The sequence below is a fragment of the Triticum aestivum genome, chromosome 6B, assembly GCF_018294505.1.
Source record: "Triticum aestivum cultivar Chinese Spring chromosome 6B, IWGSC CS RefSeq v2.1, whole genome shotgun sequence".
NCBI classification, from domain to species: Eukaryota; Viridiplantae; Streptophyta; class Magnoliopsida; order Poales; family Poaceae; genus Triticum; species Triticum aestivum.
Window position 1 is genome coordinate 5806511 of NC_057810.1, and position 72089 is coordinate 5878599.

General features: G+C 46.1%; 1 protein-coding gene, 1 long non-coding RNA gene and 2 pseudogenes across 7 annotated transcripts; 2 read left to right on the top strand and 2 right to left on the bottom strand.

Annotated features, from left to right (window-relative positions):
• Nucleotides 1-14616: 14616 nt before the first annotated feature.
• Nucleotides 14617-26719, top strand: LOC123135369 (CLIP-associated protein). Of its 6 annotated transcripts, none has more exons than XR_006465965.1 (9): nucleotides 14617-15052; nucleotides 15677-15832; nucleotides 15938-16000; nucleotides 16599-16667; nucleotides 16881-17046; nucleotides 23477-23564; nucleotides 24190-24240; nucleotides 25994-26045; nucleotides 26351-26545. XR_006465965.1 is itself a non-coding variant. In XM_044554407.1 (9 exons), exons 1-9 carry the CDS (start codon nucleotides 14729-14731, stop codon nucleotides 26530-26532), a joined length of 1221 nt encoding a protein of 406 aa, XP_044410342.1. In that variant the 5' UTR covers nucleotides 14620-14728; the 3' UTR covers nucleotides 26533-26719. The 6 variants fall into 6 exon arrangements, 5 of the variants coding, with proteins under 5 accessions (XP_044410343.1, XP_044410342.1, XP_044410345.1 ...); XM_044554407.1 differs by having other exon boundaries at nucleotides 14620-15052; nucleotides 23477-23634; nucleotides 26351-26719; XM_044554410.1 differs by lacking the exon at nucleotides 14617-15052 and having other exon boundaries at nucleotides 15680-15832; nucleotides 23500-23634; nucleotides 26351-26719.
• Nucleotides 26720-28676: 1957 nt separating this feature from the next.
• On the top strand, nucleotides 28677-30862 carry LOC123133057 (probable polyol transporter 4; annotated as a pseudogene).
• An 11613-nt stretch (nucleotides 30863-42475) lies between these two features.
• Nucleotides 42476-47863, bottom strand: LOC123135371 (receptor kinase-like protein Xa21; annotated as a pseudogene).
• Nucleotides 47864-54955: 7092 nt separating this feature from the next.
• LOC123133058 (uncharacterized) lies at nucleotides 54956-56263 on the bottom strand. The gene is made up of 3 exons (XR_006465149.1): nucleotides 56141-56263; nucleotides 55977-56049; nucleotides 54956-55237 (listed from the first exon to the last, which is right to left on the bottom strand). It is a non-coding gene; the product is annotated as an uncharacterized lncRNA (long non-coding RNA).
• Nucleotides 56264-72089: the final 15826 nt, after the last annotated feature.

Here is a 72089-nt window from a genome sequence, read left to right on the forward strand (position 1 = left end):
AGCGTGTTTTGCGAGGCGGTTTCCTTGGCACGTCTTGTCGAAGCAGAGATCGTGTACCCCCCTTTTACGGGATTCTCATCAATACGGACGTGGGTAACCCAACCGCACCACTTATCACGGCGCTTGGGAGGCAAGCGAGTTTTACTAGGCAGGCGGGGACGCACAACCGCATCCACCCATATAAGGGGATAAGGATCCACCTTTTTACCTACGCCTTCTTCCTCCTTTGACTATCCATCTCCTACGCACCCGAGCTCCAGCGCCCAAGCCCGCACTTCCCACCTCAACCTTCTCCAGCAATGTCCGAAGCGGGAGGCAAGTGGATGGTCTCCTCCGCCACGGAGGGCAAAATCAAGAAGCTAAGGAAGGCCAGATACCTGTCCAAGGATATCGCGCATCGGCTTCCCGAAGAGGGGCAGCTTCTCCCCACCCCAAGGCCCCATGAGAGGGTAGTATTTCTCCCCCACTTCCTTTGTGGACTGTGTTTTCCACTCCACCCATTTGTTTGGGGGCTCATGTTCTACTACGGCCTGGATTTCCATGATCTGGCTCCGAACTTCATCCTCAACATCTCGACGTTTATCGTCGTGTGCGAGGCCTTTCTCCGCGTCCACCCCCATTTCGGCCTCTAGCTCAAGACCTTCAACGTCAAGCCCAAGGTGGTGCGTGGCAGCCAGGTGGAGTGCGGAGGCGCCATGGCGGGCAAGATGGCCAACATCCTATTGTACAGGGCTATTTCGTGGAGACCGTAAAGGGATGGCAATCCGGGTGGTTTTACATCAACAAGCCGCGCGATCCGAAATGGACCGCAGCCCCCGAGTTCCGATCCGGACCCCCCACGCGGCTTGTGTCATGGAAAGAGACGGGCCTGTCATGGGGTGACGAAAAAGAGGTGACCGGATTGCAAACATGCATCCAGTCCCTGGTGAACAAGCCAATCCGGCTTGTTAATTTAATCCAGGTTATGCTCGTCCGCCGGATCCTCCCGTGCCAACAACGGGATTTTAATCTGTGGGAGTTCGACCCGGCGCAGCATCAAACCCTCAGTAGGCTCTTCGACACGACGTACGAAGATGCCTGGAAGATGCTATTCAAGGGCGCCGAGGCTCCCGCATCCGCTTCCGAGAACCGCGGATAGAGCTCGCAGCATCACGCTAGCGAGGTAAGCCATCTACACCTTTTACAGGATGTTATGCTTTTTTCATAGTTTGACTCTATGCGGGATCTAAACTCCCTTACCTTTGACAGGCTTGGCGGGCGATGTCCAGACCGATCAATTGTCCGGCTCCGCTGCCCGAAGACCCAGCTCCAGCTCTACTAGTGAAGCTGCTGACTCCGGCGCCTTATGTGGTGCCGGAGAAGAAGGCCAAGAAGAAGAAGACCACGGGGACTCGAAAGAGTGCCCACAACATGGTAGTGTCGGACTCGTCATCTGATGAGTCCGAGACGCCCTCCTCCCGTGAAAACGAGGAGGAGGAAGAAGAGAACTCTCCCCCCAGCGGAGGGAGGAGAGAAGAGGAAGGCCGCCCCAACGGGGGAGGCCGAGGGGTCTAGGAAAAGGAAGACCCCTCCGTCGGACTACGCCCCCGACGCCGAAGAGGGCGAAGAGGAGTGGCCAGACAGGGCCAAGCGTCCGGCGAAATCGTAAGTTCGGATATCAAAGTAACTCATGATGTTCCTTTGTTGCACAGCTTTCCCTAATGTCGAATGTAATTATGCAGTCCGCCCCGGGCCTGATTCGACGAATCGTCGGGCGGCTCCCTGGACTCATCGGACGTGAACTTAGTTCCGCCCGCTGTCTCCCCCCGCACTGCAGACGACGCCGAAGTGGCATCACGTCAAGCTCCGGGGCAGGAGGAGGTGGTCCCGGAGGAGCCGCAAGGCAACCTCCCGGAGTCCAGGAGTGAAGGGGATAAGGCCCCCTAGGGCTCCCAGTCCGGCTTTGTGCCGGACACTGCGCCGGAATCTTCCACAGTTCCGGGCCGCGGTAGGCGAACTCCTTACAAGAGGAGTAAGCCTTCTGAGCCGGCAGCCTCCGTCCAACCGGAGGCGCCGGACAATCTGCTGGAGGTGCTTGACGGTGCCTCCATCGACGAGGAGCACCGTACTATTATGAGTACGGTGATCCGGAAGGTTCAGTCCGCCAAGAGCGGACTGAGTGAAGCTTGCGCTAGCCTTCTAACAGGCTTCGAGGTAAGTAAAAAATATGTAAAAATATAACCGCATAGACAGTAGCCCCTGATGCTCTGTTTGGCGTTCGGAAAGAAAAGCCGAATAGAGGATCTATTAAATTTCGCAGGAGTCTAACAACAAAGAGTCAATATGCGTATGCAGGCTTCGCTGCTAGCCACCGCCGCGCTGACTGCGGAGGTGGGTGCCTTGAAAAAGGGCCTCGAGCGGACCGAGCAAGAACTCGGCCTTGCCAAACGGCAGCTCGAGGAGAAAGAAGGTAAGAAATACCTTACAGAAAAGTGCCTATAAAAAGACGTGATTGCAAAAAATAACAGGATTGTACTGCTTATTGTAGGGGCCACGACTGAGGTGGCGATCCTCAAGCAGGCGTTGTCCGAGGCCGAAAAGAAAATGACCGCGGAGTGCACCGAGCGAGAGAAACTTGAGGCCCAGGTCGGCGAGGTGCAGCAGGAGCTTCAGGCTCTCATGAAAAAAACATGAGAGTTTGGAGCTTGAGTCCAAGACGCAAGCGTCCGAGCTCGCGGCGGCCCTTGAGACTGCCAAGTCTGCCAAGGCTGAAGCCCAAAAGGCCCTCCAAGAGTTGGAGGAGATGAAAAAGATAGCGACGGGTAAGGCATTCTTTATGCAAAGCAGAAGTATAAAAGTAAAGTACTTGTTACTTACCCGAATCCGGAGCTCTCTAGGGGCATTCGCAGATCTTCCCCGCAGCGTATCCGACACCACCGCATTCTACCGAGCCGAAGAGGGCAGCTCGACGGAGAAGGTGTTCTGGTCTCAGTATGCTGAGGCCGGACACCCTGTGCCCTTGAGCGACCAGCTGAAACAGCTGGTCGAGCTCCATAAGGCGGCCGAACAAGCCATGAAGGGCTTCATAGTTTGGCTGTGGCCTGGAGAGGCCCTGCTGGGAGCTACTTCGGGCTGGTGCGGTGACTGGTGGAGGCCTGTCCAAGGCTCGAGGTCATCAAGCGCTCCTTCTGCATCGAAGGTGCCCGTAGGGCCCTTGCCCGTGCAAAGGTGCACTGGGGTAAGCTGGACGGTGAGAAGCTTGTGAGGGACGGGCCGCCGCTGGGGAAGGAGCATCGCAAGCCCGAGAACTACTATAAGGATGTCCTTGCGGGTGCCCGCCTTGTGGCGGATGAATGTACCAAGGATGTAATTTTTGAATGAACTCGCTCGTGTTTATCCTGTGCGCTGAAAACTTGTTCATATGCGCTAAGCAATGCTTGTTGAATTTAAAATATTACTTTCTGTGCGGCCGTTTATCGAAAAATTGAGAGATGGCCAGTCGTCGGCTTCTACCCCCTTGCCACTAGTGCCGGGGTGTTCGGGATAAACCTGAGCGCTCTTTTTCCCATAGTTGGGTCCTTCGAGGGAGGCGCTCAGCACAACGAACCAGGCAATCGGACTATAATGCTTGAACACTCTCACTTAGCCATAGAACTCTATAATTTTAAATTTCGGCGAAGCCCCTAGTTCGGAAGACCGAGTTCGGGGCGCTATCCACGCCTTGGCCGGACAAAGCCATCTCCTCGCTCGAAGCGGCATAAGCCTTTAGGGACTTGAAAAACCTATCAAACAGCGACCGGTCTCTCGCCACATCATGACAGTCAGTTTTAGCTTTCTCCACTGAGGTGCTTAACCCAGCTTAACCGGGGCACAATCGCAGTGGTTCTCCTAGTGCTACCTTAGCCGATATAGCGGAACGTAAGGCACCAAAACATAGGAGCCGGGCAAACCCAACTATTGACCCAAATCATGATTCGGAGCCGATGCATATAGTGCTATAAGTTCGGGGTACCGCACTTGTGAAAGTGTATGGACTTCTCACGCCATATTTATGGGTACTAAAGCCCCTGACGTATTTTGCCGTACCACAGTGTGCGGGTGCAACATGTCATAAACATATATATGAAAAGATGATAATGCAAAAAATAGACAGAAAGCTATGCATTGTTTATAGAGAGGCTATTTATCAAAGCCGAACGATACAAATAGTGCGGTAAGCAAAAGATATTGGACTATTTAGTATGTCCTGACCAGGGGCAGGCCGCGGAATTGTATTTAAAATAGGTATACCGCTCGTGACAGAGACCACCTGGGAGTTCCATAATGCGGCATGACTTGTCTGCCTCCCTGGATCTTGCATCGTTTGTGCGACAGTCGAATTGCCGAACAGGTCGTCCGAAGTATGGATTCCTGAAAGTAAGAGAAAATTAAAAGAATCCGGCAGCCCCTAGTACGTTTTAAGCCGTATTTTGGGCGTGCCGTTATTGTGCCCCTTCCCCTGTGCCCATGGTATTTCAAGGGCGTAGTTATGTACGCGAGGTACTGGTTTCGCTATGTCGTGAGAGCTGGGGTTGGGGCCGCATTGCTACGCTTGCTTAAAGTGTGCCAGGCGGTCCTGCTGTGGGTTACTCCGGGCGCGCTTGGCAGTGTCTGGCTTTTTAACGTCCGAACTGGAGAATTGCCTAAAAAGGCTACTTTGTACTTCCACTGCGAGAGCCGCCGTGTGCTCCTCCGTACGGAGGGAGCGTTCGGTGTTTCCGTTGACCGTGATTACTCCTCGAGGGCCTGGGCATCTTGATCTTGAGATATGCGTAGTGCGGCACCGCATTGAACTTTGAGAATGCGGTTCGTCCGAGCAGGGCGTGATAGCCACTGCGAAACGGGACTATATCGAAGATTAACTCTTCGCTTCGGAAATTGTCCGGGGATCCGAAGACCACGTCAAGTGTTACTGAGCCTGTACAGTTGGCTTCTACACCTGGTATAACGCCTTTAAAGGTCGTTTTTGTGGGCTTAATCCTTGACGGATGTATGCCCATTTTCCGCACTGTGTCCTGATAAAGCAGGTTCAGGCTGCTGCCGCCGTCCATGAGGACTCTTGTAAGATGAAATCCGTCGATGATTGGGTCGAGAACCAATGCGGCAAAGCCGCCATGACGGATGCTAGTGGGATGGTCCCTTCGATCAAAAGTGATCGGGCAGGAGGACCATGGGTTGAACTTCGGGGCGACTGGCTCTATCGCGTATACGTCCCGTAGCGCATGCTTCCGACTCCTCTTGGGAATGTGGGTTGCGTATATCATGTTCACCGTCCGCACTTGTGGGGGAAAGCCCTTCTGTCCATTGTTGTTCGGCGGCTTGGGCTCCTCGTCGTCGCTGTGCAGCCCCTTGTCTCTGTTTTCGGCCCTTAACTTGCCTGCCTGCTTGAACACCCAACAATCCCTGTTAGTGTGATTGGCTGGCCTTTCGGGGGTGCCATGTATCTGGCACAAGCGATCGAGTATTCGGTCCAAACTGGACGGGCCCTGAGTATTCTTTTTGAATGGCTTTTTCCGCTGACCGGATTTATAGCCTTTGAATCCGGCATTGACTGCCGTGTCTTCATTGCTGTCGCTGCTAACGCGGTGTTTTTGCTTATTCCGACGTGTCCTGCCACTTTTGTCCTTGGTATCCGAATTACCAGGGTTCTTTGATAAGTTGTTATTGCGAGCTAGCCAGTTGTCTTCTCCCGCGCAAAAGCGGGTCATGAGTGTCGTGAGGGCTGCCATGGATTTCGGCTTTTCCTGTCCCAGGTGCCGGGCAAGCCACTCGTCGCGGATGTTATGCTTGAAGGCTGCTAGGGCCTCTGCGTCCGGACAGTCGACTATCTAGTTTTTCTTTGTTAGGAACCGTGTTTAGAATTGTTTGGCCGATTCCTCTGGCTGCTGAATTATGTGGCTTAAGTCGTCGGCAACCGGTGGTCGCACGTAAGTGCCCTGGAAGTTGTCGAGGAATGCGGCTTCCAGGTCCTCCCAAGAACCGATTGAGTCTGCTGGCAAGCTATTAAGCCAATGTCGGGCCGGTCCTTTAAGTTTGAGCGGGAGGTATTTGATGGCGTGTAGATCATCGCCGCGTGCCATGTGGATGTGAAGGAGATAATCCTTGATCCATACCGCCAGATCTGTCGTGCCATCGTATGATTCGATGTTTACGGGTTTGAAACCCTCTGGGATTTTATGATCCATTACTTCATTCGTGAAGCATAGCGGGTGTGCGGCGCCTCTATACTGGGCTATATCACGACGCAGCTCGGAAGAGCTATGTCTGTTGCGTTCGGCCCAGCCGGATTTGTTGTATCCGGAGTGAAGATCATTGTCACATGTCGTAGGGCACCTGCGCGATCCGTAGATCGATCTTGTTTGTCTTGCCTTATCCTCCAGTATGTCTCGCAGGTCGGTCACATTTTCCCGTGCCTTATTTGAGCGGCGTCGGGGCATGGCTTGGATGGAGGGCCGAGAGGCCTCTCTGTCACGGCCGCGAGGTGGCCGGTCTGCCATGTCATGTGCTGGTGATGTAGGTGCTTCCTCCTCTGATCGGGGTAGCGGCCTGTGCTTTGGGTAATTCTTGGAGGGGCGTTCGAGTTCATACTCTTCGGCCGCAAGGACTTCAGTCCATCTGTCAGCTAGAAAATCCTGGGCAGCTCTAAGTTGTTGCTGCTTTTTCTTGAGGCTGCTTGCCGTGGCTAAAAGCCTGCGTTTAAAACGCTCTTGTTCGGTGGGGTCTGATGGTATGACGAATTCGTCATCATCGAGGCTTGCCTCGTCTTCGGAGGGAGGCGTATAGTTATCATCCTCGACCTCTCGGTCTGCCGCTCTCTCATGAGGGTTGGCTTCTCCATCTTCCTGTGCCGTATCTTGATGAGGTGGGTGTTCTTCGGCGCTATCCGGGGTAGTATTATCTCCCATGCCGGAATCACCGTTTTTGCTTTGGCGGGATTTAGAGCGGCGCCGCTGACGCCGGCGCTTTGGCTGTTTCTTGGGGGCGTCATCCCCCACTGTTCCATCGCCATCTCCATCTTTTGGAGTATCCACCATATATATGTCATATGACGAGGTGGCCTTCCAGCGCCCTACAGGTGCTGGTTCCTGTTCGTCTCCTACATCATCGTCCATACCGTCGATGTCTTCGGAGCCGAAGTCAAGCATGTCGGTTAGATCATCGACAGTGGCTACAAAGTGGGTGGTGGGTGGGCTTTGAATTTCTTCGTCGTTCGTATCCCATCCTCGCTGACCGTAATCCGGCCAGGGCTCTCCTGATAAAGAGAGAGACTTAAAAGAATTCAGGATGACGCCAAAAGGTGAGTGCTGAAAGATGTCTGTGGCGGTGAACTCCATTATTGGCACCCAATTGGATTCGATTGGCAGGGGCGTGGGGGGTTCGGAGTCCGGGGAGGAGTCCGAATCCTCGGAGTCACGGGTCATGCAGAGTGCGGGCTTAGCGTTCGGCTCGATCGCCTTTGAGATCGCAGCCCCCGAGGTGACGTCCAACCGCTCGTCCTTGATTGGCGCAATAGGCTCCGAGTTAGGGGTCGGAGTCGATGCGTGTGCGGCCTCCAGGACACTGTCCGGAGGCAGAGCTATATCATGCCCCTCGAGATAGTGCGGCGCGCTTGGCCGTGGCTCGGACCCATCGAAGATCAAGTCTCCGCGGATGTCAGCCGTGTAGTTTAAGCTTCCAAACCTGACTTGATGGCCAGGGGCATAGCTTTCGATCTGCTCCAGGTGGCCGAGCGAATTGGCCCGTAGAGCGAAGGCGCCGAAGACAAAGATCTGTCCGGGAGAAAAGTCTCACCCTGGACCGCATCGTTGTTGATGATCAAAGGAGCCATCGGGCCTAAAGGCGACGACACAGAGGAACTCTCAATGAAAGCACCAATGTCGGTGTCAAAACCGGCGGATCTCGGGTAGTAGGTCCCGAACTGTGCGTCTAGGACGGATGGTAACAGGAGGCAGGGAACACGATGTTTTACCCAGGTTCGGGCCCTCTTGATGGAGGTAAAACCCTACGTCCTGCTTGATTAATATTGATGATATGGGTAGTGCAAGAGTAGATCTACCACGAGATCAAGGAGGCTAAACCCTAGAAGCTAGCCTATGGTATGATTGTTGTATATGGAGTTGATGAAGTTGTCCTACGGACTAAAACCCTCCGGTTTATATAGACAGCGGATAGGGTTAGGGTTACATAGAGTCGGTTACAATGGTAGGAGATCTTGAATATCCGCATCGCCAAGCTTGCCTTCCACGCCAAGGAAAGTCCCATCCGGACACGGGACGAAGTCTTCAATCTTGTATCTTCATAGTCTAGGAGTCCGACTGAAGGTATAGTCCGGCTACCCGAACACCCCCTAATCCAGGACTCCCTCAGCCTTGTTCCGCAAACCGGTTCAGCTACAACGTGCCATGGACCATGTTTGTTGATCTGGGAGCCCACTATCTGGTGCTAAAATCATTGCATGTCATAGTTCTGTTGTTGATATAATCTAGCTTGAGATTTGAACTGTGTATTCATAGACTGATACACTGGGGAACGGATAGAGGAGAGGGAGTTCTCGGAGACGAAGGAGGAACTGGTGCGTTGGAGAAGTACTATGAGGTCGGAGCTGAGGGTGAATACAATGAGGAGATCATAGTTGCCACTCAAAGGTTCCATTACCTTTATCCGTTTCACTTAATTGTCTATTTGATTCATCTGCTACACTAGATCACAACTTGAATAGTGGACTATGCCTTGAACTACAAGTTTTCTGTGAGACTAGTTTCACACAAATTCTTGACCGGTACTGGGCTGCCGCAAGGCTTCCCCATGGGTGGAGCGTATACGTCGTACTCCAGGGCCTTTCATGAATTTATTAGAGAGCACCCACTTCTCACAGACTGCGACGTTAACAGTCAAATTCATATAGGTGTGTTCCTCAGGAGATGCTCTGCAGGACAACATCTCTGCTTACTCAAATAAGCCACTTGGAACACATTAAGATAGATATCAACCTGCCATGCAGATCAGGAGAGTATTGCATCTTCACGGAGTGGGATAATTAAAATAAGGATACTCTCCTCTCACCTGACCAACAGCTTGTCTCCCACTTCTACTTCACGGGATCTCCGATCACATAGAGTGGGTTACCACTATGGACAACTCATGCGGTGGGTCTCAAACCCATCTCCATCGATGCATTATCTATCACATTACGTGATAGACCCTTTGTGACGGGATCTGCCAAGTTTTTCGACGTTTGGATATAATCCAACGTAATAACTCCGGAGTTCCTCAGTTTCCTGACAGATTTTAATCTCCTCTTCACATGCCTTGAGGACTTCATATTGTCCTTAGAACTTTTTATCTTGACGATCACAGTTTGATTATCATAGTTCATCAGGATAGGGGGTATTGGTTTTTCAACCATAGGTAAGTCCATCAATAGCTCACGAAGCCACTCTGCTTCAACAGTGGCAGTGTCTAATGCTGTGAGTTCTGCTTCCATAGTTGACCTCGTTAAGATGGTCTGCTTGCAAGACTTCCAGGAAACAGCGCCACCACCAAGTGTAAAAACATAACCACTTGTGGCCTTAATCTCATCAGCATCACATATCCAGTTCGAGTCACTATAACCCTCCAGTACCCTTGGATACCCGGTGTAGTGAATCCCATAGCTCGCAGTGCCCTTCAAGTAGCGCATAACTCTCTCAAGCACACGCCAATGATCATCTCCCGGTTTTGACATAAACCAACTCAGCTTGCTCACAGCAAAAGAGATGTCAGGCCTCGTGGCACTCGCCAAATACATAAGCGAGCCAATAATCTGAGAATACCTCAGTTGATCTCTAGCAATCCGTCGATTCTTTCAAAGCAACACACTAGCATCATATGGAGTTGGAGAAGGCGTGCAGTCGCTATACCCAAAACGACTCAAAACCTTTTCCACATAGTGAGACTGAAGCAGTGTGATCCCACCATTCTCATCTCTCAACAGCTTATTGTTTAAGATAACATCAGCTACTCCTAGATCCTTCATCTCAAAACAGCGAGATAAGAAATCCTTAACCTCCTTGATTAAATCAAGTTTGGTTCCAAAGATCAATATGTCGTCGACATACAGACAAAGAATAACACCTTCGCCCCCACCATGGCGATAGTACACACACTTGTCACCATCATTTACTACAAAGCCGGCAGCAGTTAATGTTCTTTCGAACTTCTCATGCCACTCCTTAGGAGCTTGCTTAAGGCCATATAAAGACTTTAATAACTTGCACACCTTTCCTTCTTGACCAGGTACTACAAAACCATCTGGCTGATCCATGTAAATTTCCTCCTTCAACTCTCCATTGAGGAAAGCCGTCTTAACGTCCATTTGATGAACGAGAAGACCATGTGAGGCAGCCAGTGATAGTAGCACCCGAATTGTGGTCAGTCTAGCCACGGGTGAGTAAGTATCAAAGAAGTCTTCACCTTCTTTCTGGGTATAACCCTTAGCCACAAGCCGTGCCTTGTACTTTTCAATCGTACCATCAGGTCTAAGCTTCTTCTTGAACACCCACTTACATCCTACAGGTTTGCACCCATAAGGACGGTCAGTGATCTCCCAGGTCCCGTTAGCTAAGATGGAATCCATCTCGCTACGAACAGCTTCCTTCCAGTAGTCAGCATCAGGAGATGCATAGGCTTCTGAAATAGTCCTGAGTGTGTCATCCACAAGGTACACAATGAAATCATCACCAAAGGACTTTGCAGTCCTCTGTCTCTTACTCCTTACAGGATTTTCGTTGTTACCCTCAAGAGGATTCTCAACGTGCTCCATCGCAATGGTGGGTTCAGGAATTACAGTGAGTTCCTCACTAGATGGAATAGGTATCTCCTGATTTGATGAGCTTGACATATCCTTCATAGGAAATATGTCCTCAAAGAAAGTTACATCATTAGACTCCATAATCGTACCAACATGCATGTCGGATACCTCAGATTTTATTATCAAAAATCTATAGCCAATGCTATGAAAAGCATAGCCCAGAAAAACACAATCCATGGTTTTTGGTCCAAACTTGCGCTTCTTGGGAATTGGTATATTGACTTTCGCCAAACAACCCCAAGAACGTAGGTAAGAGAGTTTCAACATTTTCCTTTCCCATTCCTCAAATGGAGTCATGGTCTTATGCTTTCGGTTTAGGACATGACACGCGGTCATTAGCGCCTCCCCCCACCATTCCTTGGAAAGACCCGATGTGTCTAACATGGCGTTAACCAAATCAGTTAGAGTTCGGTTCTTTCTTTCGGCCACCCCATTAGACTGAGGTGAGTAGGGAGGCGTCCTCTCATGGATTATACCATATTCCGCACAAAATAGATCAAATTCATTGGAAAAATACTCTCCACCACGATCGGACCTAAGCCGTTTAATTTTTCGATCAAGTTGGTTCTCTGCCTCAGCTTTATAGTTTTTGAAGAAAGTTAAAGCCTCATCTTTTGATTTTAGAAGATACACATAACAATATCTAGTGGAGTCATCAATCAACGTCATGAAATATCTCTTTCCACCTTTTGTCAACACGCCATTCATCTCACAAAGATCAGAATGTATAAGCTCTAGTGGCGCCAAGTCTCTTGCCTCTGCAGTCTTATGGGACTTGCGAGGTTGTTTAGCTTGCACACATACTTGGCACTTAGAGCCTTTGACAGTAGAGATTTTCGGAATTAAATTCATATTGGCTAGCCGCGTCATGCAACCAAAGTTAATATGACAAAGTCGTGCATGCCAAATATCTGACTCATTATTGTGGCAAACATTATTAATAACTTTAGTGCAAATATCTGACAAAGATAGGCGGAACAAGCCTCCGCACTCATAGCCTTTTCCAACAAATTGTCCACACTTGGAAATTACAACTTTATTGGACTCAAAAACCAACTTAAAACCATCTCGACATAGACGGGAACCGCTAACGAGATTTTTATTGATGGACGGCACATGATGAACGTTCTTCAGACGCACGGTCTTCCCCGAAGTAAACTTCAGATCGACCGTACCAACACCTCGAACGATGGCATGTGACCCGTTCCCCATCAACACAGGAGAAGTCCCTGTGGCCTGGTAAGAAGAAAACATGGAGGCGTCAGCACAAACATGTACATTGGCACCGGTGTCAATTAACCAATCAGGGGATTGAAATACTGAAAGGATGGTAGGAAAAATACCATACCCTGATTCCTTCATATCAGTATCACTGATGACAACATTAGCAGACTTGCCGCCCTTCTCATGTTCGCGCTCCTCAAAGCGGTTAGGACACTTCGGAGCCCAGTGATTAGGATCACCGCAGACATGGCAAAGTCCCTTCCCCTTCTTATGAGAATTCTTCTTGAAGTTGGTAGAATGTGATGGCTTGTTCTTTGTATCAAACTTGCCTTTCCCCTGAGTTTTGTTCTTGTTGTTTTTGAACTTATTGGGCTGGAAGTTCTTCTTCTGTATCATGTGGGCACTAGAAGCTCCTTCGGCAACTCGAGCACGTGTGTCCTTTGCTCTCGCCTTCTCTTCAACATCAAGAGTACCAATGAGATCCGCAACGGAAAACTCCTGTATCTTGTGTTTCAGGGAAGTAGCAAAATTGTTCCACGAAGGTGGAAGCTTGGCAATAATGCCTCCGGCAACAAATTTGTCCGGCAACACAAACTTGAAGTGCTCAAGTTCTTTTGCGAGCGACTGTATCTCATGAGCCTGCTGTACAACAGAGCGCTCATCAGTCATCTTGTAGTCATAGAATTGCTCCATGACGTACAACTCGCTACCGGCATCCGAGGCACCAAACTTGGCCTCGAGCGCAGCCCACATGTCATTGCCGTTGTCAAACGACATATACGAATCCACGATAGAATCATCAAGAACACCCAGAAGAGCGCCTTTAAAGAGAGTATCGATCTTCTCAAAAGCTTCAAGCTGTGCTGGATTAAGATCGCCCTCAGGCTTGCCCTTAGTGGCGTCATAGCAGCCCATGGTCTGAAACCAGTAGACTGCTCTCGTGCGCCACCTCTTATATTGCGCCCCCTTAAAGGCAGGCGGCTTCAGATGCGCAACAAAACCACTCGAAGTAAATTGCCTAAAATCAGGTTTTTGGATTGTTGAAAATATGAGCAAATTACTACGAGATTTAATCCGAATAAACAGAAAATAAATCATGACTAGAGTAGCAGAGATTGAACTAATCATGCGAACTAGCATAGCAGATGAACAGATCACATCTAGGGCACATACTAAAAACATGAATTCTACCACGATCTCGAACAGAAAAGATAGAATCACGTACGGTGCAGCGGGAGCAGCACCACCGGCGTTGACGTTGTCGCCCATGTCGTCGAGGATGAGGTTGCCCAGATCGGGGAAGAAGTCGTCGTTCGCGAAGTCGTCGCTGCCAGCAGTCGCGCGAGTGCGCTCCCCAAAAATCTGATCACCCCTCTCCCATACAGGATCACGAGAGGCGGGGTTCCGAAGGCCTGCTGTCCCTTCTCCCGGTGCACGCCGAAAGGAAGAATGGAGAAGACTTGATCGGTGGCGCAATGGACTGGAACGGTGGTGAGAAACCATACGAAGCGGCGGCGGCTAGGGTAGACGTCTGCCTTACTATATAGTGCGGGCCGGATAGGTCGTGGGAGTAAACCCCACGTCCGAGTCGTCACGATCCAAAAGAATCGAAAACGGTTCAGTAATTAAAGCGTCCGTTCGTTAATTATTAATTAATGACTCATTAATTTACGTGATGGCGACACTCGAGTTCAAAAATGACGCTTTTGCTCTCTGCTAACTCCTCTCAGTTAATCACGGGGAGCAAGGACTTGACTATACGTACGGAACGACGTTTTGGCATGGACGGCGACGTTATGCTATGTCGTCGTCTCTCGGCCCCTGATTTTCAAAGTCACTTTTCGATCCCAGGAATTCCCCTTGTTTTCCAAGTGACGTTGTTTTAGTTCAAATTCAAATTTTAACTAAAACAACGCCCACTTATTGCCCACTTATTTCGGACGGAGGTCTTCCGTTCCGAATTACTTGTCTTGGATCAAGACAAGTAATTCAGTGCTAGATACATTTATATATCTAGGCAAATCTAAGACAAGTAATTCGGAACGGAGGTACTACTTGAAAAACAAACACAATTACGGTCCATGCCATGCCCACACCCACACCCAAAATTGGCTTTTCCGGACTCCAGTTCATGGCACGCTTTTTGAGAAAGAAATGACCCCCGTTTCATACTGTAGCCTCTATGCACTCCCTCTGTTCTTTTTAGTTTGCATATAAGATTTGGTCAAAGTCAAGCTTTGCATAGTTTGACTAAGTTTATATTAAAAAATATCAACATTCACAATATGAAATCAACATTTTCAGATACACCATGAAATGTATTTTCATATTATGTAGTTTAAGTATTGTAGATGTTCATATTTTTAATATAAATTTGGTCAAATATTGTGTAGTTTGACTTTGATCAAAACTTATACGCGGAGTAAAAAGGACCGGAGGGAGTACTTATCCAAATGGAGGGCATAAGCGTGAAAGGTCGCAGCCAGCCAGGGGTGTAAGTGCACAAACCCACCTAAAGCCCCAACCACCCTACCTCTCCCCCTCCCCTCGCCTCCGTCCCCAGATCCGACCACCCCCCTCGCCTCGCCGCCGGCCCCCCCTCCACGCAACCGTACTCTCCGGGGCCCGCGCGCCGGAATGGAGGCGGCGCGCGCCAAGGACACCAAGGAGCGCCTGGCCGGGGTGGAGCGCCTGCACGAGGCGCTCGACGCGGCGGCGCGCCGCGGCCTCTCCCCGGCCGAGGTCACCTCGCTGGTGGACACCTGCGTGGATCTGACGCGGGACGCCAACTTCCGCGTCGCGCAGGGGGGGCTGCAGGCGCTCTCCGCCGCCGCCGTGCTCGCCGGGGACCACTTCAAGATCCACCTCAACGCGCTCGTCCCCGCCGCCGTCGAGCGCCTCGGCGACGGCAAGCAGCCCGTCCGCGAGGCCGCGCGCCAGCTCCTCGTCACGCTCATGGAGGTGAGTCGGTCGTGATGATCCCACTTGTTGTTTCTTTATTAATCTGTTATATTAGGGGGGAACTTAGCTGGAGTTTTAAATTTGGTCCAATTATCTATCAGCATGAATTTGTTTTAGGTTTTGTGTGATGATGTGCTATTGAGCTACAATGCCGTTTCAAACTTCAATAATCAAGGGATTAGCTTTCTTAGTTTTGGGTCAAGTTTGGTTTGTACAAACGGTAAAATGTGGGTGGGTATCAAACCAAGATTCAAACTTCTCATATGCAGTTTGGTTTTTGCTCGACTGTTTTAAGAACCATTTTACCCTCAAATATGCTGTTAGTTCACATGTAAAGATTGCTCTTTTCAGGTGTTGAAATGAAATCTATAATATGCCTAGTTGTTGTAAAATTACATAATTCTTTCTTAATGCTTTGATTTTTATAGAGCATAAATATCAAAATATGCGTTATCTTTTCTCCTTTGTCAATGCTGTTTGTTACTAGTACTATGTTACCATTACTTTTACATGTAGACTTCTGCCCAATGAATATCAACAAATGAAGCCAAACATGCTCGCCTTGTTCTCAATGTTTTAGATTTATTACTAGGAGGTAGCCTTCTGATTTCATCCATATCTCAGGTTTCTTCACCAACAATCATTCTCGAAAGGGCCGGAAATTATGCATGGACTCATAAGAGTTGGAGGGTTCGGGAAGAGTTTGTACTTACAGTGGCAACTGCAGTTGGGCTTTTCGCTTCTACGGAGCTTCTCATGCAACGAGTTTTACTCTCACCCGTGAGTCTAGTATTCAAGTCGATTTGTTACCGTACATTTTTGTGCATATCTCAGACTTTATGTTTACTCCATAGATAGATATGCTGAGACTATCTGGCTTCACAGGTCCTACAGTTGATGAATGATTCGAACCAAAGTGTCAGAGAAGCTGCTATATCTTGTATTGAGGTTAGCTGGTTTCATACCATTTTTACCTGCTTCAGATGATGCTTTTCATCTTTTGTCCACTTATATTCCTTCCATTTCGCGCTTTCGGATGTTCAACATTCGTCTTACTCAATTTTGCAATAGTTCTGTCCCACTCTGCGAGTTGGATAGGCTGAACCTTTCCTACAAAAATACTCAAACAATCAATGTAGTCCCAATGCCCTTTGCTTCTAGTTGCTTTTCACTACTCCCTTGCCCTCAGTTTTATCTGTTTTTGTGTGTTTTAAAAGTAGTTTATCCCATGCTTTCAAACTATTGGTGTAATTAGTAGCAACTGTCCATACTAACTAATTGCAGCCTGTACCCGCTATCCACGCTATGTAAAAATTATACGGCAATCCTAATATCACTTGTCAGAGGGCAGGCCTGGCGCAGTGGTGAAGTCCTCCCCACTTGTGCCAAGAGGTCCTGGGTTCGAACCAGCCTCTCTGCATTGCACTTTGCAGGGGTAAGACTAGGTTCCTATAATCCCTCCCCAGACCCCACCTTGTGTGGGAGCTTCTATGCACTGGGTCTGTCCTTTTGTCCTAATATCACCTGTCACTTTTTTCGATCACAGGAAATGTACAAGAACATGGGATCTCAGTTCCACGAAGAGTTGCAGCGCCATAATCTGCCTACATACATGGTAGTGTATTTGGCTATCTAGTTGTTTTTGGCAGTTGCCCTTTGCTTGCTAGAAATCCACTTGATACTAGTGTCTCACTCTTAGTACATCTGTGTATTTTGGACTAGTATCTGGTACTACTTTATATGATTGAACTTTACGTGTCCATTTTTAAAGGTCCGCAAAGCAGTAAACCTGGATTATCCTAATTCATGTATTGTCCGATATCTGCAGCTAAAAGAAATAAATTCAAGATTGAATAGAATTGAACCAAAGGTTCCCGCATCTGATGGTACTGCAACACAGCATAAAGTTGCAGCATCTAGATCCGTTAGTGTTAACCCAAAAAGAGGCAGCCCACGGACAAAAAGCACACCGAGGGAAAGCACATTATTTGGAGGTAAGCTCTATATTTTTGTCAGAAGTTCACACATGATCATTCAAATATATGTGTTTGCATTCAACTATAGTTGCAAGCCAAGACGATCTATAACTGCAATTTGTCAGTCTAGGTACTGTTTAGGCACCAAGAGATGTCCTTTTTCCATGTTTATATGGGTGAACATTTGCGAATGCCTGAATGCTCCTAACCAGCTCATGATAATAGGATGGACTTACACATGAAGAGGATTCACTTTCAAAACCAAAACAATCAGCACTGTAGCTGATCGTGTGCTGTAGTTCTATAGTCTGTATTTTGTCAGCAAATTAAAACTGAAGTCCAGCTTTTGAGTTACGTATACGGGAATTGCACCCAGTCAATTCATGTCCCCACCACATATGTCAATAAACATTGGAACCACCTATTCACTTGCTCTAAGTATGTTAAAGTGGCTCTCCAGAGATCCTAATGAGATCTTGCATGATTTAAGTGCTTGCGTGATGTCATCCAGTAAGGAGTGCCCACATGCCGGACACCCTATCTTCTTCCTGTTCCTTTTCTCCCATTTTCTTCCCGTCACTGTCGGCTTCACCACTCTCCTTGCTGCCACTCATCCCACATGGGCATGGAGCCGTGCCCTGAGTTCTTGGGCCACCCCTGACCAGAGTCAAGGTTCAGTGATAGTCGGGAAAGAACTGACCACAGGGAATGAGATGACGAGATCAAAGTCACCGTTAGAGGCTTGGGGCTGACAAAGATCTTACTCGGTGTGTGTGCCCAGACCAGATCCGTGCGCACCACGGCTGAGAGTGGTCCTGCTGATTAGATGACACCATGGATTTTGAGTCGCACGACTAGTCGTCGACTAGTCAATGAGTCGCAAAAAAATGTCGACTCAACTTAGTGTCGACTCGAGTCGGGAGTCGCGACTAGTCGCAACCGTAGGCTCGACTTTTTCCGAGTCGCTACCCCAGAGCGACTCAGAGCGACTCCGATGAGTCGCCTCCGATGAGTCGCGACTCGAAAACCATGGATGACACATTGTGCCCTGTCAACATTGCCACATAAGTGGCCAGAGCTAGCAAAACCAGATCTGAGAACTACCCGTGTACCCTGTTAACAAATTTAGGTGGTGAATCTGTGGTTTCAGAATTTGTGGACCATAGTGACCAGGGCGTGCAAGTTCGAGAATTCGTTCACGCTGTGTTTGGATGTCTGTATTGGAGGCCTATGTATTGTATTGGTTTCAATTCCAATTCAGACAGGAAACTGTAATCGACATGAATACGAATTCGGTTGTTTGGATGTATATCGAATTGGCTCACGGAATCATCCTGAGGTTTCAATACAGAATCGTGTTTGGATGTCAAACACTGGAATTGCATAGCAACATTACTATATGCACTAAAACAGTAGTTGTATGACTAATTGGATCATTATATAGTAAAAATTATCATCAGTTATTCTAGAAATTGAGGATGACATCATATAATATTGACACAAAAATAATCAAAAATAATTTTACACCAACACAGTACAACACATATAGTTTAAATAGATGTCTCAAATTCTCAACGGCACATAGTTCCAAATGTAACATCACAATTGTTGAAATAAGTAGAAGTTGAACAGTACATAGTACATAGTTCCAAATGTAACAAACCGAATAGTTTAGATAGGCAATAATACATAGTTCAAGGAATCATAACACACCAAACAGTACATAGTTCCAAGAAGTTTAACAAGACACAGGAATCATAACTATCATAACTTCAAGGCAATAATAGCAACCAAGCCTTCCTCATGTGCATGGGAAGCTCCATTAGAGCTTCAAACAAGCGCTCATTAAGAATCAACTTTCCGTAAGAGCGCAACATGTCAACTTCTGCCAACTCTGGTATCAACTCAAGTGCAGCAAGTATTTCAGAAGGAGTAGTAACCTTTGGCAATGGAAGTGGATCAGTTGTCTTCAGAGCATCCTTGAAAGTAGTCCTCATTTCTCCAATCATGCACATAATGGCATCACCTGTTCGTTGTCTCTTTGGTACCGTTTCTGGAGAGACTTCAATTGTTTCTTCTAGATCTGCAGCAGTCTCAGCACCTGTCTTGGCACCTTCACCGTCCGCATGATCTTTTGAATATATCGTAGAGATGGCTTCCCAGTGCTTCACTACTTTGGTCTTGTAAGAAGCTAATGCTTTCTCCTTCTTATTAGCCTGCACAATACACCCATCAGAGAAGTAGAGTTGCTGCCCTGTTTTGTTACATACAAAAAAATAATTAAAACAATGCAAATGTATAGAAGTTACCTCCAAATATTTAGTCCACACATCGTCGCTATCAATGGATAGCTTATTATTGACCCAATCCCAACCAAAACCGCTTTGAGAAAGGATCTTGTTAATGATTTCAAATTGATTGTCGAAAGTCCTAAGCCTTCCTGATATGTTGTTCTTCGTGATATCCTTATTGCACTTCTCCTTCACATTCTTGATAGCTGCACTGTACACATGTGATTTCCATCCATTTTGAGAATGGTCACCCATGTTGTGATGATGAACAAGTATCTCAAGCAAGGCAGCGTCCATCTCATCATCCCATGTGACATAAGTCCTCTTTCCAGTACCAGTTCCTTCAGCCATGCTGCTACAAAGAATAACAATTTTGCACAAAGGAAAGAAGTATTTCGGGCCAAATAAATGCTGAATGAGAGTGCAAATTTCGAGAAAATCCATCACATATATATTAATATGAAGATGATGCATGTACAAAAGACCACACAAGGCACCATCATGGTCAGCCAAGCTATCACACAAAAGACAATCAGCAAGCTACCATCATCACCTAGGCACTACCAATATGAGACAACCACCACCCAGGCACTACACAAAATGAGACAACCACCACCAAGGCACATCCACTAACTAATCCACCATCAACTAACTATGCCATCTCTAATTCAGCATGCCTGAGAAGGTATTCAGCATACATGTCTTGTGATAATTGTTGCCTAAAGTTGGTCCATTCATTAGTGACTTGAACAGATGTAATCAAGTCAGTTTCGTCCACGGGCTCATGTTCCAAATTTGCTAGGTCAGCATCAACTTCTTGTAGCAATAAATCATCCATCATATGCTGCCTATCCCTTGCAAAGTTGTGTAACACACAACAAGCATTAATAATTCGAATCTGCAATGGTTTATATTTAAATTAGCATGTCATACAGTCCATATGTTATTCAACACCATATGGACACTTGTTACCTGGTCCTTTATGTCAAAGAAAGATTGAATTCGTAGAATGGCCCATTTTTTCTTCCATAGGCCAAAAGTTCTCTCCACAACATTTCTAGCCCGAGAATGGCGCAAGTTATACAACTCTTTGTCAGTTTGGGGTTGTTGTTGACTTGAGACCCACTCTTTCAAGTGGTACCTAGTCGATCTGAATGGAGCCAGAAAGCCAGGTCCATTGGTGTAGCCAGCATCCACTAAGTAGTATTTTCCTATGGTGCAGCAATTAGATTTAGCTAACATTAACACAAAAAGAAACAAAATGCCAAGAGAAACAATCATACCATGAGGTATAACAAATGCATCTTGACGATCAGTTCTCATTGCATCACGCAACACTCTGGAGTCAGATGCAGATCCCTCCCAGCCAGGTAGAACATAAAGAAATTTCATGTTCCAGTCAACAACACCTAGCATGTTAGTGGTGATATCTCGCTTTCTGTTCCTATACCTCCCTTCGTCAGCCGCAACGACAGAAACATCAACATGACACCCATCTAGTGCTCCCAAGGCATTTCCAAACCACTTCCATTTGTAATCATCCGGAGGTTCAATAGAAGGATCGGGAAGCTTGATAAACTCCCCGGTTAGGGAAAGAATGGCTGTCAACACATTCGAGAAGTGCCTACTGATAGTCTCTAAAGAACGTTTGTAAGTGCCACGCAACACTCTCATTTTAATACCATGTCCAACCACCAACAAGAACATAGCAACCTTTTCTTCTACAGTGACATATACGCTATCTTTCAGACCACACTTCATACGCAACATCGTGCAAAGATCATGAAAATTCCTTTTGGTTAACCGCAACTCATCATAGCAAGTTACTTCTGACCCATTGTACATTTCTTTCAGCAAGTACTTCCTATGAACATATCGAAGCTCTTCGTCACTAAAGCATCGCAAACTCTTCGGTGCTCTTTGCGTACTAAGATAAGCTAGGCCAAGACAAACTGACTCAACATACATCGCTGTCAAGATGATCCTTTTCCTTTTTCTTCCTTTGTTCTCTTCGGTAATGGAAGCAATCAAATTCATTTGTGACATGCAGCTACAATGCAGATATATTATGTTAACTTTGGGCTAATTTCAATATAACCATGCATCATTCAAGATGACCATATGCATCAGACCACCATATGCATAAAATTCATCATAAGACAAGCATATGCATCAGACCACCACAAGCATAGTTCACAAAACTGCATATTCATACCTCAGGTCGGCCTAGATGGCTTCCAACTTTTAATCCAACCTGCAACAAGAGGATACATCAGTGCTCAGCAAATCATTGACAAAAGGGCTGGGAAGGAAAGGAAACAGAGTAGGCTGCTTGGAGATAGGGAAGAATCATGGATGAAGAAGGGGCTGGCTGGACACACAGAAGAAGGGGCGGCCCAGGAGGTGGTCTGAGGGAGAGGAGATGTGCACCACATGGCTGGAGAGGAAAGGAAGGGCCAGCGCCGGAGTGGACTGCCGCCGTTGGCTTCAGATCCGATCTGGCCACGGCGAGCAGGGCCAGAGAGCGAGAAGGGGCAGCGCCGGAGGAGGGGAAGGGACGGCGGCAGAGGAAGAAGGGAAGGGGAGGCGGCGACCATACCTACGCCGGCCGGCGTGGTGGGTCTGCGAGGGCGCCCCGGTCGATCTGCCCGGTGGCGGTTTCCTCTCTCGAACCCTCTGTCTCGTGGTAGGGGGAGGAAAGAACTGACGAAGCGTTTTGTTTTGCGGGAGGGAAGCAATTCAGGCGAAATCGGAGGTCCAGGCCTCTGTATTGGCGCGATGGGTGGGCGCGTACGAGCGAAAACTCCAGCGTATTCGTTTCCGTTTCAGTGGGTTGTTTCAGAGTACATCCAAACGTCTGTATTGGGATCAGCCCATTACCAAATCCAATTCAACAGCCCAATACGAACACGTCTGTTTGGACAATTCAACAACCCACTGAAACGGAAACGAAACGGAAATGTCTGTATCTGGCCACGTCTGTTTGGATGTTCGTATTGGGCTGTTGCTTTAGATCACTATACGGAGGGATTATATGAAATAGTAGCTTTGCTTCTTGTGCAACTATTTATCGTGGGATTCATATCTCGTTGCATGTATAGACTTGAAATTTTATGCCATGGTAAATACATCTTGTTGCAATGCTAAATTATATATTTTTTCGTAAAAAAGTGATAGCACTGTCATGTGTCGGTAGCACTAGCATGGTTGCAGCCAGGGGTGAATCTACAGTACAGGCTTTAACAGGCTTAAGCCTGCCCTCCAACTGGATAAATTAGGCCTTTGCTGTTCATGATATAGGGCCCAACCCAACAAATTGGCTGCTTTTTGGCCCATCTCAGTGCCTCCTTGCTTGTTTGAGCCTGCCCTATAATTACGTTCTAGATTCGCTGCTGGTTGCAGCACAAATGGGCTCTCTTAAAACTGCCAGGGGTTACCTTTTTTTTTTTTGAGAATCAGGTGTCACAAGACCTACCTAAAGTACATAGCCAGGCCCAGTATAACCTTCGTGCGCCAATCCAGCCCATCCCAGCCCAGCCACGGCATCCTCTGAGACTCTAGTTCGCGCCGTGGGCTCTGCCGCCGCCGCCCTCTGAGGACCCGCCGCTCGCCGTCTGCGCCAACGCGCTTCTCCCTCCGGAACCACGCCAACTACAAGCCCCCCTAACCGCCCCTCAACTGAAGCCGCGCCCCCTCCCCGACGCCAACCTTCATCTGTGAAGCGCTGCCGGCGGCCTCCACCGCCACCACCAGGTAAGGCTTCGTTCTTTCTCTTTCCTTTGTCCCCTCGTTGCAATTGTTTGGCAAACGGAAGCTAACAGATAGAGAGAGGGCTCCATCTCTGACCGGCAGCGGCCTGTGTGCTGAGGTGAAATGCATCGTGGGCAGTTTAGGTTATTTCACATGAGGGTATTTGGTGTAAACAGTTGGGGGCATGTAAAATCCACCTTCCCTTAAAAGATGTTGTATCGTCTGTACTAGTCCCGATCTTTGGTAACTTGGTTAATTTGCTAGCTGTTTAGCACAAAATACAAAGGGACTGAAAGGACTTACTCTTTTGCCAGGCAATGCTACTGTACTTGTGTATTTCGCCTACTGCAAACATTTCCTGGATAGTTCTATCTTGTGCATTCAGTTTTTGCTTCTGAACTCTGTAGGTAATCTGATTGGTGAAGTGCAGGATTCACTGGCAAAGGAAGCTGAGAAAGATAAACAAATTGCTTCGGAGGAGGAGGAGGAAGAAGAGTATGTCTTGCTAGAGTTAGATGATGTTCATTATTCCTGCATACAACCAAATGCCCCTTATATACTCTCTGTAAGTTGGTTTCATCTCACAGTCTGCAGCTTACTGGTACAAAAGGACATTAGGCTCTGTTGTAAATGTAATTAAGAAGATGTGGCGTCTCTAAATTTTCCTTAAGCACTTTTGTCATCTCTGTGTTATTGATATATATCAAGAAAGAGTTCACTTTGGATTTGATTATATCAGAAATGTTTAAATGGCCAATAGAGTCCCAGAGCAAATTATTTTATTGTTTGCACTAAGATGAAGTTATGTGCTGATTATCTAAGAGAGTTCTTGCCATTAGTATGTGTCACTTCTTACATGAAAGGGCTATATATGTTTCTTGTGTTTGGAGCAACCTTCCTTCAGATTTGTTTTTAGGTTGCCATAGTCAATGGATACAGTTATCAGATACAAATTCCTGTTCAGGTTGTGTCTATGCCTGTTTCGTAGATTCACGGCAAAAATCTGGGTAGTGTTATGCATTTCGTTATTGTCTTGGTTGGCTTATATGAGCTACCTGTATAATTTTGCTTACCGCCTTTATGTGTAGTACGCTAAGTTATTTGTAATCTTCTTTTGCAGGGTTTGGATACATTGACTCCTACCTTGGTAGTAGGTGATAGCCTGAAGATGGTGAGTATTATTCATGTTATGTTCGCTTTTGAAGACGTTTGCTTGCTAAGTTAAGGGGCATTATTCTTTTCTTTTTGGCGGGGAGTTAAAGGGCACTATTCTATGATTGTTTCAAGTTTATCTTATTGAACTTTTGGCACTGATGTTTTATATGGCTGCCATCTATAATAAACCATACCTTTGAGACAGTGGCGGCGCCACGGTAGGGGCGACTATGGTCGGCCGCCCCGGGTAGCCGAAATCCCGTATACGTAAAAATACGATTCGTTTGTACATAGGCTGATACATGTGTGCATTAACACTGCACTGCACGGTCACACCCTAGCCCAGTTGCAGCCCGTAGTACTGGCAGCCCCGGGAAATCTCCAATTCGAGCCAGCTAGCCAGCACCCAAGCACACCCAGTTGTGACGTTTATGTTAGATTTTGTGATTTTTGGTGGTTAGATTATCTACAGCCGGACTTGGCAAATTTGACCCCTCAAACGCCCGTGTACGCGTCCGCGGACACTGACCGGGCACGTCTCATGCATATTTCCTTCTCCACGTATAACTTTCTTATATTCATCCCCTAAATTCATACAAAAGCATGCAGAATATATAGCTACGTACTACATTTTTCCTATTCAAATTTCGTTGTTGGCGGCGATGACCGGAGCCGCCTGCGCCGGAGCCGGAGCTGCCAAAGTCGGAGTCTGGGCTGCCTGCGCCGCCTCCATCTATTGCCGACGGCGACGCCTGGCCTCCGCAACCGACTCCGAGCAGATGGAGTTCAGGATGGCATGCTGCTTCAGCCACACGCTCACGTCCTCCTCCATCATCGACACCGCCTCCTTCTCCACATCCAGCGGCGGTGCCTCTTCCTCTTCCTCCACAGGCTCCTGCTCCTCCTCCACCGGCTCCTGCTCCTCCTTCTCTTCCTCCTCCCCCGGCACCTCCTCGAAATCCTTCTCCGGTTCTAGAGGTAGCCTCGCTTCCCTATGGATCCGGACCTTCTCAAGGAGGAAGAGACGGAGTTGGATCGTGTAGTAGCGGCGGCGTGGGGGCATGGCTAACAGGCTCGAGTGGCGGCGGAGGAAGGAAAGAGGCGGATGTGCTAGGGCTGGGGGCGCCGACCGGCTTAAATAGGCGGCTACGGCCTCGGGTGGCGAGCATTTGTCAATCAAAAAAATTTATACCTCAAATGTTTCGCCCCGGCTAAGTTCAATTCCTGGATCCGCCACTGCTTTGAGACATGGAGCGAATTTGTTGGTAGGGGTGTCAAGATCCTTTATAACTGTATGAATGTACAACTAATGTATCACTGCTAGAACTTTACTTTGGGCGCTGATGTAATTTGTTTAGTGAGTGAATAAAGTTGGATCGCCTCCAAAAAGGAAATTTACCTGGGGTTAATATTTTAGAACGATATCTGGATACACCCATTTATCCGGATATGTTAAATTTTTTCAAAACAGGAGACTGTCTGGAGAATATATTGAGAACATTTTGTGAGCTGTTCTTTGTGTCTGTTATAGTGAATAAATAGATGTTACTAAGGTTCACGTGACCTCCATAATTATTTGTGATAACTTTAGCACTAAAAAGCACTGCATGTTAGCTGATGTTACCTGTACCAGTTAACTTCATTGGTTTTCCTTCCCTTTTTTTTTCTTCTGCTGTTTAAAATATTGGAATGTCTACTTTAGGGCTTGTAATTGTTAACCTAGCCTAGTTGCTGCGTGAGCTGGTAGCTGATGCCTTGTTTAATGGCAGATTGGAGAATATGAAGAAACGGTTGGCCCATGCTATTTATTTTCAGAAAGTGGTAAGTGTTTGCATCCCTCTGCAACCTTTTTCTTCACAGCAAACATTTCGCACGCCCTGTTAAATCCCATGACCGACTTTCGTACATGAACCTGATACCCTGTGAATATGATGCTGCTGTTTCCTTGAGATTTCCATGCTTGTTTTGTATGAGATGGCCTTCTTCACACACACATAACATGTATTTATCTAACTTGTCGGAAAGGCGGGGCAACATTGCCATTCATGAGGAACCTTGCTTTCCGTTGCCCTAATGCGATTTTTTCAGTGGATTCATTTGCTGCTTTAATGTGTTTCCTTTTTCAGATGCTCCACCAAAGCCCGTTCATGAAGAGCCGGCACCTCCCAAAGAAAACAAGGACAAGCAAGGCAGAAACATCAAGGAGGTGAAACATGTGACGAGCGTTCACAAGATGCTCAAATTCCGGTCGACCGGTGAGGGTCGTCAGGAGCACAGAGCATACCGTTACAGGGACAAGGAGTTTTGAAACACAATGCTTTGTCTGATGCTTGTGATGCACACACACAGCATGCAATCCTTTGACCCTTCAAATGGAATGCAAGGATGGTAGTACTTGTTAAATCTTAATTACCCACTAGCTAGCATTCTCTATCTCGAGGTGAATTTTGTGTCCTCTCTTTCTGAATTATCAATATTCTGAAATTCTGCAACAATGGATATGCCTTTGCTGTCTGTGTCTGTGAACTCATGCAGTCCATTGGGTACTTTCATAGGCCCAAGAAGCCATCCGGTTGGGAGCCTCTGACGTAGAGGGGACCTGGAACAGGACTGGGAGCCGGGATGGAACTTTCCGAGATGGATCTTTGGTTTGCAGCGCTAGAGCCTAAGGATTGGTTAGTCCAAACCACCATACATGGAGTTTGCTTAAACTTGTGGAGAAGTGGCTCTGTCTCACTCACCTGGCAACTCGTCAATCCGGCCAAATTGCAAATCGCATTTTTCACCACGCTGTCTGGCCTTTAGAGCAACTCCAACTCCAACGAGGCGACCCAAACCAAGACACGCTTTATCTGCTTTTTGTCCGTTTGGATCGGCCATTTTAAAAACGGGGAGGCCGACCCAAATGTGGCGGCGTGACAAAAAAACAAGTTGCATGAAATAAACATAAATATAAACATAATTAAACATAAAGTGGCTGGTCAAACGCCGGCCAAAGTTCACCTAAATTTAATAAACATTAAATAAAACATTAAGAAAAGTTTGCGCCCGCACGCTGCCTTAGACGCCGTCGGCCTTGCCCTTGCCCTCGACGCCGCCGTCGTCAGTGAGGTCGATGAAGACCGGAGCAGGGCCAGCCCACCCGAACGCCGCCTGGTATGCTGCCAGGGCAGCCTCCTCCGGCGTCTGCTGGGGCGGCGGCATTGCACTAAGCCGCGCACGCTCCTCCTCCTCCTCCTCGAGCCGGAGCGCCTCCGCGTCGCGTTGGAGCATGGCCTCGTAGTGCATCTACTCCTCGCCGTCGGCCTGCTCCTGGCGGAGCCAGTGCTCCTTCCATCACTCGAGGTGGGCCACCTCCTCCTCCGGCGTCGCAGCGAAGTGGACAGGAGGCGCGCTCACCCACTTGCGGTACTGGCCCGTCCACGAGTAGGCCTACTCCGTCCAAGAGGACGGAGGCGGGGAGCGCTTACGCGACGGCTCCGGCTCCGGCTTGGGCTGTACGGGCGGCAACGGTGGAGGCGGCGGCACGAAGAGCGGGGTGTGTGACGGAGTCCCCCGCCGCCGACAGGGCAAGGGCTTGCTTCAGCCCATCCCAGTGCGCGTCCTCCTCGATGCGGCTAGCCTCCAGCGCGTGTTGCAGGGCCTCCTCGGGGGCGGCTTGGTACTCCGCCTCCGCCTCCGCCTCCATGTCCTCCGGCTCTACCTCCGGGGGCGGCGGTGGGAACGGCGGCGGGACTGCGTCGACACCTGAGCGACGTTGCTCCTCGTGTTCGAGGGCGAACCAAGCTTGCCAGTTAGGAGAGTACTCGGGCAGCCGACGCTGCTCCAGCGCACCTCGTCGTCGTGCGCCCGCTGGGTCCACGGAACCGCCGGCACCGGGATCCGGTTTGGATTCAAATGCCAACGGTGCGGCAGCGTCACGCCGGGATAGGGGAGGGGCCGCCTGTACTCCCAGTGCCACCGCGCTTGGTGCACCGGGATGTGCAGGCGCTGGCGTTCAAGGCGGAAACGCGCCGGCGGTGGAGGGGGAGGGGGAGCACGGGATGATGAGGCGATGGGGGTGCCCTTGCCCTTGCCATTGCTGCTGCCGAAGAGGCCCATGGCGCGAGCTAGGGTTTGCGGTCGCCGGCGAGGAAGCAAAGGGAGTGGTGGGGGGCCAGATGTGGACAGGAGAAGTGGATGAGGCCGACCCCGCCGCACACGTGGTTAAAAAAAGACGCGCGCACTGGCTGACGCATGGGCCCGCTGTCGGTGGTCGTCATAATTTTCCATGCCGAAACCGAGTAGGAGTACATGACCTGATGACCATGACCCAGGCAGACAAAATCGCCAAAACCAGCCCAAATAATCCCAACCGAACTCTAGCCCCAGAGACACCATCCCCGCCTCGCGCCTCGTTCGCCGTTAATGACCTCCAAATCGGACGCCACTCCGGCAGCGCGGAGCGAGGCGATGGCGGGCGCGGCCGACGGCAGGGGGAGCAAGTACGCGGGCCGGAGCTGGACGCGGCGGCGGTAAGCCGGAGGAGGAGCAAGGAGAGGTTCGTGTACGGCTGCGCCATCTTCGCCTCGCTTAACGCCATCCTCCTCGGCTATGGTGAGTCCTCTGGCGATGCCGCGGCCGGACGAATAGAAATGGCTTGTTGTGGTGATTGGAATCGTGAGTTCGCTCGTGACATCCTTCTGATGGCGATAGAGATTTGCAACTGCCGACGCTAGCTTTTCATCCCTTCACGAGTGAATCTTGATTTTATTCTCAGCCAAGCCAACACCATAAAAGACTCAAGTTAAGACATGCAGTTAAGACCATGTTATCTTGATGCAACATACAGTTACATTACATACCTATGTACGTAGATGATTTAAAAGTTAAAACTGAGATGTTCAGCATCCGGAACATGACTAGTTTACTTACTTTTTGTGGCTGCCGTGCTATTGAGCTTCTAAGAGATTTGAGATTCCATGCTTATCTATCTAACACTTATCATAACCCAAGACTCATGCTGCTATCTGCAGATGTCGGTGTCATGAGTGGCGCAATCATCTACATCCAGAAACATCTCCACATCACCGAGTTTCAGGAAGAAATCCTAGTTGGTTGCCTAAGTGTGATCTCACTCTTGGGAAGCCTGTCACTGTCAGGAGGAAGAACTTCTGATGCCATCGGCAGGAAATGGACAATGGGCCTTGGTGCGATCATCTTCCAGACCGGTGCTGTGCAGCCATCATGACATTCGCTCCTTCCTTCACCGTGCTCATGATAGGGAGGCTTCTCGCCGGGGTGGGCATCGGCTTTGGCCGCGGTCTACATTGCCGAGATCTCCCCCGCGGCTGCCCGGGGGACTCTCACATCCCTCCCTGAGATCTGCATCAACTTGGGGATCCTCCTCGGCTACGTTTCCAATTATGCTTTCTCGGGCCTTTCCGAGCACATCAGTTGGAGGGTTATGCTTGGTGTCGGCACGTATCCTCCCATCTGTCTTCATCGGTGTCGCGCTTTTTGTGATCCCGGAGTCCCCTAGTTGGCTGATGATGGAGAAGAGAGTTCCAGAGGCAAGGGCGGTGTTGCTGCAGATAAGTGAATCTGAAGCTGAGGTTGAAGAAAGGCTGGCTGAGATTGAAGAGGCTGCAAATATCATGAAGTCGGTTAATTCTGAGGACAAGGCGGTGTGGAGGGAGCTGCTGAACCCTTCTCCGGCCGTTCGTCGGATGCTGTATGCTGGCTGTGGTATTCAGCTGTTCCAGCAGATCACTGGAATTGATGCTACTGTCTATTACAGCCCAACAATTTTCAGGGATGCTGGAATCAAGTCCGACCAGGAGCTTCTTGCAGCAACGGTTGCCGTTGGATCTACTAAGACGATTTTCATACTGGTTGCCATTTTCCTCATTGATAAAGTTGGGCGCAAACCGCTTCTTTATGTCAGCACCATTGGCATGACGGTCTGCTTATTCGCCTTGGGGACTGCACTTACATTGTGAAAGCATGCTGAGGGGCTTATTTCTCCAAATCTTGGGATTGGTATGGCGATCTTTGCAGTTTGCGGGAATGTGGCATTCTTTTCGATCGGGATGGGACCGATATGCTGGGTGTTATCTTCAGAGATATTTCCTATAAGATTGCGAGCTCAGGCATCAGCACTTGGTCAAGTAGGTGGCAGAGTGGGCAGTGGCTTGGTTTCCATGTCGTTCCTCTCCATGGCCCGTGCTATATCCGTGGGGGGAATGTTCTTCGTCTTTGCAGCGATCTCGACCGTCTCCATTGTGTTTGTGTACTTCTGCGTGCCAGAAACTAAAGGGAAAACTCTGGAGCAGATTGAGATCATGTTTGAAGGTGGCAAGGAATGGAAAGGAGGTGGCGAGGTCGAGCTTGAAGATACACAGCATTTAATTCAGGGTGACAAGAAAGCTTTCTCTCTAGGTTGATACAATCAGCAAAGCAACAATAAGCTTCATGTCAGTGCTGAAACAGCCTCGTCCTGCTTCCGGCATCAGATTGAAAAATGATGAAGCTGCCTTCAGCTGCTGCCGATTTTGAGGGCTCAACAGGACTTTACTGCGCATAGGTTGTAACATAGATGGTGTATTGTGTTTTTAGTGTAAAGTACTCCATTATACAACCATATCACAAGTATCACGTAGAAGGAGGACACAATGCTGTTGTATCTGGTGGTCTCTTCCACCTATAAAATCAATATAGTCGAAGAATTCATTTGTAGAATTTCATTTTAGCACAAGAAACAATCGTGTTCTTTTTTCCAGAAAAAAAAGGGTGAGAACAAGTGGTGTGATGCGAACCTCGTGTCTCTTACCTCCGACTGAAAACTAACTGTATGCGCTTCTTGACCGAGCTAGTATTAAATTACATGGTAATTTTTGTGTTTTTTCTCTAGAATACTAATGCTTGTCGTTCGTTGTGTTTCAACAGGCCAATATGAACTTGCAGTCTTTGAAAGTGTTTTTTGTCTCTAGCGCTCTATGCCTACACGACAACTGTAATATGGCAAGCAAAAAAGATGTCCTCTGAATCATAGCCCTAGTATCGAGTTCGTTGCGAAGAATTAGCCACAAGAACACATTGTGTTCCTTCTGACAACAGGAGTGCCACAGCCATTTGAAAGTTGCAGGGAGTTTGTTCTGCCCATTGAAATCTGATATGCTTTTGAGACAGAATAAGAAGGCCCGCACGGAGGAGTCCATGAATCATGGTCCTATGATAGGTTTTGCATCTTCAAGAGATGGTGATTGGTGAAGTTGTCGCAACTCTTTTTTTTTTCCTAGGATACGTCAGGAATGACGTATCGAGATCATAGATAGAAAGTGCCAAGATGGCAAAGATTTGTCGCAACTCTTGAAAGGCCCGAAGTAGTAGAGGAAGGTGAAAGAGATCCACCAAACATCATGTAATAGTGATATGTTCTTACAGATCCACCAAACATCATGTAATATTGATATGTTCTTAGATTGGCGTATGTTACTAGTACTAGGTGAGGTAATGGGAGCTGAAAATCCATGCATGACTAGGCATCTTTTGAAAGCATAATGGATGCACCATTTTGTAAGTGACAAGATGCCATGACTAAACTGAGACAACAGTTTTAGGCTATCTCCCCATCAGAAGAAAAATGACCATGATGTGATTCTTCTAAAGTTGTTTGATTTTGAATCATCTCAGACGTATGAGTCTTGCTTACTTAGAAAAATGAACACAACACCTTTCGCTGGTAATAACGAGGGAATTCCAAGACATTGGAACTCATACATAGTGATGCATGTGGCCTGATGACCACGCCTGCTAAAGGAGGTTATCAGTACTCATAACTTCAACTCATGAATTTAGTAGAAATATATAGGTCCCCTTGATGAGAAAATAATCCTAGTAATGAGCATGGCATGAGAAAATAATTGTTTATGAAATTGAAACCGACATAGAGCAAGAGGTTTACAAAAGCAAACCAACTAAACAAATAAGTTTTTATTTGAGTTCCTCCAATATTATCCCACCTCTACCAAATCTTCCATTTGAGTTGCTCCACCATTGCCAACACCCTAAAAGCTTGATTTCTCTTCATCCCTCCACTCAAACTCCACCAAACCATGATCATTGAAAGAGAATCACCTGATCTACACTTCCACTAAACCAATTTGTAGTCACCATACTTGTGCATCACCAATACTTGTTACTTTTGGAAATTTGGGACTCATATGCACTAGGAGTAGAGCCCGAAAGCTTTCTTTCGTGTGGTGTAATCCGGGGAAGTTTTAAATGAAGGAAATATGCCCTAGATGTAATAATAAAGTTGTTATTTATATTTCCTTATATCATGATAAATGTTTATTATTCATGCTAAAATTTTATTAACTGGAAACTTGATACATGTGTGGATACATAGACAAAACACAGTGTCCCTAGTAAGCCTCCACTAGACTAGCTCGTTGATCAAAGATGGTTAAGTTTCCTAACCATAGACATGTGTTGTCATTTGATAAATGGGATCACACCATTAGGAGAATGATGTGATGGACAAGACCCATCCGTTAGCTTAGCATAATGATCGTTAAGTTTTATTGCTATTGCTTTCTTCATGTCAAATACATATTCCTTCGACTATGAGATTATGCAACTCCCGAATACCGGAGGAATACCTTGTGTGCTATCAAACATGACAATGTAACTGGGTGATTATAAATATGCTCTACAGGTATCTTCGAAGGTGTTTGTTGGGTTGGCATAGATCGAGATTAGGATTTGTCACTCCGAGTATTGGAGAGGTATCTCTGGGCCCTCTCGGTAATGCACATCATGATAAGCCTTGCAAGTAATGTGACTAATGAGTTAGTTGTGGGATGATGCATTACAGAACGAGTAAAGAGACTTGCCGGTAACGAGATTGAACTAGGTATGGAGATACCGACGATCGAATCTCGGGCAAGTAACATACGATGACAAACGGAATAACGTATGTTGTCATTACGGTACGACCGATAAAGATCTTCGTAAAATATGTGGGAACCAATATGAGCATCCAGGTCCCGCTGTTGGTTATTGATCGGAGAGGTGTCTCGGTCATGTATACATAGTTCTCGAACCCGTAGGGTCCGCACGCTTAACGTTCGATGACGATTTTGTATTATATGAGTTATGTGATTTGGTGAACGAATGTTGTTCGGAGCCCCTGATGAGATCACGGACAAAATGAGGAGTCTCGAAATGGTCGAGAGGTAAAGATTTATATATAGGACGATAGTATTTGGACACCGGAAGTGTTCCGGGGGTACCGGGTACGTATCGGGTCACCGGAAGGGGTTTCGGGCTACCCCCCGGCAAACTATATGGGCCTTATGGTCCAAGAGGGGAAACACACCAGCCACTAAGGGGCTGGTACGTCCCCCATATGGGCTGGCCAAATTGGAGAAAGAAAGGGGAAGGAGGAAAGGAAAAAGGGAATAGGATTCCCCCTTCCCCCTCTTCCCTTCCTACTCCGAATAGGAATACGAAAGGGGGAGGCCGAATTGGGAGGTGCCCAAGTAGGATTCCTCCTACTTGGGGCACCCCCTTGGCTGCCTCCCCTCCCCTCCAACCTATATATATGAGGGGGGCACCGCTAGAACACACAACAAACATTGTTAGCCGTGTGCGGCACCCCCCTCCACAGTTTACACCTCCGATCATATTCACGTAGTGCTTAGGCGAAGCCCTGCGCGGATCACTTCACCATCACCGTCACCACGCCGTCGTGTTGACGGAACTCTCCCTCAACACTTTGCTGGATCAAGAGTTCGAGGGACGTCATCGAGCTGAACGTGTGCAGAACTCGGAGGTGCCGCACGTTCGGTGCTTGATCAGTTGGTATGAGAAAAAGTTCGACTACATCAACCGCGTTGTCAAACGCTTCCGCTTTCGGTCTCCGAGGGTATGTGGACACACTCTCTCCCTCTTGTTGCTATGCATCTCCTAGATAGATCTTGCGTGATCGTAGAAATTTTTTGAAAATGCATGCTATGTTCCCCAACAGTGGCATCAGAGCCAGGTCTATGCGTAGATGATATGCATGAGTAGAACACAAAGAGTTGTAGGTGATGATAGTCATACTGCTTACCACCAACATCTTATTTTGATTTGGCGGTATTTTTGGATGAAGCGGCCCGGACCAACCTTACATGACCACTTTCATGAGACTGGTTCCACCGACAGACATGCAACTTGTTTTGCATAAAGGTGGATGGCGGGTGTCTGTTTCTCCAACTTTATTTGAATCGAATTTGACTACGGCCGGTCCTTGTTGAAGGTTAAAACAACAAACTTGATGAAATATCATTGTGGTTTTGATGCGTAGGTAAGAACGGTTCTTACTAGAAGCCCGTAGCAGCCACGTAAAACTTGCAACAACAAAGTAGAGGACGTCTAACTTGTTTTTGCAGGGCTTGTTGTGATGTGATACGGTCAAGACATGATGTGATATAAGTTATTGTATGAGATGATCATGTTTTGTAAAAGTTATCGGCAACTGGCAGGAGCCTTATGGTTGTCGCTTTATTGTATGAAATGCAGTCGCCATGTAATTGCTTTAGTTTATCACTATGCGGTAGTGATAGTTCTAGAAGCAATAGTTGGCGAGACGACAACGACGCTACCATGGAGATCAAGGTGTCAAGCCGGTGAAGATGGAGATCATGACAGTGCTTTGGAGATGGAGATCAAAGGCACAAGATGATGATGGCCATATCATGTCACATATTTTGATTGCATGTGATGTTTATCTTTTATGCATCTTATTTTGCATAGTACGGCGGTAGCATTATAAGATGATCCCTCACTAAAATTTCAAGGTATAAGTATTCTCCCTGAGTATGCGCCGTTGCCACAGTTCGTCGTGCCGAGACACCAGGTGATGATCGGGTGTGATAAGCTCTACGTTCACATACAACGGGTGCAAGACAATTTTGCACATGCGAAATACTCGGGTTACACTTGACAAGCCTAGCATGTACAAACATGGCCTCGGAACACTGGAGACTGAAAGTTCGAACGTGAATCATATAGTAGATATGATCAACAAAGAGATGTTCACCATTGAAAACTACTCCATCTCACGTGATGATCAGACATGGTTTATTTGATATGGATCACGCGATCATTTAGATGACTCGAGGGATGTCTACCTAAGTGGGAGTTCTTAAGTAATATGATTAATTAAACTTAATTTATCATGAACTTAGTCCTGATAGTATTTGCATATCTATGTTGTAGATCAATAGCTCGCATTGTAGCTCCCTGTGTTTTTTATATGTTCCTAGAGAAAATTAAGTTGAAAGATGATAGTAGCAGTGATGTGGACTGGGTCCATGATCTGAGGGTTATCCTCATTGCTGCACAGAAAAATTATGTCCTTGATGCACCACTAGGTGGCATACCTATTGAGGAGCAGATGCAGGCGTTATGAACGTCTGGCAAGCTCGATATGATGACTACTTAATAGTTTCGTGCACCATGCTTTACGGCTTAGAACCAGGACTTCGAAAACGTTTTGAATGCCACGGAGCATATAAGATGTTCCAAGAGACGAAATTGGTATTTCAGACTCATGCCCATGTCGAGAGGTATGAGACCTCTGACAAGTACTTTGCCTACAAGATGGATGAGAATGGCTCAGCCAGTGAGCATGTACTCAGAATGTCTGGGTAGTACAATCACTTGAATCAAGTGAGAGTTAATCTTCCAGATGAGATAGTGATTGACAGAGTTCTCTAGTCACTATCACCAAGCTACTAGAACTTCATGATAAACTATAATATGCAAGGGATAATGAAAACAATTCTCGAGCTCTTCGCGATGCTGAAATCAGCGAAGGTAGAAATCAAGATAAAGCATCAAGTGTTGATGGTTGACAAGACCACTAGTTTCAAGAAAAAGGGCAAAGGAAGAGAAAGGGAACTTCAAGAAGAATGACAAGCAAGTTGTCACTCCCATGAAGAAGCCCAAAGCTAAACCTAAGCATGAAACTGAGTGCTTCTACTACAAAGGGAATGGTCACTGGAAGCAGAACTACCCCAAATACTTGGCGGATAATAAGGATGGCAAAGTGAACAAATGTATATTTATATACATATTTAAAGGATCGATATAGTTGACTAGAGGGGGGTGAATAGGCAACTAAGGGAGTCCTGGACTAAGGGGTCCTCGGGCGTCCGACCTGTTATCCATGGGGGCCGGACTGATGGGCTGTGAAGACATGAAGGCCGAAGACTGTACCTGTGTCCGGATTGGACTCTCCTTGGCGTGGAAGGCAAGCTTGGCGACCGACTATGAAGATTCCTTCTTATGTAACCGACTCTATGTAACCCTAGATTCCCCCCGGTGTCTATATAAACCGGAGGGGTTAGTCCGGAAAGGATATATTCATTACCATAGTAATACTGGATAGGCTTCTAGGGTTTAGCCATTCCAATCTCATGGTAGACCAACTCTTGTAACACTCATATTCATCAAGATCAATCAAGCAGGACGTAGGGTATTATCTCCACAGTGAGGGCCCAAACCTGGGTAAACATCATGTCCCCCGTCTCCTGTTACCATCGATCCTAGACACACAGTTCGGGACCCCCTACCCGAGATCCGCCGGTTTTGACACCGACATTGGTGCTTTCATTGATATTTCCACTATGCCGTCTACAAAAGGTTCGATGGCCCCTTGAATCGTCTATAATGACGCTGTCCAAGGAGAAACCTTCCTCCCCGGGGCAGATTTTTTGTGTTCGGCGGCTTCGTACTGTGGGTCAACTCGCTTGGCCATCTGGAGCAGATCGATAGCTATGCCCCTGGCCACCAGGTTAGATTTGGAAGCTCAAACTACGTCGCGGATATCAGTGGAGACTTGATCTTCAATGGATTTGAGACTGCAGCGACCGCTCCCCCTCGCCCCGATGAACATGACTTAAATCTGTCATCGGACCAGATTCAGGAGATGGCTCCTGTTGCTACAATGGCCTTAGAACTAGAGCAGATCATGCCATTCGAGGCCACAGAGTCCCTGGCGCTAGAGCCGCACGCAGACTCGACACCCTGCAATATTTGTGCCAACGGAACTCCGTACTCGTCACCGGCTATAAGTTCCGGAGCATGTACATTTGCGGACACCAAGCTAGATCGGTTATCGATCTTCGAATTCAGCGCCGCCGACGTTTTCAGCACTCACCTTTGGGCGATGTGCTAAACTCTTTAAAGAACCTGTAATTCACGGGAGACTCGCAGCCGAACTATGTCACCATGTTCAATAAAGTTTGTGTGATTTGGAGGTGGTGGGAAAAATCACATTTTTTTTTCAAAAACGGGCTTAAGTTAGACCAAATGGCCCCTCCGGAATGCGGTCATTTTTTCGACCACCTCCAAATGACATCAACTTTGGCACACATGATCTATTGCACAAACAAAGGTGGGTTTCCAAGGTTTTATTTTTTTTGAATTTTTTATTAATTTATAATGCCCTCTAGACTGACTGGTCAAAACATCTCGGTCTATACCTTAGGGGGGCATTGTAAAATATTATTTTTCCAAATTTTCTTTCATAGCCATGATTGGCACATGTGGGTCACCATGTTCAAGAATGTTTGTGTGATTTGGAGGTGGTGGGGAAAATCACATTTTTTCAAAAACTGGCTTAAGTTTAGACCAAATGGCCCCTCGGGAATGCGGTCATTTTTTCGACCACCTCCAAATGACATCAACTTTGACAGACATGATCTATTGCACAAACAAAGGTGGGTTTCCAAGGTTTTATATTTTTTTGAATTTTTTATTAATTTATAATGCCCTCTAGACTGACTGGTCAAAACATCGGTCTATACCTCAGGGGGGCATTGTAAAATATTCTTTCTATATATTTGAATTTTTTTGAATTTATAATTCCCTCTTATATTTGTTTACTTTTTTGATGCCCTCTTATTTTTTGAATTTTTTATTTATAAAGCTAGGTTTCCAAGATGGCTAGGATGGCCCATGCTTTTCCTTTTGTTTATTTTTTCCTCTTCCTTCACTTTACATAAAAATTACCTGAGCACTCCAAAAATAACATAAAAATTACATGACCCCTCAAATAATAACTACCAAAAATTCAAAAGGTATTTTTATCAAACACATCTTTTTGAATATTTATATTTTCTTTTCTTATAAATAATTGACATGTTCAAAATTCTAATAAGTAGGGTAATATAACTTTATTACAAAATAAAGTAGATCTTATTTCAAATTCCTTTTTTGCACACATTATTTTTAACTAGTATTACATTACTCTTCTAAATTCACATTTAATTCCTTCACACTTTGATGATGGAATATTTGCTCTCTAATTGCAACATAGGTTCAAATGATGGAACATTTGATCTTTTTGCTTATTCAAATTATGCAATCAAGGAATGTGTGAGGATGAACAATTATCAGTAACTTTACTAAACCCCATGTACTATAATTCATGACAGCCATTTTGGAACATTGCCACATTCAATATTTGGTATAATTGGCACATGGGCACAGCATGTTGCACTTGCCCACAGCATAGACAAGTGTTGCAGCATGTCTCAAGCAACACTGAAGCGCCATTTGTGATCATTGCACCAATGAAATAACAACTAAACATGAAGGAAGCATTCACCACCAATAAAGATAAGGCCACACATATATAGATAGCATTCTAATAGGTAGCAGGCAGTTCACAACAGATCCAGTTCAAACACACAATACATTACATTACATTACATTAATATAGCAAGTTTTCTAGCAGTTCAGACCCAGATGCAGCTTTCCAAAAGTAAAACATCATCAAATATACTGATGATGAGTACAGCTTCCAGCTTCCGATGATCAGCATGATGTACGACTAGAGGTCAGGGTTTCTCAAGACCTTCAGGAGGGCAGAATGCTGACCAATGATCCTGTAGTCATGACTGGAGATTGATGTAGCCCGGCAATGTTCCATCAGATGCTCCAATAACCCATACCTGGGCTTGGGCTTGCTGCAGTAGGGGCACCGATACTTTTTATTCCTCCAGTTGTAGTACTTAGCAGGTCCTTGGGCCCTGATCTTCAACACCTCCTTCTCTTCAAAGGACTTGATGTTCCCCTCGACCACATCATCTCCAGATTCATACTGCACACATTAATGACTGACATTAATACATTATGCATTCAAAAACTATAAACACATAATACTAACTCAATGTAGAAATAACATTTCAACTAGGCCTTACCTCGTACGGCTCATCTTCATCAGACTCATATGGGTAGAACCCAGTCTTGTCGCACTTCCTCTTGTTGCCCAGAAGATCCTCCTCCTGCTATATTGTCAAACAAGCACATCAATTACAATGAATTGAATTGCAGTTCACAGAATGTCATTACAAACAAAATTGAGAATGTGAACCACATTGGTATGTTGCAAGTGACCAAATGCTTTCCTTATAAATACAGAATCTAAGCAATCAATCAATAGACAAATGATGCCCTTCATAAATGCTAATGAAAATGCAAGCTGGATTCTTGACATTCCCTGGATTAACCCAACACTTTTCTTTTGAGGGAATTCCCCCCCCCCCCCACACACACACCACTTAATGGAAACATATAGTATATTTTGTTGCTAGGATCCTGCCTTGGAATGTTTACTTCACACTTTACATATAGTATATACTAATTACAGAAGCCAACTACAAATTTTAATATGCACAAATTACTGTTTTTGGGATAATGCAGCAAAGCTCCTACACATATTAACATAATGCAGTAGTTAATTAGGTACAACTTCAACTATAAATGCATACATCTCCAACAAACATCTAAAATTTCATTACTTACCTAAACAACAACAAATTATACTATAGATGAATCTTGTATCATCTAAATCAATTCATTGGCACATCTTAATTAATGCATTCCAAATCAAATATGTTTCCATCCAGTATCATTGAACCACAGATCAAATCAAATAATCATAAATGTCAGCAGCATTGAACTACAGATCTAATAATCATATGACATCTATCTGACCTTAAATTCCCCCTTAAATAAGGTATTCATCCTCATACTAATTAAATTCTAACAAGCAAAAATTCAACTACTAATCTAATAAGCATCTGAAAAAACCCCAAGATGCTTTTATCTCTGAAGCAACGGCATTGTAGAGGATGTTCAATGTTGTCAATATCTCTGAAGCAACGACAAAATTCCACTACTAACCCAAAGTAAATAAGCATAGACTGCCCCTTCCCCTCGACCACGCTTCCCCTCTCCTTCAGAAGCCCCAATCCAGCACAAAAAAATCCAGCCCTTGAGAAGCTCTTTTTGATTAACATGACAACACCCAGTACATGAGCACATCCTTCACTATATTTACATGCAAACTAATGCACCATCTAATCACCTCACTTAGACAATTTCCAAAAAGACAAGGCCATGCACAACCCATCTCATAGCCTCTGCCTGACAGGCATCAATCAAGCATCAAATAACAGCAACTATGACAACATGCATCAATCAAGCATCTAAGAATTGCAACTATGACAGCCATGATCCCTAGAACTAAGCATCCATTTAATTAATCATCAAGCCAAAGAACTAAAGCAGGCACCAACCCAAACCAATACAGAAGTATATATTTGACTCCAAACACCTAAAGAATTGCAAAAATTCCACTACTAATCTAATAAGCATCTGAAAAAACCCCATCCCTCAATCTGGCTACTTCTAACCTAATCTAATAATCATATGTGGTCCACCATTCTTGCACGAATCAAATACAGAAAAACCCTAATGCAGAGAAAACCCTACCTCCAACAAATCTAACCAAACAAAGTTCTGGCCACAAACCCTACAATCTAAAAACTACCAACTAAAAGTTAGCCGCAGATACCTTCTGCTCCGCTTCCTCCTCGCTGGAGCCGGCCTCCACCTTCTCCACCTTCTCCACCTCGTGCGCCTCGCCAGAGCCCGCCCCCACCTTCTGCGCCTCGCCAGAGCCCGCCTCCACCTTCTGCGCCTCGCCGGAGTTCGCCAGAGCGGGCGCATCTGACTGGACCGTGCCGCTGCGGCCCGCCCCCGCCTTCTCCAGATCTCCAGCGGAGGGAGCACCGCGCTGCACGCCGGCACGCCCTCTCACAAAGGTGCCCGCAGCGACCTGCCGCGCCTGCTCCACCAGATATGCGCCCCAATCGGGGCGCTCGCCTCCTGCGTCCGCCATGGCGATGGAGAGGATGCGGTGAGGGAGACGAGGAGGTTGGAGAGGAGAGGGAGTGGGGAGGGGAGAGTGGAGAGAGGGAGACGATGCGGCGGGGGAAATGGTGGGCGATGCGGCCGGAGGTGGTTGCCGTCCACATTTATATGATGGGACAGTTTTGGCAACTACCCGTGACACGTGCTGCCCCACGCGCGGGCGGCTTCATGCGTGCACGAAAGGCCGCCGTATACAAAAAATTAACACATATACGGACGGGCACACGTATACGGCCGGGCATACGATCTAACCGGGCCCGTACGGGCCTCCCAGGGCTCCTCGACGGCTATACACGGGGGCAACAAAGACGATCGTGCCCCTCGTTATGAACCGTTTTTGGTTCATCCTGACCGTCGATGTGTTTTTCCACCCCGCGTTCAGCCCATGGGGGGAGCACCGGAGCAGAAACGATTTGCTGGTTTTGGGGGCTCAATGAGCCTCAAATATCTCAATCATGTGTAGAGATCCTTTGTAGCATGAGAATATTTGAGCTGACACGAAATTGGCATGTTTCCTGCACAGTTGGGAAAACTGAGCTCACTTGAAGTCCTTATGCTGAGGGATAACTATCTAAAGGGAAGGATATCAGATACAGTGACGAGCCTTTGTAGCCATAGAATATTTGAGCAGACACGAAATGAAGTTCAAGGGAGGCTGACAAAATTCATCGAGTGGTTATGGAAATGTTCATGGTGTCAGTTGAAGGTGCTGACTTTGGGCCACAATAACATAACTGGCTCCTTGCAGATTTGATCAGCCACATGTAATACTCCATACTTGGGATTCGGGCTAGCCCCGTTCCGGATGAGAATGAGCAAAAAGAAAAGTTCCACAACTTCAATTCAACTGATACATATTAAGCAAAAATGAACTCTGAACATCATGTATTGATCAATTAAATATAATTAATTTGTTTGGTAATATCGATACATGGAAAATTCATATCTGTTTTTTAATGTGCACTAGCCAGATTTCTGCAGTAACACAGAGATGTTTCAGATTTGCAAATCCATGTCATTGCATACATGCTATGCGATAAACATCAATTATACAACAACTTATTTAGGTAGCTAATACTACTGAAGAAATATAAGTGCTTATTCAATTTCCTCTAAGATATCCATCCCTGATTCCATGTAGCTTGGCAGCCACCTCCTGCATGTTGATACGATCAACAGGGGATGGCTTGGTGCAGCAAAGGCCAACGTTTAGGATAGACATCAGAGAACATACACCTTTTTCCTTCGTGGCCACCGGAGTTTCTTGGCAAAGCTCCAACTCCTGTAACAACTGGGGATCAACAATCTCCAATACCCTATCAGGGAAGCTGATCTCTGTAAACTTCACAATGCTCAGTCCATCCTTGAACTTGTCATCAGTCGGCGTTCTTCGAATGAATATCTCCAGGAGAACGATACCGAAGCTGTAAACATCCACGGCGGTCGAAACTTGACCACCCCCTGCATATTCTAAGGAATGAATAATATAGAGTTAATTTCACTTTCGCTGGTTAACATAGATACCGAAAAAAATGTGTTGACACGAGATTTTTTTAAAAGTACATTACCTGGAGCAGCATATCCGACCGTTCCAATTAGTGCAACCGAAGAAGAGTTTGAGTTACCAAGTGATGATGTTGTGAAACCAACTGTGAATCTTGCTAGGCCGAAGTCTCCGACATGAGCTATCATATTGTCATCCAAAAGAATGTTGCTAGGCTTCAGATCACAGTGAACCATTGTTCCTTGGTTGTTATGGTGGAGGTACTCCAATGCATCCGCTACATCCACGACAATGCCTATCCTTTGAAACATTGTAACAAGATTCAAATTTGAAGAGCCTTCACAGCCTTGAGTTGAGTATAGTAGTTTATGTAAGTCTCCTCCTGGCATGAACTCATATACTAGGGCCTTGAAATCATTACCATTAGAATCAATGCTTGAGCATACAGTTAGTATAGGGACTAGATTACGGTGTCGCACATTTCTCAACGCATTACATTCAGCAATGAAGCTCTTTCGTGCTCCTGTAAGCTCTAGGTTGAAGACTTTTATGGCAACCTCATTTTCATCTTCAGCTAGTTTTCCTTGGTATACGGAACTATACCCCCCTCTGCCTATTAGGTTGGATGCTGAGAATCCTTGTGTTGCTCTGGATAGGTCGTTGAAAGAAACTTTGGGAAATTTTGTAGCAAAGGAGGGCGGAGATATTGATTTGCTCTTGTGTTTTCCTCTCCAAAGCAATAAACCAAATATGACCATAGCAAGTGACACCATACTGGCTATTGGTAAAACAACTTTGAGCACTAAAGATTTTGTGTGCCTAGTTGAATTTGAAGACATAACAGGACATGCTAGCATGTGTAACTCCAGTACCCCACCACAAAGCCCTTGATTTCAATCAATCCGCACGATAGTTGCATTCTTGAAGATCCCTTTTATTGGAACCTCTCCCTCAAGATGGTTGAATGACATATCAATTTTCTCAAGTTGTAGGTTGCCAAGAGATGCTGGTATTGACCCGGTTAAGTTATTGGCAGAAAAATTCAAAACTTTGAGGCTCCTTATATTGCCTAATGAAGTGGGAATGCTTCCACTGAAAATATTTGAGTCCAACTCCATGTCTTCTAAACTTTCACAATCACCCAGAGTGTTTGGAATATCTCCGGATAGCTTATTTGATGAAAGTCGAAAATATACGAGTTGTTTGGCATTGCCAATGTTGGAAGGAAGTTGTTTATCGAGGTTGTTAAATGACAAATCTATTCCAATTATTGATGGGATTCTGAATATCTCCATTGGAACCCTGCCATGAAGATTATTATTGGAAATGTCCAAATATTGAAGCATTGGAAAGTTTCCAAAGTTTGGTGGTATGTGGCCAATGAACTGGTTTGAGTATAGAAAGATAGATCCCAATTGAGACAAGTTTGACAAGGATGATGGAATGACCCCCGTAAAGAAGTTTGCTGCTAAACCTATTTGCTGCAATGTGTTGAGAGTTCCAATCCACTCCGGAACCACACCTGTAAACCGATTCCCTGACAATGCTACACCAATCAAGTTGGGAAGGTTTGCTATGCCAGAAGGAAAATTTCCAGATAGTTGATTCTTTGCCAAGTATAGACGCTGGAGTTGATTGGAGAGGTTACCTAATGAACTGGGTACATGCCCTGATAAATGATTCATAGTCATGGAGAATATTTGTAGTTTCGTGCAGTTGCCTAAGCTATCCAAAAACTCCCAGTCTTCCCTGCTATGTGCTTGGAGTTTATTCTCTTCAAGATTTAACAATGAGAGTTTGGTGAGTTTGCCAATCATGGTGGGCACCAATCCGGTGAAGTTGTTACCAGACAAATCAATGTTGTATAGATTGGAAGCATTAGTGAGTGAACTAGGAATGTTCCCTACAAAGAAGTTGCCACCCAATACAAGTATCTGTAGATTGGGAAGAGAGGTACAGAGAATTGGTGGTACCTCTCCACTTAGACCATTGAGAAAAAGGCCAAGGCCGATGAGTGTAGAAATATTCAAGATGGTTTGCGGAAACCTACCTGCCAGCTGATTGGCACCTACATACAGGTATTGCAAGCTGGATAAATCTGCAAACTCACTTGGGATATTTCCCTTGATGTGATTATATCTGCAATCAATGGCAGCTAGTGTTGTGATATTGGCAAGAGAAGTTGGGATGGTGCCAGTAAGATTATTACGTGACAGAAGTAGCTTGTGAAGGTGATCGGGCAAATCAGCAGAAAATTGGCCGACTAGGTTGTTAGACGAAACATCGAGCACCCTGAGCTTTGTGCAATTTGCAAAACTCGGCATCGCTCCTTGCAATGTGTTATTATTCAAGCCCAGGGTTTGGAGGCGATGCAAGTGACCAAGGAAGGGTGGGATCTCTCCTGTGAGTGTGTTATCCGTTAGATCTAGATAATGGAGGAATGTGAGGTTCCCAAGTGAAGGAGAGATGTGTCCTACCAAATCTCGACTTGTAAGGTTTAGAGAAGTGACACGATGTGGAGTCTTCACCATACACATGACACCTTCCCAGCTGCAAAAGTGGGTGCTATCGTTCCAGGACATTAAGGCTTCGTGCCGGTCGAGGCTGATTGCGTCCTTGAAGTCAAGCAGCGACAACCGATCTGTCTCGTTTCCATATGAGAAAAAAGAGTTGCAGGTGACCACATGTACACTGCAAACTACCAACACCAAGAGAAGTAACTGGCTGGTTGTAGTAGCTTCCATGGTCGGGTAGCTCTGTATGTAAATGTGTAGGTCAAGTTAGCTCAGCAGCATTCTCTATACATGCATTGATGCATACATAAGATGACAAGAATAATCCGAGTTTAAATAAGTCTAACGTAGACATGTTAGCAGGTACCCATCCGTGGATAAATTGTGTCGTGCGAATCGCCTGGGGATTTTCGTGTAAAAAATGAATTACCTGGCGATTTTCCCCCCTCTAGCTTTTCCTTGCCTGGCCGGAACAAGAGCTACATCCGCCGGAAGAGAGGCATATATGTGTAAATGCAGATTAATTTGGAGTGTGTGGAGTGTTTGGTTCACCGTCGCTAGCCACTGCGGCGTCAATTTATAGGCCGGATGTCGACACTGGTGATCGACTACTAGCTTAGTGCTGCTGTCCACTCGAGTAGTGGGTGATAGCCACTGGAAAAAAAAATAACACGCTACAACGCCCCTAATAACACGCTATAGCGTGTGAAGAATTGTTTCGTTAAATTGATCAGTGTACAATATTTCACTAATATCACACTATAGCGTGTTATATCATGATTAATAACATATTTTCAGTGGGGGCGCTATTTCTTGTAGTGTGCTATTTTTTTCCTTCTTTATAGCACCGCCGACAATCATAGTTGTGTTTGTTAGGAGCACTACTAATCTTTTTGACCGGCCAAACGTCAGGTCAACGCACTTGCTCCACCATTGACCACTAGGGCGACCTGGGTGGGTTGGGCCATAACCCACCCATACCTGGACCAGCGAGGCAACCGAAAAAATCTCTACCTATAATAATATAATAATAAAATTAACTTTTACATAGCTATAATAATGGACGAGGAAGTTATCTGGCGAATCACTGTGTTTTTGCAACAGATCCGAACGGATCAGGTATTTTTGGATCGCAATCGGGCTGTCGTTTGTCATTGTCCGCCTGCTTCCGCATGTTGTTGCTGTCTATCCCGTGGTCCCTCCTGCATGCCGTTGGTCTCTCGCAATTGCATGGCTATAGAGCACAACACACCAGTCGCCCTTCTTCGGTCTCACCGCCGTGCGAACCAACCTGTGGTTAAATGGACAGGAGGACTGTGGTATCCCCAGCCCAACAGGGTTCAAATCCTAGTGCTCGCATTTATCCTGGGTTTATTTCAGGATTTTCGGCGATGCACGTTCAGTGGGAGACGTTCCCGTCGATTACGAGGCGCTTACGGTGACTTCGTAAAATTTTAAGATGATATACCAGCTCAGCCTCTCGGATGTGTTCATAGGGGTAGGGTGTGCGCGTGTGCGTTTATATGGGTGAATGTATGCGCGTATATATGAGCGTTTGCATTTGTACTGTGTTCAAATAAAATAAAATAATGTTAAACGTACAAAGAGTTACACGCAATTATATGCTGACTAGAATTCTTTCTTTCTAACTAACCTCTGGCCCGTGATTTTCACGATGTGGGGCCTTCCTTCCCTTAATCTCCAATCAAAACCCACCTACCTGTAAAACCCACTTGTAAACCTATGTATGTATAGCATTACTCCTCCCTCTCCCTTTTAGCTGATCTTATCTAGACACGGTCCCCTCTCCCTTTCCCCTGGTTCCTACACAATTTAACTGAACCAATTAAGATTTCAGGCAAAAATCTGAGTTCTGTTGCTTCAACTAAGCCCCTCTTGTATTTGGTCAAACTTTGACTAGAATTTGAGTAGCAAAGTATAAGTTGTATGGCACGAAAAGTATATTGTCGGACTCATGCTGGAAAGAAGTTTCCTAAAGATGAAAGTACCAACTCCACATGCAGGAAATTCTAAAAAGAAACAAAATAGAAGAAGGGGCAACCGATGAATTCCATGGGATTGATCATCTGACCTGCAAGAAGTGAAGCTAGCCCCAAACTGCTGCTGCAGAAGAGGAGAGGACCAGAGGTGTCTATCTACCACAAGGGCTCAGATCTGGTCAGGCAAACTGATACACAGGCAACCTGGGGTTTCAGAACATATACCGCCCAGCTAGTGCATATGCTTTGAAGCAAATAAGTGTAAATTTTCCATTCGTCCCGTAGATAGATGATAGGAGGAGAGGAGGAGAGAAGCCCCGAGCTGCAGGAGAAGGAGAAGAAGAAGATAAGAAGGTGAGTCTTTGAAAGCATCAAGCTAGGCTAGGCTAGCACTGCAGTCAAGGTCCATCGTGCTTTATTCCACAATTTTCGCATGGTGTCTGAGCCACACGATCATTTTCCACTGTATGAATGGATCGTAGAGGATGAGTTGTCGGATCACCGGGCAGGACGAGCTTGAGAAAGCAATGGCCCGGAGGAGACTTGATTCGTCGACGTGCAGCTCGGGGCCACACGGTCATTCATTCCACAGTTTGAAGGAGAAGCTAGACCCTTTTTTTTGCGGTGGAGCTAGTCTCTTATTAGCTGCAAATGACAAAACAACATAATCGGTTGTAGACCTTCTCATACCAGTCAAGACGTGGGTGAATAATCAACAGAAGAAACACCGCATGCCATGATCCATATATGCCGTTGCCGCCTCCAGCTCGTCGGAGTGGCGCCTCTTGGATCTCGTCAAAGCATACCGTGCGTACTACAAGATGGCACGTCTTTACTAAGACTACAATTTTGCTTTTGAGTGGTAAGAACACAATTAACGATGTAGACCAGTTGTTGGATGGTCAGAACAGGAGAATTATTATTTCAGTGGGAGGTGACATTCCCGTCAATAGCAGCAAGACACCCTGATGACTCTGTCAATCTTAAAATTTCACAACTCCGATCCAGTCTTCACTCTTCAGCATTGTTAAGGAAATCGTTAACTGGTAGCTGCTCGGTTAGCTTGCGAGTAGGGGATTAATCGGCGAGTTTATCGGCTACTCGGTGACCCTACGAGTAGAGATTAATCGGCAAGTTAACTGGTTAATCGGATAAATTCTTGAACAGGGCTCTTCAGTAGGCGCTGCGTGAATGCCTTGTGTGTAGTGGTGTGAAATATGTGTGTGTGCGTAACTCTATATTGTAATCGATGTTTCTTAAAAGAAAAACCGATCTATACAATCAGCTACCTCTAATCAGTTTTTGCAAAACAAAACTACCTCCTGGGGGCAACTAGCTGAAGGTTAACCACGCGGACGGCACCATTTTTTTCTTGATTTTCCCTGTTTTTTCTAGTGCACGTTTTTAACATGCACTGTAGCATTAGATTAGTAAAGGGAAGCATAGAATCTGAAAATGTCAACAGTGACCGAGCTCCAGGTAGCTCGGTATTTTAAAAAATTCAAAAGGCATATTTTATTGTTTTAAAAAATAAAATAAAAATCCATGCGAAACTTATACGTGTTCTGCACGAACGTGTGAAAAATCATTTCGAAAATATTGCGATTTGTAGGCTGTACAAAAATAATAATTCTGGCCCAACAAAAAAAAATCGGCCCATTTTAGTAAGACGTATTTGTCTTTTTTTGTCCACCTCGTGTGAAAGTATACCGTTATGAAATTTTGCACATACGTAATATTCATGTGTATGAGTGTTCACACAAAATTCTGATTTTTTTCATGCGGTAGGGAGCACAAAGTTATGTAAAAAAATATGTTCACCGAAGCCTATCAACATTAGAAATAGTTCCGAATATCTCGACGCGAGGAACACATGGGTGAAAACAGCTTGCAATTTGGACGCACGGTTCAAGAAATATTTAATTTTTAAAAAATGGACCTAGAAAAAGAAGCACGTACAGCCAGCTCTCCCATCTCCCCTAGAAAAATCCAACCGAAACTCTCTAGTGACCATAGGTGATGCACGTGCTTGTACCAGTTGTCATCTCTGGAGGCGTTCGGGGTAACTTTTGTTAAGGATACCCCTTAACTAGGAGTGAATTGCAAAAACCATCGACATTGAAGGCTAGGGTTGCAGAAAGGAAAATCCTATGAAATTATGTCCAAAGAAACCTTATTTTGAGGCTATTTTTTTTGCAAAAAAAACTCTAATCGGTGGTTAGGTCGTTTAGTACGATTTTGACAAGTGGGTCCCATTGGACAGGGTGATGTGGCACAACATAATGGGTTGCAAATTGACGTGGCACAAAAAATGGATCGTGTCCACTTGCGTGTCGAGGATGGATTTCCAACTGGAACAAAAATGGACCAGACCCTCGGTTGCATATCGAGGGTGGAGTTGCAACTATGATAAAATTGGTCGGGCCCCATATGTATATATATGGTGCACTTGCAACTGGAAAAAAAAAGACAGGGCCCTCAATTACATGTCGAGGTGTAATTGGACTTGAAACTAGGGGGAAATGGGTTGGACCCCAATTACGTGTCTAGGATGGACTTGCAACAAGGACAAGAAAAAAGGCGGACCCCACCAATTGCATGTCGGGAGTGGACCTTCAACTGAGACAAAAATGGTCGGTCCCCACTTGCGTGTTGAGGGTGGACCTGCAACTAGGACAAAACATGGGTCGGGCTCACTTGCTTGTCGAGGGTGGACTTGTAACGAGATCAAAAATGGGTTACGCCCCCCTAAGTATCAATGGTGAAGTTGCAACTGGGATAAAATTGGTTGAGCCCTAGTTACACATCGAGGGTGGACGTGAAAATGGGGCAGAAAAGGCGGCCAATTGCATGTCAAGGTTGGACTTGCGACTGGGAACAAACAAAAAGGCGGGACACCCCCTAGTTGCATGTCAGAGTTGGACTTGCAATTAGGACAAACTAGGGTGATCCCAATTGCATATCTACGGTGAAAGTGCAACTGGGATGAAAAATAGGCCGAGCCTAGTGTGAGCCATTCTTTGAATTGCAACCGAGGCAAAAAAGGATCAAGACCCCAATTGTGAGCTGATGGTTGGTTTGGAAGGGCCAAGAAAAGTTAGCCCCCAATTGAATATTGATGGTGGACTTGCAACTAAGGCGGAAAAAATGGATCGTGCCCACTTGCGTGTCGAGGATGGACTTCCAACTGGGACGAAATGGGTAGGGCCCCCAGTTGCCTGTCGAGGCTGGAGTTGCAGTTGCAATAGAATTGGTTGGCCCCAGTTGCATATCGAGGGTGGACAATTGTGCCATGGTAGAGGAAGAAGCCCAGTATTCAGGCCGAGTGTTGACCGAAGCCCATTCATGTCGAGGATCGAGCGTTCTTCTTGTACTACTACTCGTCCGCTCATGTAACACAAAAGAAATTTTGATATAGCATCAATACAAATGTGTGTGGCATTTTAGAAATGTTCAGGCATTATGAGAACAATGTTTTTCACATTTTTAAAACAAGTTTATACAATGTAAAAAATATTTTCCTTGTTCAAAAAATGTTCCGTACCATTCAAAAAGATGTACAAGCATTTCATAAAAATGCCCGTGACAATTTTTAAATAAAGTTTATACAATGTCAAAATATGTTCTCATAATTAAAAAAAATTGTACCAAAAAATAATATGTGTGGCGTTAAAGCTTAATGTCCACCCATTCAAAAAAAATCATGACATTTAATAAAAAAATTATGCAATGTAAATATATGTTCACGTAATTCAAAATAAGAATTCACACATAAAAAATATGTACACGACATTTTTAAAATAGGTTCATGCATTTTAAAAATATGTTCATGAAATTTTTAAATGTTTTTACAATGTAAGAAACGTTCACTTAATTGAAACCTATATGCATGACATTATACAATGTACAAATATATTAAAGCATTTAAAACAATGCAATTTAAATTTTCAAATATTGCTCAGGCATTTCGGAAAATTGTGCTTGACAATTTTTATAAATGTTTATACAATGAAAAAAAATGTTTGCGTACTTCAAAGAAATGCTGCATGTCATTAAAAAATATGTAAGTGACATTATAAAACAGTGTGCATCCATTTCGAAGAACTGTTTCTGACATTTTTATAAAGTGCTTATACTATAATGCAAAAATATGTTTGCATAATTCTAAAAAACAAGTTTCGTACCATTTGAAAAAATGTACATGAGCTGTTTTATAAATGTTCAGACAATTCAATAGTATGTAGAACAACTGTTTTCTTGGTTTAAAGAAAATGTTTTTTCCATTAAAAATGTTTATGTGCATTCAAAATATGTTTAACATGTATTAAAAAATATTGAAAGATATTCAAAAACATGTATTTGAAAAAAATGGACATCATATATTTTAAAAAATGTTCAACATGTACGAACAAATGAATAAGAAATATATACAATGTTTATTTGAAAAAAGTAGACATGTGTTCAAAAACTAAAAAAGATGAAAAAGAAAACAGTGAAAATCGATTTAATAAACATATTAAAAATAGTCACGCGAAAGACAACTGTATTAGTGGCTTGCTCACTAATCTTGTGCTAGAGAGGAGGCTACCGTAGCTTTAGAATGGTAGGTGAGAAATAGCCATGGCATTCCTCGCGGGAGCGACGGCTCGCATTAGCCGGTTGTTAGATGAGCCGGCCCAATATGGTTTCCTGGGGGAGCGGTTTTAGGAAGCTTCTCTAACCGGTTTCGACTAGTTTTAGAATCTTCGTGGTTTTTTTTTCTTTGTGTGTATTCTGTGTTGGTTTTCAATCATTTTCTTCTAGTTTTTAGTTTTTCTGTATTTCTTTGCCCTTATTGGTTATGTATTGTGCCGACAGGAGACGTGGAACCCTTGTTCGCCTGGAGCGCTCGGACGGGAGGAGGAAATTGTTTTGTGTTAGTTACATATACATAGCTTTTTAATACTATGTATGAAATTTGGGCCTGCATCATGGATGGGTCGTTTGACCGTATTAGTCATTAGTCAGTATATTTATTGCAGGCAGATAATGTATTAGGCTGGAGGTCATAGTGGGGAGTAACTTATACTAGTGTCATGCATATGACACTAGTCTAAGTTACTACCTTCATAGTGCAAAGTAACATAGTAGTAGTGTCATAGAGGACTTTATTAATTAGCTTGTAGACTCTTCTTGTCTTGGAAAGCGCTATGTTACAGTAACATATTATGTTACCATTTCTCATTAACTACTCCCTCCTTTCCGGTTTATAAGGCTCAATTCAAAAATCTCACCAAGCAAGGTAGATGGTGAGTGGTGGAATACCTTTTGGAGTTTGCAAAAGCACCCAAATTAATGCTCTTGTTTTTCTCAAAAAAGTATGTTTATCAATGCATTAATTGCAATGCATGCATGCATAAATTACATGCATTGGTCAATTTTCTCTTAATACTTGCATGCAAGAATTTAATGCACCTTGGAATCTGAACATGTGATGGGAAACAACCAAATTGAGCTTTATAAAATGGGAAAACTAAAATTTTGAGATAAGCCCTATAAACCGGAAAGGAGGGAGTACATGCCACATAAGCAAAATTTTCTCGGAGTGCGCTATGTTACTTGCTAAGTTACTCCCACTATGACTAGCCTTAGGTAGGATATTATTTCCGTGTTAGTTATGATTAGCGCTACCATTAATATTTGCTATGCTATTAATTGCACATTAAAAAATTGAGCACTCACCATTAAAACAATTTAAATCGCTGAATTGACTTGGTTTGATGGTCGAGATTAGTTGGATCTTGAAACAGGCTTTCACCCGGTTTATATGTAAAGCAGCACACCATGTTATACGGCTGAACCATACAGGACAGTGAGGTAGCACTTTTACAAAGTAGATTTGGAGATAACCGGACAACACAAACGGAAGTGACTATGACGCCCTAGGATGGCGAGATTACAGCACCACGAGATGCCCTAGGACATCTAAGCTCCACGACAACTCCCTTAGTGGGGGAAACGGTGCCAAATGTCGCCATTGTCGAGCTTGAAACGGACAATAGTTTTCACCCGGAATTTTGGTACGGAGAGGAGAACCACAACGGCGTCCCCAAGATGATAGCGGCATCGGCAGGTGTCGTTGCCGTCGATGCCATAGCGCGGAGCTTATGCTCGGCAACTCACCTGTGCTAGCACGAGGCTTAGCAACTAACGCAAGGGATCCATCCATCGACTCACACATCCAGGAGGAGCCAGGGTACGAGGGAATTGGCTTGCATCTAGCCGAGAACCCACACACCCAGGAGGAGGAACTTCAGTACCAGACGGCCAGACGTGCGCTTGTCTTCCTTCTCGTGCAGGCGGCCGGAAGGAAAGGTGAGCAGGCGTGCAGCAGAACGACGAGCTGTGCGTCGAGTTCCCGACAAGACGACGATGCCGACCATCTTCTCTACTGATCTTTCCTCCCCGTCATCTCTCTCTCTACATCTGGATGATCGCAACCCGAGCTACGGCCAGAGACGAAGCCAGCTGCCGGCGTCGGCGCTCGATGCTTCTGAAGATGGTGCATGGGGGCTGCGTTGGTGCATTAGTGCATAGCCCTCAACGCACTCTCCACCGGCATCTCCCATGTGCCGGCCTAGTACGCCGGGGTTGCCTTTCGTGCGCAACTAGCGGCGATTCCTTCATACTGGACTCATCACCGACGATGACGTGCCGGGTTGCCGTTCATGCGCAACCCGCGGCGATTCCTTCGTGCCGGACTCACCACTGGCAACGACGCGCCGGGTTGCCATTCGTGCACAACCCGTGGCGATTCCTTCGTGCCGGACTCATCACCGGTGGCGACGCACCGAGGTTGCCATTCATGTGCAGGCCCCGGCGATCCCCTAATGTCGGACTCACCACCGGCGATGACGCGCCAGGGCCGCCGTTCATGTGTAGCCCCAGGTGCACAACCCACCATCGACGATGACGTGTCAGGGCTGCTACCCATGCGCAACCCACGGCACACCCACCACACAAGACGACGATGTACGGGGCCGCCGTCCGTGGACGGTCCCGGTGCACCCTCCACCGTCGAGTCCACAGGCAACACCATCATGCAGGGACTCCGTGACACACGCGTTTAACTCGGCGCAATCTAGTGTGCCACCACTTCTACTTACACCATCGACGGTGCCTTGGTAAGGCTCTGCCGTATCGCGAGGTCTCACTCGTCGCCGTCTCGCTGGTCCATGGAGGCGCCATGGGCTTGCCGGGACTCGGCGACACGGTCCGTTCGACGCGTTGGCGGAGCCGCGGCGCTCGACGAGTCACGACGATTCGTTCTAACTATGGCGGCGGAGACATTATCAGACCAGGGCCAGTACACCCTTAGGTGTATCTCGGGGCCTCCCTCTTCTTTGTCACACTAGTAAGTATGTACGTGCAACGCACGTCTAAAGTAATACACATTTTGTCAAACATCATAAATCGTAACTAAATATATGATAAATTTGTTTAAAATTTCAAATTTCACATGAAATGGATAGCATCTAATTCCTTACTCATACAAATAATCGGAATTACCAATCTTCATGAATCAACATGCATCTTGAATCCATATCACACATCCTCTATATATTTTTGATTTCCAGCGCATGAATAAAGTCAACCTTGTTGCCCCACTTTACTGTTACGGGGAATTGGAAGTTTGAAATCATTTCCGAAGCACAGAATTGTAGTGAAACCTTGTTGACCCTTCTCACTGGAGCATACCTAGTAGGAAGACAAGTTGTTTTGCAATGGCAAGATAAAGACAACAAATCAAGACTTCATTGAGTAACAAATCAAGACTTCATTAGACAAGAAACAATGTTAAGTCTGTATACATCCTCTCACACTCGATAACCTCTTGTTAAATCTATATTTTAATATCATATTATCCTTCCAGTCAAACAATTTCATAACCATGACGCGCATGATGATTCTGAAAATGGACTGGCCCAACCACAACAAAAAATAAAGGATTCATACAAAATGGAAGTGGTATAAAAATGTATAGTTAGGATATAAAAAATGAAATCGATATGAAAAATATTCATAGTCTAACACTTTAGGTGAGTTGCATCTAAAAATGCATTTCGTTAAAAGGGAGGAACTATTCGATTCAAGGGCGACCAAAACGAAACAAAGGTACAACCAGCAGCTTTGCATGCAGTCATCTTTAAACTTCACTGTCCTTAACATATTCTTGTCCTTCCCAAAGAATCTGAATCAGTACATGACTCTTCCTAACATGTTAAGTAGCATTTGCTGCATAAAAAAAGAGCAAGAATATTCTGATTTCATGTCAACAATGCGGCAATGCATTTTCTTTATCTACAACGCCATATTTGCAGTCAGGTATTCAGACATAGAATGCAAAGCTCCGATGCAAGTTACCATGAAATCTTCAGAATTGGATGCAAAACTCGTACTAAGCATGAACTAACAGGGAGGGCAATAGAGCAAGTACCATCAACTTATATCTTGACAGTTCTCCAACATCAACTTGTTTCTTTGCCTGTCCAAGCTCTATCCCGCTCGCCCTGCTCGCAAAGTTCAGAGAGCAGAGAGTTTCGCTTAGGTCATTCTCGTTTGGGCTAACTTGAATAAACATCAAAGTTTAGGAGCCTCCACCTGCAGTGCTTTACACACATTATCACCAAAACTAAAGAATAGCTTCAAACCATACCGGCACAAGGAGAAGAAAATTGCATACTTAGTGAGTCTTGCAGCAAGTGTGTTAACTTTGAATTCCTGCCAGTTTGAGACATAAATAAGTTAGTGAGATCATATATATAATCAGCAGTGCAAATTACAACCAACGTTTGAAAGTTGCAAACCTGAAGGGTATGTACTGGCTCATAGTTGCAAGAGCGGATATGGCTCTCCATTCATCAAGTTTTCTCCTTTGACTATCACATTCACACAATATAATGTATGGAAAATTAATGAGGACGGGATTTTATGGTCTGCAACTTAGTGCGAGTGAATAAAAATCTGGTGAACAACCAGTGTGACCGGCTGTTGTGCTCGTTAGCGTTTGTAGAACCAACAACTTTGGCTTTGCTTCCAGTTTGCAGGATGCCCCAGGCCTCATCCATATTAATGAATCGTGCTTCAAGCAATCCCGGCACATGATGAACTCCCTCTACGACTTGTCTTATTCCAGCCTGTATACCGAGAACAGACATGAGAAGCATGTATTCAGAGAACAGATATGAGAAGTGTGTACTGGAAATTCAGAGAAGCGTACCTCACGGGGAAAGATGTCTCTTGATGGCTAGGGCCTCAATGCACTGCGTGTGGCGACGGCGACGGCGGGCGGCAACGACGACCCGCGCTCCAGGAGAGGCCAGCGGATGTAGGGGTGTGGGCGAGCACGTCCATGGGGCAGCAGCCGAGCGGTGGGCGGCGACGACCCACGCTCCAGGAGATGCCGGCAGTGACCGCATCCTTGAGCGGCAATCGAGTGGAGGAGCGGCGGACGGCGACGACGACCGCGTCCGTGGGGCAGTGGCGGCGATCCAATGGAGGGGCAAGCGTTGGAGACAGGCGGCGTTCATCCCGTGGAAAGCGAGCGTGGGCATTGGAGTTGGGGGGCCGTGGAGGTGCTATTGGAATCGGCCAAGGAGGCTACGGGTGAGGGGTCTGGCTCTCCTGCTGGGAACCCTGCATGTAGTATTGTGCAGGGCCAACCAACTTGTGACACGTGTACTGATGGCTCCAACATCTTAAAAAAATTCAGTTTGGATACTCAAATTCTTTTATCGCTCCTCATCCTCACGGTCACGAACGATTTGAAAAGCCGTTAGTGCCTTCATGAGATAATTCCTGTGAACTATGTGAGCTACGACCGGTCGTAGCGTACATGCATGCCGCTGTGGCCATGGCGGGCTGCTATTGCATCCATTACGAAGTGCCAGACGTAGCCCGGCCGGGCAGCCGCCGTGTCGCGCTCATTCACTTCACGTTCAGGTAGTGATCAGGACCAGCGCCGCCGGTAAAGACGACCTGCAATCCACTTGCCCACGTCCAACCCGACCTTGTGCGCCCGGCGCCCTCATGCTGGTTCGAGCAAATCTGCAGAGGGAAGGACTCCGCGGGTGAAACAAGCGAACACGGTAGATGTGTCACTGGCGCGGGCGCAGGCGCCGCCAAGCTGCCGACCATGAATACTGCCCCACGCGATGTACGTTACGAGCTCACGGAGGCACTAATGGCTGCTGAAAGAGTCCCTAAGGAAGGAGATAGTATGAAAAAGGAAAAGATTTTAAGATGTGGGGCCTGTCAGTACACGTGTCACACATTGGTTGGCCCTGCACAATAATGCATGCAGGGTTCCCAGCAGGAGAGCCGGACCCCGGGTGAGATATGAGATGCCGCGGCGGCGGCGCTATATGCGGAGAGGATTGTGGATCGAGCGTGATGCACGGACGGAAAACACGAAGCGGGAGCGGGACAGGCTTTGACAAAGGACGCGGACGTACCTGCGGGATGGCAGAGTTTTCGTCCGCACGGAAAAACTGCTAAACGCACTTTGAACGTGTGTTGATGAAATCTTGGCTGTTAGATCTAATTAAGTGATCTGATCAGAAGGCTCTAATTTCTCCGTGTTGTTTTGTGTAGTTTAGGCTGTGTGCACATAGGGATGAATATGTTTGCTTGTTTAATAGTAGTAGATACGCGCACCGTGGTCCGATTTTAGGTGAAGTGGCTCCCAGTCCGGATGCATTCGCTTCGGAGGCGAACTCGGCGTGACTGTTGGCACCTCCGTGTCGGCGGTGCATGCTCATATGCGTGCATCTTATCCGGTGGCGGCCGATGTAAGGTGGCGATTTCGTTGCCGACGGAGGCTGCACTCCGGGCCGCTTCGACACACGACGTGGCGACTTCCCCGCTAGTAGCGGCGGCGCATGCGGTAATCTACGGATGTGTGCACATCTCGCACGGCCTCCTCATCTTCGGCACACATGCGTGTCACACACACACACCGGGGTCCGCTCATGCATAGTGGCTCCCGGCATCCCGGCGGCGGGCTCGGCATGCCGGCGATGCACGCTCATTGGCATGCGGCCTATCCGAGCACGGCCGCCACGCCGAGCGGCGCAATGTGGCGACTTCCTCTGCTATTGGCGGCGGTGTATGCATTCATCGATGGATGTGTGCACTCCATGTGTCACATGTTCATCCATTCTTTCTTCTCCTTCCGACATCTAATCCTGCGGGGCATACCCCTTGCACTCCCGGTGAATCTATAAAGTTATCAATGATGTCCAAGCCAAGCCCAACCATGCATCCTACCTAACAACCACATCGACGTCGCTCATGGCCGACGAGGCAAGACGGCGTAGGCGGGCGTGGCTGGAGCAAAGACCACATTTTCAACGGCGCGTGTACCGCTTAGTACGCGGACTCTGCCGGGGCCACACACACACCACCACCATGCATGAAGAACGCGAAGCGAAGACCGAAGGCGACAACTGTGCAGCTTAATCGGAGGTGCCCTGCGGTACTGTCCGCAGGAGTAATTAACCCGGGGCTTTCTGAGGCCCCTGGGAACCAGGAGAGCACAATCGCTTTATCATTTGACCGCGCCAGCAGGCCCCACATTTTTTCTTTCTTCCTCCTTATATTTGTGTACTTTGTACACTGACACGCCGGCAACGTTTTGTTACCCGGTGCAAGGGAGACACTGACACGAACCCTCTTTCTTTTTGTACGGGGGTGCCCTTTCCTTTTTTCGTGTCAAACAGGAATCTCAACCAGACCCAAATCTGTATCCGCCTGTCCGAGAAGAAGATCTCAATACTACTTTTGTGCCCAAAATGAAACTTCAAACACGTTAAAGCTGATGAAGGATCAGGAGATGGAAACCACACAGAAACCGCTGAAAAAATCCCTCGTGAATGCATCGAACACACGAGCACACCAGTGAAGAGTTGTTGCATGTTCCAGCGCGAACAACTTCTCAAAATTGATCACACCAAGGTTGCAGCGCAGGCCAGAGGCGCTGTGAAGCCTCTATTGGCAGGATTCTCAATTTCTTACCGAACGAAGCCGAATGAGAGGAAGGAGGGGGTTGAGGGACGACCGGACGAGTAGACTTCCTAGTGCGCCTTGCGTCCCGTTGGCCGCCGGCCGTGGGTCTAGCCGTCTAGGGCCAGCCGCCAGTCCCTGCGCTCGCCGCTTGTGTGGAAACGAAGAGACAAGGAGTTTTAGCGATCGAGCCTCGCGTGTCTTCTGTATCCGCATGGGCTGCAGACTGCAGTTGGGCCGTGAAAAATATGAGAATCGAAGGCCCAATTGATTTTTGCCCGGGTAAACAAGCTACTGAACATGTTTAGCGCTTCATTAATTTGGATCGATCGCTGCTGTCGAGGCCTAGCGAGCCCGGGCAAGTGCCCAGGGTCGCTGGGCGGTGGCGGCGATAAGATTCGTGGCTGCAGGTTCGGAGGGGCGACCGTCTCCAACTCCTGGATTAACTCGTTCCTCAGTTCCTGGGCCTCTCAATCAAAAGATTTACAAGGTTTATCTATTATATCTTTCTAGCTCTGTGCTAGTTTTTTATACACATTTTGCATAGACATATTTTGTTATTATTTTTTGTGTTTGTATTGAGTGGCCCGAGTTTTTTCTTAATTCAGAGGCCCCTAAAATCTCAGGACGAGCACTTGGCACGCTATATGTGTACCTATTTCTTTTTTTCCAACAAAGAGTGTTCTTTATTGACTCAAATATAGCATCGAGGGATACAATTATAGTGAGTACACCCGGCCTTTGCATAACGAAGATGCACACAGCCAACACTAACACACGCACACAAAGTACCACGCCGGCCAATAGCAAAGTCATTAAAGACCGAAGCTATGCATAGGCGGAGACAAAAGAAGAAAAAAAATTCCCATAAGCAATGAAAACAACGATTGATAACATACACCAATGACCATCCGCACCAACCATCTCTTGACAACATGATAACTACGATGAAGATTCTCCAAAAGTGATGCCTTCGGGAAGAGAACAACGCGCAAGCGCCGCCGTCGCCCGATCCAACCACAGAGGTTAGATCAAGTCCGAGTAAACTCCAAACAATACCTTCATCAAGGTAACGACATGAAGAACGTCGCCATTGTCTGGTATAACCAAGGGTCAGACCTATGGTTTTCACCATGGAGCTCGAGACCATCCAATCGAAGTCATCATATGTTGTCTCCTCCACTTGCCTCGATCCCAGCAACTGCATACGCCCATGGTCTTGATGACGTGTTGAGGAGCCATGGTGAGAGCTGGTCGCAACAACACTACAAAGTATTTGACGGAGAGGAAGGACACCGGCACGGCCAAAATCCCGACTCCGGGACGCTTTGAAGACCGCATACCGTCCTCACAAGTAGCAGTCGATGGCTGATCTGCATCAGACAACACCACCGCCCACTGCTACTAGCTCTGTCGTCCTCATCGCAAACCATATGTGACGTAGGAAATTGCCGTTGTCGCCGAATCAAAAGGTCAATACCGCAGGCCACGTTGTCTAGCCGCTGCCACAACCACTTGGGTCTAAGGCAGTGCCATACACAGCATACGGCAAGATCCATGGCGCCTCCAGCCTTGAGTCGGAGCAGAAGACCACCATGGTCGCCACCTCCCGACGTGCAGCTTGGGGGACGGTTGCGATCTGCAGGCTGGCCACCGCCTAAACCCGCTGCACCCTTGCGCTGGCACCCCAAGATCTGGTCTTCATGGCTGCTGTATCTCCCGCGTCTCTCTCGCGCGATGCACCTGCGCCTTCAGGGAAGGGACGCCGAAAACCTCCGAGGCCGCCGCCCAATCCCAATCCGGCGCCGTTGCTGCAAGCTCCACCTTCACGACATCTGGTCGCTGCTCGTACGCCACCAAAGCACTGCCTAAACCCCACAGGCACGAGGCCCCGCCGCCGCCGTCGGCCGCGCAGGCAAGCCCGGCGGCGCCGACAGGCGGCGGCGAGGACAGGCGGCGGCGACGAGGGCCGCTTTTTTTTTTGCTGGTCAGAAACACAAAGTCCGTAACAGACGTGTCACGAATCCTAGACGTCGGAACATGGGCTGTCACCGACTCGGACATGGGTCCAGCCTACGTCCTTCTAACCGGCCGCGCCTAAAGAGTGGAGGCGTCGGCAGCCCTAGCCGCCACCAGAAGAACAGATCGCACCTGCTCTATCTCCATGCGCACCGCCCACTGTCGTTCCTTTTGCTGCTGCTGCCACCGGGGATCCCATCCCGTCCATCCCATGCACGGTTGACGGAAGAGCAGGCCTTCCAAATCCCGCTGCCGCTTCATCAATCAAGCTTGGAACCTCATGAATACCTAATTTCTTTTCCTAGCTTGTTTGAAATGATTGATGTATGTGTTCCAGCTCCTCCACTCCACGTGGATCGACCAATCCTGACGGAAGGGCTGACATCTCGATTATTTTACTTCTAGCTAGGTTCTTCTCGTGGGAGGTGAGAGTGAGTATCACGCCATATCAATTTATTCAAACAAATCAAGGGCGAATGTCAGCGCTAGCTAGGATCCATCCATGTGGATTGGAGCAAGCGATCAATAAATAACTAGCTATTCCCTCCGTTCCTAAATATTTGTCTTTCTAAACATTTCAAATGACTACTACATATGGATGTATGTAGACACATTTTAGAGTATAGATTCATTTATTTTGCTCCGTATGTAGTCACTTGTTGAAATGCCTAGAAAGACAAGTATTTGGAGGGAGTATATTACTATTCGGACGAACAATTAGCTGGCTGTTGGTTGCGTGCATATCGATATTTATATTCCCACGTGAACACATACATATCAATATCAAAGAATGAGAAGAAATCCATAGATAGTTATCATTATCATCCGGACATATTAGCTATGATGAGCTTGGACCTCAAAAAAAAAACGATGTTGACTTGATGAAGCATATATTAGGTGGCCTCGCAGGAGCTATCGTTTGCCTCTCCACCTCCTCAGGAAACTTGTCACAATACCATACTCCAGGATGACTAGCAACATCTCTAAGTGGAGTCCGGCGAGGATGCCCTACCTGGAGGGACCATCGTTGGAGAAGGCACCCTTAGTGGAGGCGGCGGCGATCTCCTAGGTGGAGTCCTCGGCGAGGACGCTGGTGGTGGCGGCGGCGGACTCCTAAGCGGACTCGTAGGTGGACTCCCTCTGGTAGGTCCAATCCTCCGGGGACTCCTCAGCACCGTCGGCGGACTCGTAAAGGGACTCCCCTTGGTGGGCGGACTCGTCGGCGGACTCCTCTAGAGTAGTACAAGTGTGTTCTAGTCAGTTGCTCCAATCCATGCTACTTTATGTCAAGTGGAGTCAGTTCTCCATCTCACCATGTCCCTAGAGTCAGTGCGTTTGAACATTGTGTTATGAACACAATTGTCTGTCGGTTTTCTTTTCTTTTTGAACACAAGCGTATTTCTTTTTAGTTTTTGGAAACACCTTGTCGATGTACTAGCAGCAACTACCCAAAGAAATAAAGAGTGCCAAGTTTGTGAAATCCTCCATGTGTTTTGATTCCGCTGGTTCAGATAACATGGTTAGATATATATATATATATTGGTGATAGTATTGTACTCCCTCCATCCCAAAATTCTTGTCTTAGATTTGTCTACATATGAATGTATCTATTCATATTTTAGTGTTAGATACATCCGTATCAAGATAAAACTAAGACAAGAATTTTGGGACGAGTGAGTAGATGGTATTTTCTTTCAAGTTAAAAACCGACTTAAGGGGCGTATGAGAAAGCTCATTCTTTTACTAAGCTCGACTCTAGTTACCGACTATAGTGCTCGTTTTTCTACAAGTGGGGAATCGATCAAAGAACCTCTGTCAAAACAAATCAGTGTCCGCCTGTCCGGGAAGAAGATCTCAATACTACTTTTGTGCCCAAAATGAAACTTCGAACACGTTAAAGCAGATGAAGGATTAGGAGAGGGAAACGAGACAGAAACCGCTGAAAAAAATCCCCCGTGAATGCACCGAACACACGAGCACACCAGTGAAGAGTTGTTGCATGTTCCAGTGCGAACAACTTCTCAAAATTCATCACACCAAGGTTACAGCACAGGCCAGAGGCGCTCCGAAGCCTCTACTGCGGTGGCAGCGATAAGCTTCGTGGCTTCAGGTTCGGAGGGGGGACGGTCTCCAACTCCTGGATTAACTCGTTCCTCAGTTCCTGGGCCCCTCAATCAAAAGATTTACAAGGTTTATCTATTATCTTTGTAGCTCTGTGCTAGTTTTCTATCCACATTTTGCATAGACATATTTTGTTATTATTTTTTATGTTTGTATTGGTGGTCCCGAGTTTTTTTTAACTCAGAGGCCCCCAAAATCTCAGGACGAGAACTTGGCATGCTATATGTGTACCTACACCGAAGGCGATGATGACATGGTGCGAGAAATGTGGTACCGGAGCTGGTAAATAGCAAAGTCTGGTTGCAACGTGTCGTCCTAACCTTTGGATCCCGTATCTCTCACTTTAATCAAATACTACCTCCGATCCATAATAAGTGTCGCAGTTTTGAACTAACCCAGTTGAAAACTGCAACACTTATTTTGGATGGGAGGGACTAATACTTTTCCAACAGCGTGGAGGCGGTTGGATGCATTGCATGCAGACCAAAATCCTGATTTGTTTGAATTAACGCATGATACGGCCGGGATGATACTAGCACATGTTGTACGTACGAGAAGGAATCATCAATGTGGGGTGGAGCTGCATGCAGATCGAAACTTTATTTCGCCCTTGATTTGTCTGAATAAATGGATATGGTGTGATACTCAAACCTCCCACGAGAAGAACCTATCTAGTAGTAAAATAATGAAGATGTCAGCTCTTTCGTCAGAAAGATGAATCCATGTGGAGTGGAGGAGCTGGAACACATACATCAATTATTTCAGACAAGCTAGGAAAAGAAATTAAGTATTACCAGTCGACAACCCGTGCACCTGCACAGGCTAGGGTTTTTGTAATAATGGCGCTATCCCAATACTGTAGAAACGAACTTTTAAATTAAACATAGTACATGAAAGGACGTATATTTATATATATTTCACTCATTAATATCACGTGATTGTGTTGAAGAAATAAAGCACTAAAGTGTTTATGACCATATCAAAAATATATTCATTTATCAATACTGAACTGCAAACACTAAAGTCATATAGAGATTTAAAATCTTTTCCATTGTATGAATTCTTTATTCCCAATTAACTCCCAAGGTTTATGTGTTCAGTTTTGCATTCTAGTTCATACATGACCAACATATATAATCATAATAATCACAGATAAATGCATGAAAAAGAAATGAAGTGAAACATAGAACCGAAACATTGATTACCAATAGGATCAACATAAAGTGTTTCCCATGCAAGTCCAACAAATGAAATGAAGGAAGTTACACTAATATGCATGTGTGAGATCACATAGAGGATGGAGACTATTTTCCAACATTGACCATTCATGTGCAAATATGATAAAACAGATCAGTTCAAATGTACACATATGAAATAGCAGTTTGCATTGAAGCTAGTGTCAATGTGTAAGAAATAGGCAGCACATAATGTCTGTCCAGCAAAAAAAATCATAAATTGGACCTAACATTGTAATATATTAGTAGGAATATTCATGCAAACCACATTATTTTGCTAAGTAATTTAATTTCTTGGAGCCATTAAAGGTATGTACGTGAACCATCATCATATGGTATATCAAAGATCACATGCGTTAAGCTCCTAACTAATATGGTCTAATAAGTGACACGCCTCTGCATATATTCAGAAGCCATGGATAAACTAACCTCGATGGAGCAAATTAGGATTACCACCGAGTAGCAACTGGTAATCACGGACATGTCATTCGTCACATGCCATTAGAAGCCAATAGTTGAGCATGCAAAAGAATATCTAAATTAGATTTCCTGTTCATTTACAAAAGTGTTGTTACCTTCTTCATGCAAAAGAACAGAGAGGATATGTTACCTTCATGAACAAAAAGGTATATGAAGAATACAATTTTCTTTATCCGAAGTTTCACTATGTAGATCGAATATGAGGTTGAACTTGTAATCTACTACACGGTTTGATTAGTATAGTATAGCTCTATGCTCGCTTGCATGTCAAATACCTAATCTAAAGAATAACCTCGAATAGACATCCATATTCTTTGAGATGGAACAAAACTAAACAATCAGAATGTTGCGAATACAACACGTACGTTTTCCTCGATATGTACTAGTATATAATTAGTTGTTATTTAGTTTTCTGAATGCAAAGAGCTTCATAGATCGATAAACAGGTTGGTTATAATCATACAAAGCCACGTTCAACGGCAGGTCAACACAACCAAAATATTCTTTCTCCTAACTGAGCTAAACCATGAGGTACCTTGGTATTCCTTGTTATTGTTATGGAAACTGTCAAACATGATTTATGTCAGATGTCCAAATTAGATTAACATTGACATATCAACGCTACTGGGCTAGTGATGATGAATTTATTGAATATAAGAAATTGGGAATGGTTAATACTGTGATGCTGATTATTCTTAAACATATGCTTTCCTACATGCATCACACATATTAAATAACCGAGGCCTCATCTTTGCAGGACTACAGATGGAATAGATGGGGTGTGGCTGCCCTCTCTCCCCTCCTCTATATATAGGGGGAAGGGTGGAGGGAGGGGTGCCCTAGGGTTCCCCTAGGGGGGGCGGCCGCCACAAGGGGGAAACCCTAGATGGGTTTGGGCGCCTACCCCCCCCCCCCCTCCCAGGAGGCTTGGCACCCCAGGCAAAGTGTTTGGCAGCCCTAGGGGGCGCCCACACCTCCTCTGGGGACTTGGGGGCCGGACAACCCCTTAGTGGGCTGGTGTGATCCCTCCCCTTAGCCGATGAGGCCCCGCCAACACTTGTCGGGGCCCCCCGAAACTCCTTTCAGGCATCATGGCCATAACCCGGTGCCCCTGAAACACTTTCGGACTCTGATACCCTTCGTCTTATATATCAATCTTCATCTCCGGGCCATTCCGGAGTTCCTCGTCATGTCCGGGATCTCATCCGGGACTGCGAACAACCTTCGGTAATCGCCATAATGACACAACTGTAATTATATCATCACCAAACGTTAAGTGTGTAGACCCTGCGGGTTCGAGAACTATGAGAAATGACGGAGACACCTCTACGGTCAATAACCAATAGCGGGACCTGGATGTCCATATTGGTTCCCACATATTCTACGAAGATCTTATCGGTCGAACCTCGATGTCAAGCATTCAGCTAATCCCGTATGCAGTTCCTTTTGTCTATCAGTATGTTACTTGATCGAGATCCGACCGTCGGTATCTCCATATCTACACTAGTAGAAAAAGGGTCAAACGTGAAGCACAATAGTGCCGGTTTGAATTTCAGCCGGCACTAATGTGTACAATAGCATGGTTCGTGGCGACGATCAATAGCACCGGTTCGTGGCGAACCTTTAGTACCGGTTCATGCCACGAACCGGTACTAAAGAGGTTGTGTCAGCCTGCGGTCAGGCTATGGCCCCACCATCACCATTTAGTGCCGGTTCGTACCACGAACCGGTACTAATGAGGTTATGGCAAGCTGTTTTTAGTCCCACCTCGCTCCCCTAACAAGCCTTTTACCACCTTAAATATGTTATTTCTCAAACTATCACAAGTACTTGGTCTTCATTGAACTCTATGTGTAGAATTTGTGGCCGCAATATGAGTCTTCATCGGTTTATAAATCGTTGATGACTCATATTGACAATTCAGATTGTACACACAAAGATCATTGATGATCAAAGTATTTTTGATGTTATAAGATCATATTGACAATTTAGACTATAAAGAAATATAAGATCATGATGTAAATGTTCTTATATTTTTTGCGTTCAGTATGCACCATTCAAAGCGACGCCATCAACTTTCAACCATTTCTGCCTTCATTTGCTATTTCATGCATTCAATGATTTGTTTTGAGAACTAAACGACCTGAAAATTGAAAAGCACTACAAATGAACTCTGAAAAAGTTGAAACTTGGCATGGTATCATCATTTCACCCACATAGATTGTTCAAAAAAGTAGAGAGGGTTACGGCAAAAACTGGATGCACTTCATTTACAAACTGGACAATCTCTTTCGAAGTATTCAGGTTTCTGACAAAATTAAACTCATCTGTTACAAAGTCATTTTATTTTTTAAAACTTATTGCAACTCCAGACTTTTTGTGCATTCAGTATGCACCATTCAAAGCGACGCCATCAACTTTCAACCATTTCTGCCTTCATTTGCTATTTTTCATTCATTCAATGATTTGTTTTGAGAACTAAATGACCTGAAAATTGAAAAGCACTACAAATGAACTCTGAAAAAGTTGAAACTTGGCATGGTATCATCATTTCACCCACATAGATTGTTCAAAAAAGTAGAGAGGGTTACGGCAAAAACTGGATGCACTTCCTTTACAAACTGGACAATCTCTTTCGAAGTATTCGGGTTTTTGACGAAATTAAACTCATCTGTTACAAAGGCATTTCATTTTTTTAAACTTATTACAACTCCAAACTTTTTGTGCATTCAGTATGCACCATTCAAAGCAACGCCATCAACTTTCAACCATTTCTGCCTTCATTTGATATTTTTTATGCATTTAATGATTTGTTTTGAGCTAAATGACACTAAATTTTGTGCAGGCAGTGCACCACCTTTAGTATCAGTTGGTGGCTCCAACCGGTACTAAAGGGTGACCAGTACTACAGTTTCTTAGTAAGCTGTTTTTTAGTCCCACCTCGCCAAGAGAGAGGGACTAGGAGCGGTTTATAAGCCCTGAGTGCAGAGACGATGAAGAAGAGGTTCAATGCTCACGTTGCTTAGCTTCAAGCCTTCGGGAATATGGTAGATTGCACGGAGCTACGCACAGTGCAGTTTACACTATTCCGAAAGGCTTGAAGCAAATTAACGAGCATTGCACCTCTTTTTTATTTTTAATAACTTATTACAACTCCGGACTTCTTCTGTTATGGCAAAAACTAATTGCACGTCGGCATTTCTTTTTTTAAACTTTGGTTATAACTCCAGACTTTGACCATCAAGTTTTGCAAAAAAGAAAAAATAGCAGATAAGAAAAAAAACTATAGCTGAAAAGAAAAAAACTATATAAACAAACTACTCAGAAATAAATAGAAGAAAATAAATATAGCAGAAAAGAAAAAACTACTTAGAAATAAATAGAAGAAAAAATAAAGCAGAAAAGAAAAAAAATATATTTGCTATTTTTCAATCGTTCACAAAATGACCGTGAAATTGAAAATCGCTACAAAATGAACTCTGAAAATGTTGAATTTTGGCAAACTAGATGAATAAAACTACTCACAAATAAATAGAAGAAAAAAATAATAAAAAAAATTAGGGCGCTGCCCTGTGGGCCTGCTAGTCCACAGGCGTGCAATTACAGGCCTTAAAGGCCCAACAGACTCACAGGGCAGCGCGCAGAGTTTAGGCCCACAAGCCTTCTATATAGAGGAGTTCAAAGAGGTAGCCGCGACTGGGTTTATAAACCAGTGCGGCTGCCCTTCGCACGGCGAGGTGGGACTAAACTTTGGGGTGGCAGCGCGAGGCATTTAGTACCGGTTGGTGGCTCCAACCGGTACTAAAGACCATCCTTTAGTACCGGTTGGATCCACCAACCGGTACTAAAGGCCTGCTCTTCCCGCCTCTTGGCCTGGCCAAAGTTGGCCTTTAGTACCGGTTGGTGGCTCCAACCAGTACTAAAGGCCTCTCCTATATATATAACACTTACGAAAATTCAATTAGATCTCCCCACTTCTTTCGTCTCCAACCTCTCGCGCGCCGCTCGACCCGTCCTCGTCGCCCGTCGTCGCTGTCCCCGCTGCCGCCCGTTCTCGTTGCCGTCTCGCGCCGCCGCCCCGAATGCCGCGCGCCGCCGTCCGTCGTCGTCCCGCCGCGGTCCCGTACGTCTCTCGCTCTCGCGTATACCCGCCGCACCGTCGTCCGTCGTCGTCGCACCCGGCCCGTACGCCGCCGCCCCCGCCCCGTACGCCGACGCCCCCGCTCGTACGTACGGGGCGGCGGCGTACGGGGCCGCACACATACACATATACACACACATATATATACATACACACACATACACATACACACACATACACACACACACACATACACACACACATATTTTTTTACTTATTTTCTGTTTTTTAGAAAAGTTAATTAGATGATCAAATGTTAGAGTGATGTCGAATGTTAGATGAATTAGCTAGATAGAAAATTGTTGAACTAGAAATTTGAACTACTTGAATAATTAATATAACTAGTTTATTTTTAGTAAGAAAATTATCGAACTAGTTTATTTAGGTATATGAGATTTGAACTAGTTCAATAATTAATATAACTAGTTTATTTTTAGTAAGAAAATTTTCGAACTAGTTTATTTAGGTATATGAGATTTGAACTAGTTCAATAATTAATATAACTAGTTTATTTAGGTATATGAGATTTGAACTAGTTCAATAATTAATATAACTAGTTTATTTTTAGTAAGAAAAATTAGGTATCTGAGATTTGATGATCTAATTAAAATATTATTTGTTAATGTGTTTTTCTGTTTATTTATTTTTATATATATTTTGAGTTTAAATAAATGTTAGATTAATGTTGAATGTTAGATGAATTAGATAGAAAAGTTAAATATATAGTAATGTTAATTGTTAGAGATGAATATAGTTAGATATATTAATGTCAAATGTTAGATGAATATATATTTGGCTAGATATTAATTAATGTTAGAGTAATATGTGTTTAATGTTTCCCCTATATGAACATAGGAAATGTCATCTGACGACGAAAAAGATTTCATTATGTGCAAACACTGTGAAGACCAGCGCGGCCTGTGCGACAGAAATTTCCTTGTTGATGGTAGGCGCTTCAGCATCAAGCTGGATGAGACACTCGAAGTTAATACAGTAAGTCATTTTGTCAATTATTATTTGAATGCAAAACTTATGCTTCATTTGCTTCAACTTATAATTTTAAATTTTCACTATTCTACTAGCGCATCCCTTGCCATGCAAGAATTTTTATCTTGGATAAGATAAGTTTTAGTGCTATAGATGATATGGAGGTAAAGAGACTTTACTTGAAGACGGAGCATGGGTATACTTTCAACGTCAAATTATATAATAGAGACACATACACGAAAAATGCCAATGAGGGCCGAGCATCAGGTAGGCCTTAATCCTGACCGTTGGCGTGCTATGGGGATTTCCCCAGTATTCTAGCGTGCTGTCCCCTTGTATCGCCTGCACCGCAGCGTGTATTGAGGGAGAAAGAAGGCTGCATTAGGCAGGGAATCTAGCCCTTGCAATAGGCCCTGACAATGTTCCAGGTTACGCACGCTCCCTCTCTGCCAACCATGCTACTGTCTCAACTGTAGCAGTCCATCAAAATATTAGTCTCTCTCACTGGACGTTTACTCCTGATGGTTGCACGTAAACACTCAGAGATAGAACATGATCCGCATGATAATTAGTGGGTTTATTTAATGCTGTAAATTACAAATTAACAATAAACCTGCAACGTGCCAACGCATAGCACTCTTCGAATGTGAATCTATGAAAAAGATGGTTTATTCCATCTCTGTCAACCTGGGAGGTGACGAAATTTCATCCCACGGTGCATTGGTTAGTACATGAAAATCCTAAATTCAGTCATTGGGCTCGGAAAGGAAAGGGACACGAGAGACCCCCGCGTCGCTCCGCTCGGGCGACTCGGGGGAACTCCGCGCGTCGCCGGCGGCCCCTTCCCCTGCGCCTTCTCTCCCCCGCCGCTGCCGCTGGCCTCGCCGCGGTGGCGGCGGCCCCCTACCTCCGAAGGTGGCTCGGGGAGATCCGCGGCGGACGCGTGAGGGCCGGGTGGCTGGGGTCATCTCGGTGGCGTCTCCACTCGGGCTCGGTGCCGAGGGCGCGGTGAGCGCTGGAGGGAGCAGGGGTGGCGTCGAGGTGGCGCACAGCCTGCTCGCCGGCGCCTGGTCGTGGCGCTCACAGGCGCTCCCCTCGGCGGCGGATCTGGCTGGCGCGCCTGATCCGGGCCAGCGGCTGGCTTTGGGCGTCGGGGTGCGATCTCTAACCTCGGCGTGGTGGTCCTGCCATCTCCTGTGGCTGCTAGGGCGGCGTGGGGGCGGGGCCAGGCCGGTGGCCAGCCATCCCTTCTCTTCCTGCCAGATCCAGATCGGGTGCGCGAGGTGCCTCCTCTGTTCGCGTCCTCCTGTCGATCTGGCACCCCCCCGGCGCCCCGCTGTGGCTGCTTCGGCAGTCTGGTGTTGGTTCTGCGGGTGCTCGGTGGCCGTCGTTCCTGGAGGGTGTGCCTCTAGGCGGTGGTGTCTCCGGTCTCAGCAGCGGCATGGCTCGGCAAACGGGTGGCGCGGGTGTTGCTTCGGGTGAGAGCCCTGTGTCGGCTTCGGTCGGCACCGGCGGCAGCGACGCCCTTCGGCGTCGGATCCCTCCTTGGAGGTGCCGTTGTGTG

What these genes read in the sequence shown, in the direction of transcription:
- LOC123135369 (XM_044554407.1), top strand. Translation starts at nt 14,729, where the DNA reads ATGGAGGCGGCGCGCGCCAAGGACACCAAGGAGCGCCTGGCCGGGGTG. An exon ending in CTGCTATATCTTGTATTGAG is followed by an intron (nt 16,001 to 16,598) that starts GTTAGCTGGTTT and finishes TTTCGATCACAG; the next exon opens with GAAATGTACAAGAACATGGG. An exon ending in ATAATCTGCCTACATACATG is followed by an intron (nt 16,668 to 16,880) that starts GTAGTGTATTTG and finishes CGATATCTGCAG; the next exon opens with CTAAAAGAAATAAATTCAAG.